The sequence below is a fragment of the Magnolia sinica genome, chromosome 10 (genome assembly GCF_029962835.1).
Source record: "Magnolia sinica isolate HGM2019 chromosome 10, MsV1, whole genome shotgun sequence".
Classification (NCBI taxonomy): domain Eukaryota; kingdom Viridiplantae; phylum Streptophyta; class Magnoliopsida; order Magnoliales; family Magnoliaceae; genus Magnolia; species Magnolia sinica.
Window position 1 is genome coordinate 27,740,560 of NC_080582.1, and position 69,395 is coordinate 27,809,954.

The 69,395-nt window shown below is 39.6% G+C and overlaps 1 protein-coding gene across 3 annotated transcripts; it reads left to right on the top strand.

The window, feature by feature from the left end:
* Nucleotides 1-17,326: 17,326 nt before the first annotated feature.
* On the top strand, nucleotides 17,327-59,986 carry LOC131258223 (DNA repair protein UVH3). Of its 3 annotated transcripts, XM_058259371.1 has the most exons (16): nucleotides 17,327-17,511; nucleotides 17,609-17,859; nucleotides 19,917-20,086; nucleotides 20,161-20,281; nucleotides 32,317-32,394; nucleotides 32,515-32,568; nucleotides 34,837-35,021; nucleotides 35,799-37,149; nucleotides 37,285-37,548; nucleotides 46,143-46,337; nucleotides 46,611-46,696; nucleotides 46,818-47,112; nucleotides 47,209-47,345; nucleotides 55,361-55,445; nucleotides 58,000-58,512; nucleotides 59,062-59,986. In XM_058259371.1, exons 1-16 carry the CDS (start codon nucleotides 17,424-17,426, stop codon nucleotides 59,632-59,634), a joined length of 4,446 nt encoding a protein of 1,481 aa, XP_058115354.1. In that variant the 5' UTR covers nucleotides 17,327-17,423; the 3' UTR covers nucleotides 59,635-59,986. The 3 variants fall into 3 exon arrangements, with proteins under 3 accessions (XP_058115354.1, XP_058115353.1, XP_058115356.1); XM_058259370.1 differs by having other exon boundaries at nucleotides 35,799-37,548; XM_058259373.1 differs by lacking the exons at nucleotides 17,327-17,511; nucleotides 17,609-17,859 and adding an exon at nucleotides 18,193-18,427 and having other exon boundaries at nucleotides 35,799-37,548.
* The last annotated feature ends 9,409 nt before the right edge of the window (nucleotides 59,987-69,395 follow it).

Consider the following 69,395-nt stretch of genomic DNA (forward strand, 5'->3'; position numbering starts at 1 on the left):
AGGCAATTAAGGTCATAAAACCATCTGAAGGAAATCTGTCGATATTATGTGTGAGAATGTTCCCTTTGTTCAATACTTACTCAAAATTAGTAAGTGGTTCATATGCATGAAATTTGATTGCAACCATATTCTTAAAAAAAGAAAAATTTTAAGATTTCTATATTCAATTAAGAAATTTCTCATTAAAGAAAGGAAAACACATCACAATGGAGGGAAAGAATTCTCAATGACAAGGAAGGTATGGCTAATTCCCCCATCCACGAGATTGGCCATTTGATGAGTATCTATACAAAACACGATCGTCATTTCTTCACATGGATCCTTGCAATGGTCAAATACTACTTTCCATCACACCCTTCAACCAAATTGGTCCCTTCGAAAGCAACAGATCAAACAACACTTAATGAATCAAAACATAACAAACTAATGATGGATCACTAGGAGTTCAAAGAAAAAAAGAATTGGATCACCAAAGTTTAAAAGAGAAATGGATTGGTTCCAACAGCCCTAATTATATTTATATTAATTTGGAACTTTTGGCCGGTCGCAAGCTCAATCAATGAATCAATGATGTTTATGGGCCACCTGCTCCCACAGCTAGTGATCGACAGTACTAATGGGTCACTCACCACCCATATTACTTGAGACATGAAAAAGCAGAAACAATTCAATTAAACAATATCATTCAATATATTCAAATTGTAACAAAAGAACACAACGGTTAGAAAATAATTCTCAATTTTTTAAATAAACTAATTTACCTCTGAAATGCTGTGAATAAGTATATTAATGAAAACGTGCACTGTCAACATATGTATGCAGATTGATATAACATATACGAGAAAAACAGATTGTTAGAATAAAAGAATGATACATATTTAACATTCACATCCTATCAGCCTAATGAAGATCTGTGCCCCTACTGTTACCAAACTGTTCATTTGCCAGCTAAGGCAATTAAGGTAATCCGGGGACACATAGTCAATTCATTGCTCCCCAAATTGTATGATCAGTGTTTGCAATCTTGATAGCGTCGGTATCACAGTTCACACGAATTTCAGATATTTGGTCCAACCAAACACACCCAATAGCAGCAATGATTTTTTTCCCCTTTATTTCTGAATTTTCTTCACATAACTTACAACGGCAAAGGCAGGTTAGACCACATTCCTCTGTTCTTAAACCAAAGACCATCATCATAGGCTCATAGATTTGTAACTGGGGCATCTCTCTATAGGAATGATGAATGAGATAGACTCCAATGAAACTTCACCACCATTTCAAAAATGGTAGGAACACGACCATCATATATATTGTATGGCACGTTTCCCAAATCATAATCATGACAAGAAGATCAAGAACTTATCCACCATCAGTGCTTCAAGAACCTGTAGAACACAAACACAGCATTTCGTATCGATTGAAATGAAGATAAACATACCGAGATCGTCAAAGAAGAAATCCCTCGAAGAGCCCCGTTGCTAATGTAGAGAAATCCGGTTGAGATGAAGTGGAGGGAACGTTTTGGAAGAAGGATTCTAAAAATGGAATTTGAGAGAAATAAAGGATGGTTGGTGAAAGCAATTAATGTTATTTTTTTTTCCAAAACCGATCATCATTGATAACATCGACAAGTTGTCCATATATCGACACTATCGGAATTTCAACGGTCAGAGCACTGGAGAGTTCCGTTCTTTAATCGATATTATCGACCACTAGTCGATATATCGACAATATTCTATCGATAGTATCTAGAACATGTCGATTTATCGAGTAAAAATGGAATTCTTAGGGTTTTGTTGTTGGATACATTCAACATGATTCGATATTATCGACAATCTGTCGATATATCGATAAGTGGCGAAAAATCTACAATCGATATATCGGCTTGTCGATATATCTACATATTATGAAAATGGATCAAAACTTCTCTGCACATTTGCACTCCAAAGTCGATATTATTGATACCTCGTCGATATTATCGACAACTTATGTCGATTATATCTGTGATATGTCAATTATATCTACAACTTATGTGCATCATATCGACGATATCGATAACATCGACCGTACATTTCTGGTTGTTTAATTCGTAGATATCATCGACATATCATCGATGTATCGTCACTTATGTCAATATGATCTCTAAATTCTCGATATATCGATTAAATATGAAATTTTTGGGTTTACTCACTGGACAAATGAGGACATAATTCGATATTATCCATAAGATGTCGATATATCGACATGTCATCTGGTATCGATATATCCACATGTTGTCGATATATTGATTAAATATGGATTTTTTGGGTTTGCTCGCTGGACAAATGTGGACATAATTCAATATTATCCACAAGATGTCGATATATCGACATGTCATCTGGTATCGATATATCGACATGTTGTCGATTTAACGATTAAATATGGATTTTTTGGGTTTGGTCGCTGGACAAATGAGCACATAATTTGATATTATCCACAAGATGTCGATATATCGACATATCTTCTGCTATAGATAATCGACATTGTGTCGATATATTGATATACAGTGCAATATCAATATACATTTGGGTTTTTTTTAGTGTATTTTTTTTGGAATTTATTCATGTAAATTTATGTTGGTGTATTTTTTTGTTTATGTTTGGGTTAGTTTGTTGAACATACCCTCCATGTTAGCCACCCCCACTAGGGATCGATACGAATATGGATAAATTCCATCATTGTTTATGTTTAGGTTAGTTTTTTTACTTTTACTGCTTGTATTTTTTTAACAACCAGCCAAGGAAAATGTACTTAAATATCACTTTAATTTCACTACTAAACTATGGAGGTGTCCCAAAAGAAAATTTTGATGGATCTTCTGAGCAATGCTTTGAATGATGCTCGAAATGTTCGTTCTAATAAGCACATTGCATTGAAAGGTATGTTTTGTACTTAAGACCTATTAGATGTGTTGTTGAAAGTGATGGGGACATGTACTGAGTGTCAAGAAATCTAGGGGTTCGTATACAATTGCCAAATTATAGGAAAGCTAATGCTTGTGATTGTTCACATTAGAAATGTTTCTTTGCAGGAATGACAAGCATAGTTGCGTGAGATGTGTAGGTCTTCTGCAGTAACAACGTGTTGCACACTCACCGGAGCCCGTTTTCTTCATTCTTGTGAACGCATCATACAGCCCTAGCCACCAACTTTGCATGGGCGAATGGTTGATAGTCGGCGGCAACTTTTGTTTCTACCATTAGCTTTGAAGGTCATTTATTAGATTAGGTAGGATTAGTCCATCCGTATTGATTTTTAGCAATTGTCTACCCATAGTAGAAACCACTAGATGGATGGACAGTCCTAAATAATATGCACCACTCCCCCCATTTATCATGAATTTAACTTTTTCTTTTGAATTCAGATTCAAGCGGAAGCAGCTCCTCGCTTCTATCTGTTTGACTATCAATTTCCACCACTGACCCACTACAAGCACCGATTTCTCTTAATATATCATCGATCCAAAATTCTAAAAGGTTATACCATATTTGGTGTCAATGCTCCTCCCACCCAAAGACTGACCATTCCCCCTAGTTTTGTAACTTCATGACTATTCCTTCATCGATCAACCTGCATGCTATGAATACCACCGCTGCATGATCTTGGAATCCTAGGGAAACCAACATCACATCCTCCTAAAGCTTTTTAACCACAACTTCCTCTATTTCTATGCTGAGGTATGACAACTTCCATAATAATACATGCACAAGCGAAAGTCCTCTTGAAGTTGATCAGTTTCCACCCTTCCGGAAAACCTTCAACAAACATAGTTGGTTACTTCGACAATTTAGGTGAGTTCTTCCTCCCATTCGGCCGAGACAGTAGCTTTTTCTTAACAAATGTTTCCCGTTTCGATGATTTCCTCCCTTTCCCAACCCAGATGTATCATCTCTTCTTCCTTTTTCACGCCAATTTCTTTCCATCGCTTTCCGATATGCCAAGCAAAATGTCCCAAAAACCAAAAAAAAAAGCTTTATAGACTAGATAACGACATGAGGATTAAAATAAGAATACAACAAAATTCCCATCATGTCAAGATGCATGTTCAAACGCGGCAACCCGATCTTGCATTGTCAACCCCTAAGAAAGATGGATCTTAAAGGATGTATATGAACAATCATGCGATTAACCAGGTCATTATCAAATATCAAGTACCGGTGTCTAATTCTACGACTAGATAGTATATAGGACGTATTGTATGGACAAAGATATTTTTGAAGATTGACCTAAGGAGTGGACAACATTATTCACGTCTAACATGAGTTTGAATGGAAGACTGCGTTTATAACCTAAATGGGTTGCACAAGTGGGCATGTGATGACATTTGACCTTCCAAATACACCAAGTGCTTTCATTAAGCTAATGGGGAGACTTACCATAGACTTACCATGGGTTGCACAAGTGTACATCATTTTTACAATAGCATAATTTCTTTTTCATTATAACACTGAAATACAGAACAAAGTAGCAGACACTTTGAGTATTAGGGTGCTGCTATTAGGGAGACTTACCATAGAGATTGTTGGAATTGAGGCATTAAAAGAAAAATACATCGAGGACCCCACTTTCAGCAAGGTGCAAGACGAATGTGCATGACACGAGTTCCAGCTCTTGCACTTCCAAAAGCACTTTCTATATGGAAAGCAGTGCTTCAAAAGTTGGTATGGTGCAATCCATCAATTTCTATGAATATCTGGCAAGGATCATATTACCGAGGATACCTCTGGGGAGAGCATCATTTGCACAGGTCCTGATAAAAGTCTTGATAGGCTAGTTCCAAGGGGTTACTCAGAGAATTGATATAGCCTATAGCCTGAGGCCTAATCCCCTGCATCCTTGTCATGTGTCTATGGGATTGAATGACAACCCCTTGTCCCATCTCAAAAGTGAATAAAAGCATCCAACTAAGAGTAAATAGATACAAGGATCATACAATTCCACTTGGGTGGATTAGAAGATGTAATGACCTTGGAAATTTTGTGCTAATCTTTCCTTAAGTAGTTGTTTTTGGGGTAATTAGCGCTATTCTCGATTGCTTGTGAAATTCGCATCAATCACTTTAAATTGTATCTACATGGCTCTAAACTTGTAGATTAGTTAGCGTTACGTTACTCTGAAATCTGGGATCCATCGCTAAATCCAGTTGTTCTGGGGAATTTTTGGAAGATCTGGATCGGACCTGGACCGCGCGTCGAAAGTCCGATGGCGATGATCTTAGGCTATTGCGGTCACCGAGTTGGGCTTGACCATCACCTCGAAAATCAAGTCCATCTGATGTTCTGGGTCGATTTTCTTGAGTTCGGAGTGAAGAGTGTGAGAACGGTTGAAATTTATTAAGCTTTTATGAAATTTGAGTCGTGTCACTTGCGGGACGATTTTAAGCTATCTGACCGTTGGATTCTGACCCAGTTTTGCCCTCTGATCAGGGAAGGTGGCCCAGGCATATCCTAGTGCTTGTGGACTTGATCGAGATTCCGTGACCGTTGAATTGAGTGTGGTCCGCCACGGCTGATCTGAAGAGCCGGTCGGTACGAAAACTCAGCCTGACCTAGATCCATGGTAAGTGAGCTTAAGTCCGACCTTTCGTGGTTATAGGCCCACCAGAAGTGCTTCGTTGGATCGAGAGAGGCTTACTTGAATTATAACCTAAGTATACTTTGTCCCTGGGGTTATTTTCATCAAGAATAGGCCTATTTATAGTCCTTAAACCCTAGTTCTCTTTTCCATACAAATTTTCTCTAACCCTAGCTTGGAAAGAGAGTGGAAAAGAGAGAGAAAGTGAGAGAGATAAGTTGGTGAATCATCTTGGATTCTTCTTTGTTCTTCTTCATCTTTGAACCTTCAATTTGAATCGTTCTTCTAACGGTTCTGAGTTCTTTTTGGGGTAAGTTAATCTAACCCTAACCTATGTTAGAGCTTAGATTAGTCTTGGTGTTGTTGTATCTCATTTCTATCCTTGTTTTAGGGTATCCTATCGCTGTTGACGAAGACAACTCGTCTAAATCAGTCGGTGTTTCTTTCCTTGCTTAAGGTGCGGACTTTAAGTGTATAGGTTATGGTTTTCAAGGCTTTCAACGCCAGTTAGTGATTTATTCTTGTTATGGATGAGGTTTCACATCTCAAATGTTGTGTTTACATTGCTTTCCTGATATGCATGTGCCATATTGAGATTCGTGTATTCTATGTGTATTTATAAAGTACCGTATATGTATAAAATATGCACTTATGTTTGCCATGATTATTTGTCATGTATGTATGCTAAATGCATGTATGACAACTCCTTGGTAAAAGGAATTGTCTAAGTGCATGTATGTCAACATACGTCATGTATGTTGTTCCATGTATGCTAAGTGTTTGTAGAAATGCATGAATGATCTAAGTGTAACTTATTACACTAATTGCGGGCGTTGAGGAGTGATTCTCAATACTCCTATGGATGCGCATGATTTCCTTTATGCAAGTTACATTCCATGTTATTTAAATTCAAGCATTACCTATGCTTACATTTATGTTAAGTTAATATTCTCCAGATGCGTATGTACCATGATTTAAGTTGTTGTTCCATTACTGTTCTACATTCCATGTGAGTATCTGTAGTAGTGTAAGGTGTTTGGGACTATGCCTTAGTCCAGGAAATCGGTAATTGACCCTATATTCGTGGTTGAGATTGCTTTCGCCACGTAGGACGTATTAGACGAACCCGAGCCGTATTAGAGTTGGCGGCGGTGGTTTGGCCACACGGAGTGTTTGCGCACTCTATGTCGTTCAATTCAACGTGCGCTCGTGCTAGTCGAGTTCGTCAAGTAACCCGATTGTCCAATGTATGTTCACCATGTATGGACGCTACTGCTTGAATCTAGAATACCGAACTTACCAGCGAAATCCTATTAACTATGGTACTTGATCCGCTAAGACTCATGAGCCGGACATGGTGGTATAGAACACCGTGGTCGAGCTGTTGGCCTACGCTGGGGTGACGAGCCTCCCCGTAGTGACCAGTGAGCAACTAAACTCGTGAGCCGATTATGGTGGTATGGGACACTATATTCGTGCTGTCGGCCTACCTTGATTGGTGACGAGCCCTTTATAGTGACCTCGAGCATACCTGGATACCGCAAGGAGGTGACAAGCCGAACTGTGGTAGTAAGGGCATGAAAGGCGTGCATTGATTGGTGACGAGCCCTTTGCTACGACTTCAAACATATGATCGTATGAGATGTCTAGGATTGACGACCCTAGTATGGATCACTGTTTGAAAGGTGATATGAGGAAGGTATCTTAGCTTCCCAATCCTGCTGTGTGAAATGGACTAATAACAACTCGGTAATCATATTCATGCACCGCATTTACATGTGCTTTATAGATGTGGCGCACTTTGAGGCGATGTCATGCGTAACGTAAGATGAAGATGCTGAGGGTATACGCGTGAGGGCACGCATCATATTGCATTCATCCTTTCATTAACAAGAGTACTTAGGATTTATTTAATTGTCCTGCTTTATCATTACTGTTTGATTGAACTGATAACATGTTAACCAGTGCCTTATTGTTCCACTGAGTTGATCACTCACTCCCACATTTCTGGGGCGGTGTTAAACACCCACCAGACTCTGTCTTAGGCTCTGATGTTACAGATGTGGATGTGACTTCTGAGGCAGAGCGGGAGCTGGATGATGACGAGGCTGCCTTCTCCTATATGCAGTTTTCAGACGGGTTCTAGCGAGCCTCAGTCTGATGTGCGGATTATGGGATTATTTTTGGTAACTCAAATGATGTAATTTGATACGTATAATTTTGTTAAATAACACTTTCATACGATCTGGCTTGTATATGTAATTCAGGGGTTTACACTTGTACACATTTTTTCTATAAGTCTTCCGCTTGCTTTATTCACTTATCCCTGAATCATATATGTGTTTTGGCTTAATCTATTCCATGTTTTATGCACTAATACAGTCAACATACATCCTTCATTAAATATGTTGCATAAGTGATGTTTTGGAACTCGGGAGCTGAGTTATGCTCGACCCCCAAATTTCAGGTCGTTATAAAAGAATGAGCACAATGATCATACAGGTTTCAATTTTAATATTCCCCACATAATACTCACCCAGTTTCCCCTACTGCAGTTTAGCATGAACCCATAATTTTCAAACATGGCCTAGAGAAAACACAAACATCCTTGACCTCCCTTTAAAAATCACCCCATTGCAGTAAAAAAAGAGTAGGAAGTGCCCTACAGTAGTTGCATCATTGTGCATAAAATCCATACAATGTGTAATATCGAACATTGAACTTGATCTAGAGCAATTGCCAAGCATCGAGTTCCATGTGCATTGTACTTGATCGACGAGCATATCGAGACAAACTAAAAATATTGTGAGACAGTATAAAGTTCATTTCATCATTGACTAAAATTACAGAGTATGCTATACATCGAAACTTGCACTTCCGACGAGTATGTAGAAAATTTCCAAGTATATGCATTTCAGTGCGAGTTCTTTCTCTAATCACGATAGACTTGAGAGGAATTCGGATCAACCCTCCTAAGGCTATCGTGATTAGAGAAGGAACTCGCACTGAAATGCACATACTTGAAAATTTTCAGCACTCCAAGATTACTGTAAACCTCCGAATAATACATTCTTACAAAATTTTTCTCCCTTGCACTGTACAAATATCACCTCCTGACTACAGACAAGCAATCATATGCTATTGACTTCCTCCAATCGGAGGTGAATTTTTGCATGTCTATTCCCTCCAAGGTGAGACTGCTACACAAAATGTCAATGAATTTCATCACGAATATGCCGCAGTTATAACCATTGTCCTGCTTAGGCGTGGATTCATCGAATCTGACGGTCCACTTCTTCCCTTCAAGCGCAATACTGTTTCTAGTGGCATCGAAGAGAACGGGGAGTGCATCGGTCATATTCTTCATCTTATGCTTGAACTTCGGCGTTAGATATGTGTATAAGCTATCCACAATAACGATTTCTCTTTCTCTAGGATAGATGACAAGAAAAAACCAATGTGAATTGTCATGATATATTGGCGCATAAACCTGTCCATGATTCATAAAATAATATATTTGTCAAAACATGATAGAACATATAACAGTAAGAGATGATGTTCTGTTATGAGTATATTACCCGCTCATAACACCAAATCGCTTTGGCGTATGGTTTATCTCACTGCTTGGAAATTGCGTAGGCCGTGGTCAGCTGGCCTATTAGCGACGACCGTTCTGACGCCGAATTGGAGGCCCGATATGTGATCAAAACCGGCAAACACCCCTTGAGGCTTTGCTGTTACAAACATGATCAAAATTCAATGCATGTAATAAAATAAAATTTTCAAACAGATTAAGGATTGTCGTAATAAACATTTACCGTAAAATACGTAGGACAGAACTTGCAATCCTGAGGATATGAAACTGAGAAGGAGTTATGCATTTTCTCAAGGAAGTCGATGTATGTGTCGATAGCTTAATCAATAGGATAGTACGATTTCGTCATATATTCATATAACAATTAATTACATGGCAATCGATGCATATAGAGAATAAATTAGTAATGCTTACCTCGCTATCAACCCAGGCATCCTTCATCTATATTGTTCTAAACCATTTCCCCTCTGACATGTCCTTGTTTGCTTCATACCAGTCATCTACCTCTTTCACCTCCTGTGTGGATAGTATCCTGAAAGGATCCATCTGTACAGGGAATGGTATCGGAGAAGTAGCAAAAGCTGTTACTTGCTCGGGTTCACGAACCACCCCAGGCGTTGTATCGAATGCAGACAGGGACAAGTATGGAGAAACCTTGTAATATGACGGCTTCGGTATCCTTTTGGTTCTCCTTTTATAAACGGAAGGAGAAGTGGATGCATGTTCAAGTTCTTTATCTTCAATATCATTTACTTCCACTCTATTCCTCAACTCCTTAGCCTCCTCCTCCATCACAAAATGCCCCCTCTGTTTAGGACTACATTCCTTCTCCTTATTAAACTCATCCCTCTCATTCGCTAACTTTTCCTTGTCCGCCCCAAGGGTTGTATCGAATGTAGACGAGGACAAGTATGGAGAAATCTTGTAATATGACGGTTTCGGTATCCTTTTGACTCTCCTTTCATAAACGACATGAGAAGGGGATTCATTCCATACATTACCTTTGACATTACTATACGATTGCACATCAAGATCCACATGTCCAAGTTCTTTGTCTTCAATATCATTTACTTCCACTCTCTTCCTCAACTCCTCACCCTCCACCTCCATCACATTACGTCCTCTCTGTGTACGACTACCTTCCTTCTCCTTATTAAACTCCTCTATCTCATTTGCTAACTTTTCTTTGTCCTTGAAGAACCATTCCTTGTCCACAAAGAACAATTCCTTCTCCCTCCTCGGTAACGTTTTCCTGTCATCAAACAATGCTTCTTTACTTCTCATCTCTGCCCTCTCTTTTCTCAATTCATCCCTCTCATTTTTTAATTCCTCTCTCTCTCCTTCTTCAATTCTTCCCTCTCAATCATAAATTCCTCCATAAGAACAACATTCGGTCTACCACCCCTCGGTCCCTCTCCCTCTACGCCTTTCTCATCGCTATCATCTGACTCATCACCCTCCTCGTGATCAATCTCATTACCCTCCTCATCATCTTCCTGGGTCTCAGTAAGCTACAAAAATATATAGATGGATATGTAAGAGTAAGGATAACTTTACAATGGCAGATATGAAATTATAGTTCATTTTCCGTAATATCTCACCTAGAAACTGTCACGCACAGAGCGAACGACATCCGTTTCCCATTCTCATAACGTTAGTTCTAATTTCATTACTACTGTTGTCTGCAAAAGAATAAAGAGTAATGTTAAATAAAAAAGCATATACGTCAAATTAAGCAAAGTAAATGATGGGGATATATATATATATATAATTACAGCTTTACTCTCGAAAATGGCATATATTCTGTTATACCTCCAACCCTTCCAGCTTCGATATTGAATGAAGAGTGGAATTTGATGTGGAACGTACGAAACAATATAGTCTTGTAGGGCCGGTAATATCTCTACTGCCCATACCTGTTAGAATAAAATTGCACCAGGTTAAAAATCCATAATTGACTATAGAGGAAAAACATATATAAAGTAAAAGGTGTTCTTACTTGTAGAGGAAGGACACAACCACATACAGTGTACCGAGGGGAACTTGATGCAGCAACAACAGATTCGATTTCTTACGACATTGTATAGTATCCCAAACTACCCCAGGGATACCTATAGAAATCATCTAGCGAATCAACTACGTAAATATAATCCATGTTGCACATGGTTTTTGGTTCGGTTCTCCTAAGAAAGTGCTCCACAACTAGAAGTAGGGCAACCTTCACGACGTCCTCATGCTCATTGGTGTCAACTAATCTCTCAAACACCTCCATTAATTGCTTCTTTAATACTGGATATTCTTTAAAGTATTTGTCTCTTAATGAACCCGTACTGCAACGATTCTTCGGTACAGTTAGATCTTCAATCTTAAGACCGGTAATGAGGGCGAAGTCCATCTCGGTAAAGTGCAATCACCTCCCCTTGATCTCAAATACTAGATCACCTTTGAATCTTACAAAAAGAAGGTGAAATAAAGCCCCTAAAAATCTAAAGGATGTAACATGCAATAGAAACGAGAAAGGAGATTGCCTAAACAAATTTAGACGACTATCGTGCTTATCCACTTCACCCTTCACCTTGTCAAACCACCATGTGAGTGAACACCCACATGTTGGGTTAGGGATTACGACAGAATATTCATCACCTGCAAAGATGAATTAAAAAACATATCAAACATAAAATTCACAAGATAAACGTTGTGGACAAAATCAGACTACGTTGAAAAGAATATAGCATTTCATTAATTTGAACAAGCTTCATATGAAATGGATATAGAACTGAAACGGAAAATACTGAAAATTGTGCAAGCCAAACTACCAACGTAAGCAAGACAAACTATAATTTGATCGGGACAAACATGAAATTGAGCGGGGTAAACTGCATAATGAGTAGGGCAAGTTAGATATTCAATGGGGCAAACTATAAAAAATTCAATGCATAATCTCTTAATCGATGTGTATTCCTAATTAATCTCATTTTTCAATTATTCAACCATATCATTTTACCAAGTTTAACGTTAGCCAGATTAGTGAACACATATATGTTTCGATGTAATAAGAAGATGTTATCTGTAATTGGTTTTGTTAGTTGGTTAATTGGTCACAATTTCTTCATGAAATGGGTTGGATTCGTATTAGATCGAATAAGTACATGTAATCAACTAGGGCAAACATGAAATTGAGTGGGACAAACTAGAAACTCAGCGGGGCAAACATGAAATTGCGCAAGGGAAACTAGAAAATCAACGGGGCAAACATAAAATTCAGCGGAGCAAACTATGAATTCAGCGGGGCAAACATCCTGGAAAATCAGCGGGGCAAACATGAAATTGAGCAGGGCAAGCATGAATTGAGCGGGGCAAATTAGGAAATGAGCGGGGAAAGCATGAAATTAAGTGGGGTAAACTAGGAAATGAGCAGGGCAAGCATGAAATTGAGCGGGGCAAACTAGGAAATGAGAGGGGCAGTCATGAAATTAAGCAAACTAGGAAATGAGAGGGGCAGTCATGAAATTGAGAGGGGCAAGCATGAAATTGAGCGGGGCAAACATGAAATTGCGGGATATACTACATACATTCAATGTGGGCCCATCTAAGTGTAGGTTATAGGTTTAGGTTATAAGTGTAGGTTATATGTTTAGGTTTAAGTTAGGTTATGGGTTAAGGGTTAGGGAACTGAGAATAGGTTAAGGTTTAGGTTTAAGAAAACGGGTTCGGGACCGGGTTTAGGTTTGAGTTTTCAAGTTTAGGTTTAGGTTAAGGAGTTGAGATTATGATTAGGTGTAGGTTTAGGTTTATGAATTTGAGAATACATTTAGGTTACAGGTTTAGGTTTAAGTTATAAGTGTCGGTTATAGGTTTAGGTTTAAGTTGGGTTATAGGTTAAGGTTTAGGGAACTGATAATACGTTAAGGTTTAGGTTTAGAAAATCGGGTTCAGGACCGGGTTTAAGTTTGGATTTTCAAGTTTAGGTTTAGGTTAAGGAGTTGAGATTAGGATTAGGTGTAAGTTTAGGTTTAGGTATTTGAGAATACATTTAAGTTTTAGGTTATAAGTGTAGGTTATAGGTTTATGTTTAAGTTAGGTTATAGGTTAAAGTTTAGGGAATTGAGAATAGGTTAAAATTTAGGTTTAGGGATTTGAGAATACATTTAAGTTTTAGGTTATAAGTGTACAATATAGGTTTAGGTTTAAGTTAGATTATAGGATAAGGTTTAAGGAATTGAGAATAAGTTAAGGTTTAGGTTTAAGGATTTGAGAATACATTTAGGTTTTAGGTTTAGGTTTTGAGCGGTGGCAAACATGAAATTGAGTGGGGGCAAACTAGAGAATCAGTGGGGGAAACATGAAATTGAGTGGAGCAAACTAGAAATTGAGTGGGGCAAACATAAAATTGAACGGGGCAAACTAGAAAATGAGCGGAGCAAGTATGAAATTGAGCAGGGCAAACTAGGAAATAAGCGGGGCAAACTAGGAAATGAGCGGGGCAAGCATGAAATTGAGCGGGCCAAACTAGGAAATGAGCGGGGCAATGATGAAATTGAGCTGGGCAAACTAGGAAATGAGCAGGGTAGGCATGAAATTGAGCAGGGCAAACATGAAATTGAGCGGGACAAACTGGAAAATCAGCCGAGCAAATATGAAATTGAGCGGGGGAAACAAGAAATCAGCGGGGCAAACTATAAAATCAGTGGGGCAAATATGAAATTGAGCAGGGGAAACATGAAATAAGCGGGGCAAACTAGAAAATCATTATGCCCATTGTTTCCCGTGGTATGATTCACTTGATATTTTTATATGCTTCAATTTGGGGCTCAACCGCTAAAATTAGATGGATGGCGTGGATATATTACATACATTTAATGTGGGCCCATCTAAGTGTAGGTTATAGGTTTAGGTTATAAGTGTATGTTATAGGTTTAGGTTTAAGTTAGGTTATGGGTTAAGGGTTAGGGAACTGAGAATAGGTTAAGGTTTAGGTTTAGGAAATCGGGTTCAGGACCAGGTTTAGGTTTGAGTTTTCAAGTTTAGGTTTAGGTTTAGGATTACATGTAGGTTTAGGTTTAGGGATTTGAGAATACATTTAGGTTATAGGTTTAGGTTTAGGTTATAAGTGTTGGTTATAGGTATAGGTTATGGGTTAAGGTTTAGGGAACTGAGAATTGGTTAAGGTTTAGGTTTGGGAAATCGAGTTCGGGACCGGGTTTAGGTTTATGTTGAGTTGAGATTAAGATTAGGTGTAGGTTTAGGTTTAGGGATTTAAGAATAAATTTAGGTTACAGGTTTAGGTTTACGTTATAAGTGTCGGTTATAGGTTTAGGTTTAAGTTAGGTTATAGGTTAAGGTTTAAGGCCCGTTTGGCCGGGTGGATTGGAAGGGATTGAATGGTATTAGGGTGGATGGCATGGATTTCTAGGTAATGATGGTGTTGTGGGTGGATTGTCTGAAGATCCATGGGATTGCTATATCCAGTCTGTTTGGCACGCCTGACCAATCCTAGGATTAAACCTTCTCATCCCTTCCAATCCCTCAAACCAAACACGTCCCACGCAAATTTGAAAGGATTAAGGTGGATTGGATGAGATTTAAAGGTAATGATGGCGTTGTCAGTGGATTGTCTTAAGATCCATGGGATTGGGATCAGATCACCGACTCTGTTTAGCACGCCAGGCCAATCCTGAGATTTGACTTCCAATCCCTTCCAATACCATCCAATCCCTTCCAATCCGACCGGCCAAACGGGCCCTTAGGGAACTGATAATAGGTTAAGGTTTAGGTTTAGGAAATCAGGTTCGGGATCGGGCTTAGGTTTGGGTTTTCAAGTTTAGGTTTAGGTTAAGGAGCTGAGATTAGGATTAGGTGTAGGTTTAGGTTTAGGGATATGAGAATACATTTAAGTTTTAGGTTATAAGTGTAGGTTATAGGTTTATATTTAAGTTAGGTTATATAGGTTAAAGTTTAGGGAATTGAGAATAGATTAAGGTTTAGGTTTAGGGATTTGAGAATACATTTAGGTTTTAGGTTACAAGTGTACAATATAGGTTTAGGTTTAAGTTAGACTATAGGTTAAGGTTTAGGGAATTGAGAATAAGTTAAGGTTTAGGTTTAGAAATTTAAGAATACATTTAGGTTTTAGGTTTAGGTTTTGAGTGGGGGAAACATGAAATTGAGTAGGGGAAACATGAAATTGAGTGGGGCAAACTAGAAATTGATCGGGGCAGACATGAAATTGAGCGGGGCAAACATGAAGTTGAACGGGGCAAACTAGGAAATGAGCGGGGCAAATTGGGAAATGAGCGGGACAACCATGAAATTGAGTGGGGCAAACTAGGAAATGAGCGGGGCAACCATGAAATTGAGCGGGTCATACTAGGAAATAAGCAGGGCAGGCATGAAATTGAGCAGGGCAAACATGAAATTGAGCGGGGAAAACATGAAATTGAGCGGGGAAAACATGAAATTGAGCCGGACAAACTAGAAAATTAGCGGGGCAAACATGAAATTGAGCGGGGGAAACATGAAATCAGCGGGACAAACTATAAAATCAGCGGTGCAAACATGAAATTGAGCGGGGAAACATGAAATCAGCGGGGCAAACTAGAAAATCATTATGCCCACTATTTCCTGTGGTATGATTCACTTGATATTTTGATATGCTTCAATTTGGGGCTCAACCCCTTAAATTAGATGAAAAAACCGATGGACGGTGTGGATATAATACAGGAAACGGATTGGCTACTCCCCCTGCCACCAGCCAATGGCTGGTGTTTGGTGCTCCGTGGGCCCCATCATGATGTATGTGTTTCATCCATGTCGTCCATCTATTTTTATAGATTATTTTATCATATTATACAAAAATTGATGTATATCCTGATCTCAATTGGACTACATTACAGGAAATAGTGTTTAATGAACATCGACCATTAAAAAATTTTTGGGGGCGATAAAAGTATTGGGTCAAGATGATCTTTGTTTTTAGCCTTCATCTGAGTCTTTATCACCTAAAAAACAGATTGGATTTCAGACAAACAATACAGTGGGCTTCAGGAGGATTTAAATGATGGATATCCAATCACCATTGTTTTCCTCTAGTGGGCCACCAGTCAAATTTCCATCTAATTTGGGGCTCAACCCCTTAAATTAGATGGAAATTGAGCGGACAAAATGGATGAACGGAATGGATGAAACACATACACCATGGTGGGGCCCACAGAGCACTGACCACCAGCCGCGTACACCATGGTGGGACTCATAGAGCAACGACCACCAGTCACGTACACCATGGTGGGGCCAAAGAGCACCGACCACCAGCCACGTATACCATGATGGGGCCAAAGAGCACCGACCACCAGCCACCAGCCACGTACACCATAGTGGGGCCCACAGAGCACCGACCACCAGCCATGTAGATCATGGTGGGGCCTACAGAGCACCGGAGGAGTAGCCAATCCGTTTCCTATACCCATACATTCAATGTGGGCCCAACTGAGTTTAAAATATATCTGTGCTGCGTGCTTTCTTCGCTGGACCGACCATTTTCAGAAGATGACAAATGTTGATAAGGGGAGCCCATAAAAAGGGTTTTTTAGTCTTTCTAACAGGGCGAAGAAAAGGGGTAAAAACAGTGGTAGTAAAGTAGCAGTGGAAAGAGAAAGGAAAAGGAAACAATTGAAAGGGAGAAGAAAAACAGCAGTAAAAAGGAGGGGTATATTCGTCCTGAAATTCATAATCCGCACGTGCATGTCTAAGTTGCAAAAGAAGGTTTGTCTTCTTTCGTAGAAACAGCTGGCTAAAAGGTGGGGTCCACAGTCCTAAAATTCTCCTGTTCAAAACATCAAACCCATAGTAGTCCTAAGATCAGACTGATCATCGAAACTAACTCCTGATCAAATGGACATTTGTCGTTGAATCAGGACCATTGACTAATCTTCATTTTCTCCGTCCTCCAGATGCCAACCAATGTCCAACAGACCGATTAGAGGATCAGATCTGAAGCGGGGCACACAATTTATATGATCTAGTTGTGTACACCGAACGTCAATTTTCGAGTACATGAGTATGAATAGTCATACTCTGCCGGAGTATCAAAGTCTCATTCGCCTCTCCCTATAAATAGAATCTCTCCGCAGTCCGCATTGGCGGTAATCGAACCGAATCGAACCGAAGGACGTGTTTCGCATCAGAAGCAGAGCGACGAAGAGAGCAGAAGCAGGAAATGGGTGTTCAGGGCCTGTGGGAACTCCTTGCCCCTGTCGGCCGTCGTGTCTCTGTTGAAACCCTCGCTGGCAAAAGGCTCGCCATTGGTCTCTCTTTCATAACCCTAACCTTCATCAGATCTCTCTCTCTCTCTCTCTCTCTCTCTCTCTCTCTCTAATCACTTTCTCTTTCATAAATATGTAGATGCGAGCATTTGGATGGTTCAATTCATGAAGGCGATGCGGGACGAGAAAGGGGAGATGGTGAGGAACGCTCATCTCCTTGGCTTCTTCCGCCGCATCTGCAAGCTCCTCTTCCTCCGCACCAAGCCCGTCTTTGTCTTTGATGGTGGCACCCCTGCTCTCAAGCGCCGCACCGTTGTGGCCCGCCGCCGCCAGCGCGACAACGCTCAGGCCAAGATACGCAAGACCGCCGAGAAATTGCTTCTCAATCACGTGAGCCAGCTGCTTCCTTTTTTTTTTTCTTTTGTATCCTCTTCAAAGCTGCTTATTCTTGCTGAAATTTTGAAAGAGACGCTTCCCCACTCCATACCAGAATCTCTTGCAGGTTGCAGCCTTCCGTCATGCTTTGGTAACATACGTCAGACAATCCTAGTTAGTTTGATTTTGGTCTTTGAACGTATGGTTAAAAAAGATTATAGCCAATTCTCCACTTGCAGCTGGATGAGTCCGCCAATTGAGTGGCTGGGAGTGTGCTAGATGGAGGTGATCTTTGGTGCACCGCCCATTTATGGTGGGTCAATAAGGTGGATGGTCCAGTTCATTGGAAGGTGGGCCCTTGGGAAAATTTTCCTTGCTTTGATTGGTAACAAGAGGCGGTTTACTAAAAACAAAGAAATGCAAGATGGTTGAAAGTATCGATCAAGGTAATGAAGGCATTAAAGGGGCATGTAGGAGGAGCGAGAGACACTGTCACTAACAAATCGATGATGTAATGGATTCTTTAGCTGTATGAGAAAAGAAATTCATCCAATTTGAGAATTTCTACAAACTCCTTTTCGAGGTATGCACGTTGTGGTGAATGCTATTAGAAGTATGCTTGGTTGCCTCAGCGTCTATGGCTGCAATCTCAACCCAAACATTATCTTTCCTCCTTTAACTTAATGAATTTGAATCTACTCCAAAATTTGCTTTGCCTTAATGATCTGTAACTTCCTCAGAAATGTGAAGCCAGCACATCCTTGGACCAAAACGACAAAATCAGGCAATTCCAGTCACATATTCTTGGAACTGAACAAAGCAGGACCCAAAGACATGCTTACGTATTCAAGATGATAGGATAATAATCAAGGTGGTTCGATCAAGAACCGAAGACGGGATCGCAATAAAATGTGCCCTTCCCAAATGCTGAAATGAGGAACCTGTCCAGCTTGCATTTAATCAGCCTCCTTTTGTTACTCGATCACGTGAGAGTCCCACCTTGAGGAACATCGATTAGTTCATTTACAATGAAAATATATAATCTTCTCACACTTGTAATTCAGCTCTTTTTAATAAAATTTCGTCAACCTTAAAAAAAGAAGAGCTCATTACAAGCTTTCTGGAAGGAACAAATGGTTAGTGTTGATTTTGAAACCCTTGCCAAACACCACAACATATTTCCACATGGCCAGGATTGCACTGAATCTCCCAGAACTCCTCCGCCCATAAAGGATTGTTTGACTTTGGACCATAAATGCTGGTATTTTCCATGTTAAACCATCTCTGTTTTGAACGAATCTATAAGAAATGGAGAATGAGGCATTACATTCTCCGACTATTTCTAATTCTTCATCATCACAAATAGTACCACTCTGTCACACCCTGAATCCAACACCTGGGTATGCTCAACCCTAATCCTGTACCCGAGGACATGACTCATAGATTAAACAGTCAGTAACTATAATTCCACAAACTATCACATAATACTAATCCACACTTCCATAAAATAAACCAAATAATCATTCATTTAAAATAATGTAAAATATTCAAATCATCATCACCAAAATCTATAGTCTTAATCATTCTTCCACTATAAGTCCTCTTACAATAATTTCAAAACTTAAAAAGGAATCTAAAACTAACTAAATAGGAAGTAAACAGCTATAACTCTACTCCATTTGCTCTCGGACTAGACTTTGCTCCTGAAACCCAACATCCACAATGAAGAATGAGCTTGACAACCCTATGAATATATTTGAAAAAGAAAGCATTTAATCTTCGCCCTCCCAACATTCCCACCGAAGTTACAAAGGACCCACAAGATGTTTGCCTGTGGGAATGCTGGCTTTGTTGGTAATTGAGGCTGAGCAAGGGATAAAGTTGAGCAAGTATGATCCTTTGTCATTTATTTTATGAGTTTGCCCTTTCCTTCTAATGGAAAATTTGTTTATTAGGATCCACTACTGTTAATTGTTGATGTTTGTTGTAGAATATTGTATATTTTACACCAATTGTTGTCAAATCATGTAATTTGAGTGGATGCTTGTTTTGTGGTTTTTATCTTTTGGTAGCTCAAGGCACGAAAACTTGAAGAATTGGCGAAGGATATCCAGATTAGAAAGGAGAAGGATAGTTCCAAGGGAAAACAGGTTTTACCGGATTATGATGATTTGAAGGAGAACAATCCTGAAAGAAATGAGACAGATAACAGAACATACAATCAGGAATCCCTTGATCAATTGTAAGCACTGTGTCAGCTTTTTTATTGGTTTATGTATATTAGCTTTTATAATGTGTTTGCATGTGTCTGTTTAGGCTGGCGGCATCCCTTGCTGCAGAGGAGAATGGGAATTTCACTGGCAACGCTTCGACCTCAATGCTTGGTAATCCTCCTGAAGAGGAAGATGATGGTGATGAGAATGAGGAGATGATATTTGTAAGTTGTTTCATTAAGATTGACTATGATTATTTATCTTGTGTGCATAAGATCTCATTATGTCAGCAATGAATTCCATCTAGAAATCCAGAGAAAGTAGAAAGAGAAGCAAATACAAATAAGTAACAACAAAAAATAAGCTTCGCATAATAAATAATTTCTTAGGAATCTTAATTCTTGACGTAGTATGGAGCTCTTCATTCTTTTAGTTGTTCCTAACCCACCCTTAAACGACTGCAATCCTAGGGAAAAAAAGAGGCTGAAAGTTCCTCCAAAATAGCTTTTTTTTTTGGTCTCCAATGGATCTTAGAAAGCGAGCTTAGACTTATCTGATTCAAACTAAAGCTTCTTGAATCTTTCATAAAGATAATCCGAAGTAAATCCAAACAGCAACTAGATGTCTCCAGAGCAGTCTCTAACTCTTAATAGTGCAAAAGAACCGCTAATTGATAAAAAAGATTAGAAGGTTTTGTCAGATTATAAAATGTCCCGAATACCTCTTCAAAAATTCAAAATATCTCTTAATTTTCATATGTTGTGGCGTATGCTGCTACCTTAATTTGTGTGGTGATAATGGAAATGGAAGCCATATTGCATGCTCTCAACTTGAGTAGGACTTCTCTTCAACTGTGAGAAATTATGTGAATCCATTCAAACCAATATTTTAAAACCTAGACCGGCCAACAACCTGCTTTGTGGCTGCTTGGTCCAACCGCTCTGACTTGTTCTATATCGGAAATCTAGTTAACAAACACCGCATCTCGGATAATGATTAGTGTTTTTTTTTTTTTTTTTTTAATTGTTTGTTTTTTGTTTTTGTTATAAGTAGAAGCTATGTGTTCAAGCTTACCTAAGATTTTTCTGTTTTTTAAGAATGGGATTTTTAGCGACGGCCGATTCCGGATTAGTTTGGTCCAACCGTTCGGCCCATATATAATAAAATGCTAATTCAAATCAAAACACAAATCAAGGAGAAGAATCTCTAATAATATCATCAACTCTAAAATTAGTAAAACCTGAAAGCTTTATGGGCAAGGCTGAAGAGATGAAATAGATTTGTCTCTAATAATATCGTTAACTCTAAAATTAGGTAAGCCTGAAAGCCTTTCGGGCAAAGGCCAAAGAGATGTAATGGATTTTCATCCTATCAAACAATCCTTGCAAGCCGAAGAGATGAAATAGATTTTCATCCTATCAAAGTGTTCTTAAATCTCTAATAGTATCGCCAAGTCTAAATTATGAAAAGCCTTGCGGGCAGGCTGACGAGATGAAATAGATTTTCATCATATCATTTAGTATATGTAAGTTCCCCACTTCCAAGAAGAAGAAGAAGAAGAAGAAGCCTTTGAACTGAAACTGTCCTTGGTCCTTCGAGCTATCCAAATGTTTGTTTTGGTGGATCTCACTGTAGATGGACTGTGCCCCAAATGGCAAAAGAATGGATGGGTGCAATGCTTCATGTTTTGAGACATTTTAAGCATTGGCCACCATTACCCACTTCCCCCTGTCCAGTTTCAAACTGCAGTCCATCTATGAGTTAGTGGCGGCGGGTATGTTTCCTCATCCAAGCTACGAGTGAGAGAGATTGTGTGGCCCATGAGATCAACAGTCCAGGTTCACCTTCCTCTCCACCAAGTGTGCAAATGGGCCCACGCCATCATGATGTGGGCCATACCCATGGTCCAACATCAGCCTAAGTCATGGGCCGTCCCTCCTCTTCTCTCTTAGGGTTTTCAAAAAAAACAAAAAAACCTTCACCTACAATTGACACCCATGGCAGCCATTGCTGCCTGCACCTTGGAGAAGGAAATTGCTGAAGGCTATGCGTAAGCCATGAGAGAGAGAGAGAGAGAGAGAGAGAGAGAGAGAGAGAGATCTGCCAACAACAAAGTGGCTGGAGGGAGGAAGATTGCAAAGGGAAGTTTTGGTATTTTAAAAAAATTGAATAAAGCCCTAACCTTTAACCGCAAAAGCACAATAAGCTCTTTTTGAAAAGATAACCCCTCCCCAACTTATGAAAGTTGAGCTTATTTGCTACTGTCTAAATAAATATGCTTCTTAATTAGACATTAACCAAATAGTCTAAGAGCCTTTTTTTTTTTTACACAAGCCAATAAGCTCTTATTTGTAGAGACGCCAAATGCCCCCTTAGGGCATGTTTGGCCGGACCGATCCCATGGGATTAGGAGGGATGGGATGGATTTTAAGGTAATGATGGTGGTGTGAGTGGATTGACGTTCCATGGGATTGCTATATCCCGGGACTGAAATCACTGGGCTATTTGGATGGAATGGAATTTCCTGGGATCGGTAAAGTAAAAGTGTTTGGATGCACATGGGATTGGACTAATCCATTGGGCCAAAACGGCGTTGCGCATTTGGATATTTGGATGAGGGATCCAAATATGTTTCTACCGTCGAAGCATTTGTTATGGTACGGTGGACAGACGCCGATAGCATCCTACACGGCTATACTGGATTTAGTGCCCGGGCAGGGATTTGTGGGGCCCACCGTGATGAAATTTGTTTATCCATGCCGTTCATAGTTGTTGCTCAATTTCTTATAACATATGATGCAAAAAACAAAGCAGGTCTGATGGTTTTGTGGACTACAAAATGGGGAATTGACGTACACTATTAAAAACTTTTTCAGAGGTTGGGATCTTTCAGATCAATCTGATATTACCGTTTTCATTTCATCCACGTCCACCTAACTTTATTAGCTAGGTTGGATGGTGCAGAAACATCATAGTGTCAAAACAAGAGAGGTTTCAATGGTGGTTGTCATTATCACTGAGAGTTTGATTGCTGTGGTCCACTGGAGCTGTGAGCGTGCCTCAGTTTTACCATTACACCTTCAAATGATCTGAGAAAAGCGACTATTGGCGTGGATAAAACATTAGCATAACCGTGCAGAGCGCTGTTTGGACGGATTACCGTTCAGCCAAGAAGTGGATTGTCTCTGTGTCCACGCCGGAGATAGTCCTCTCATATAAAACTATAACATGTAGCACATACACATAGAATAACAGTACAAAATAGACATCCTCCAATCATACAGTCCAACATAATTACCTAGAATTTAAAAATAATAAACAACGCAAAGAAAATAACCAAGATGGCAACTAGAACTGCACAGAATCTCTCTCCAAAAGACGGGGCGGGATCATCGGTCGACATGGCCTTGGAAACCATGGCCCGGGTCGTCTGTTGGAATGACGAAGTTGACGAATGATGGATGTCAACCTCATCAGAAACTGTGGCAACATATCCCACCTGAGATCCTTGTCCAAGTCCCGACGGTGCATTGGTAATACCGAAGTAATTGTCCCAACATGCAGTAGCTTCCTTCCAGTTCTTGAAAGCTCGATGTCTGCCTCCGCTAAACCCCTTCACCTCCAATCTTGCATCATCCCAAGTCAGATATATTCTTGGCCGACGCCCCACCAGTACCACAGTACTTTTCTTTAGCCATCTGCATTGACATGTCCATTATCGGATTGTATACACACGTATTTGAATAGAAACGTGTTTACAAGTTATGAGGCATATCCAATTGACAAAAAAGTGGATAAATATGTAATCATATGTATTGAAAAAAGTTGTGACTGCATACCGTTTATCCAGTCGAACTGTGTGGTCCTATCTGTCAAAAATTTGCATATAGAAAGCATTTGATTACATCTAATTAATATATTACATAACCAGAAGTCGAGTTACCACATCATGTCCTTGTTTGGCATATATTGTATACCAAATATACCAATCCAAAATATGCATGATAAAAAACCAAAATGAGTGTAAAAAAGTTATTACATGTCCACAGAAAAAAAGATGAAAAGAAACAAGGAAGATTGCCTGTCAAACGGATCCAAATCCTACATCCCCAAACTTGTCGCGGAGTGTTTGCTTCAACCACTGACGCGACGCTCAAGTCGAAGACTGACAAAGAATGATGCTAGCTTCTCGTCCCTACTCAACAGCTGACTAACTTTGATGAACTCTGCGTTAGTCAACCCTTGCACCTCTTCGAGGACTTCAAGTACTTTACTAGTACGATTTACCTCTTTGCCAAGGTCAAAATTTCGCATTGCCTCTGCAACACTGTTAAGAGAGATGCCAAGTACATCATAGGGACGAGGAGGCCGCATACGTTTCATCGATGTGCTCCTAGCACGATTACTATCATTATCCGATGTACGATTTGGAGTGCCACGGGACATTCGATTTAACATCGGAGGACTATCTGATGCAAATTGATTGTTCCCTGTCGAGTCCACTAAATTGTCTTCCGATAGGTCGATAGTATCGTCAACATCATCTTCAAGATCGGTCCAAGTCTCGTTAAGATCTCGTTGAATCCGAGAGGAGGATGCAGCCATACTCCTACTTCCTTGCACATAACGTCTTGTAGCCTGATCGGATCCGACGATAACTGCCAAGTCATCCATTCGCTCAATTCTTTTGCCTCGGAGTCTTTCAGCGCGGGGGTGAGACTACAAGAAATGACGACTTCTAAGTATGTAAAGAATATTATCAGCATAAGGGCCATTAACACATGCAAATTTTTTATTTGGATTGTAATCAACAAAGTTGTAAGAGCTTGCCCTAAGATATTGTTCCCAAACTTCGTTTGGTGCCATAACCACTATTCGCTCATTATCCCAGCCAAAGTTGTTGGCGGCGAGCATGTCCCTAACGAAATTATATTCTCTCTTGTAATACCTCAACCGGTTCTGCACGTTCAGCCAGTTCACAACAATTTCAGTATGCTCTATCACCTCTTCAGTAGCGGCTTGGTATGCCTCTCTCTTAAAACCATTATCAGCTTTACGTCCCAACGCAATTTGTTTAAGCAATGTGTCAAATAATACTTGATCCATTGCTCTACTCCATTTGATTTTTGCAGATCGGGACAGAGGCTTGGTAAGGGATTTCACTGTCTTTTGCCGTGGAGAACATCGAGTTGGGAGCACTGGTGTTTTAGCCGGCGACTGTGTCGGCGTCTATATATCATCTGACCCGAATTTCGACATTCCACCTACGCATACAACGGACAAGTACATATCCAACCATTGCCATACAAGTATGAATGACGCTTACCGAATGTCTACCCACCAGGTTAGAATATATATGACGATATTTTATCTTTAAGATTAGATATACGAGTTTAGAAATATATTCGTAGACATTTAACCAAGTGATCCGTCATGTACGAGTACTTAACATTAAGTGAAACAAAACATATAATATTTTGGTTTAGAACTTCCAAATACGAACTATAGCAAAAGTTATGATCTACTCCTACTATTCTATTGCGCATCAGCACACATTCGAGTCGCAATATCATCGTGCACTTTAAGCCACGCCTCCTTCTCTCGCTGAGTAACCCGTAGCAACCATTGCCTCTCATCATTTGTAGAGACCTCATGCGGTGTTGTGTTACTCTCCACCTCAGCCATAGCTATACCAACGTCATGTACATCTTGAAAAGACTCACTTCCCGATCGTATGAAATTGTGTAAGACACAACAGGCTATTACTACTTTCACTTGTGTTTGGAATTCATACTGCATCACTATCTTCAGAATGGGAAATCTGCCTTTCATAATGCCAAAACAACGCTCAATGGCATTGCACAGTTGTGCATGTCGATAGTTATATAGCTCCTTTATGTTTGCGGGGGCTCTCCCGATTCAATATTCTTGCGAGTAGTATCACACCCCTGTATGGAGCCATAAAACCAGGTGAATGAGCATATCCGGCGTCGACAACATAATATTTTCCTACACATTTGAATGAATGTTATATTAAGGGCCTGTTTGGTTTTCCCATTTACCTGCATTTGGTGGTAAAGATGTAATTATTACTTCTGACGGTTGTTTGTTTTTAGCTGGATTTGGATGCATTATTGACGCGTCCGAATCGATGGTATTTCGCTGTAAAGGAGTCGCCTGTTTTTACATCTCTCTGCAGGGATTCAGAGACGGCAGTTCGATGTAACTCGGAACTGACACTGTCAGTTCCGTGGTCCGCAGGAGCATGTCCACTTCCAATACACCATCCATTTCAAGGTTAAAATTCAAACCCACTTCATTTTCCTCGTCCTCACCTCGGGACCGAACCAGTCACAGTGAGCGTCTTCAGGCCCTAAGGTAGACGACGACTGGCGAGATGAGATTTCATTTTTTGCTTGCTCGCTGAACGTCATCTTCTGTTCATTTGTTTTTTCCTTCTCATTCTTCTTCTTTGTTTCCATGCTCGAACGGTCAGGGGTTTGCAGCTTCTCTATTTGGTGCTCCGAACACAGATTCCGCATCAGATATGTTTTGGTGGCCCAAAGATGGTGAGATCTTGGACTCACCCAATCTGTTGGGGCCAACCTTTCTATCTTTAATCTGCATCCGCGCCACTTTTCTATATTTATTCTGCATCCGGGCTGTTGAAACATTTTTCCATATCATTATCCCAGATGTGAGGTAGATTCTATTATCAGGTGTATCATATAGTAGGAAGTTCTGGTGTTTGACCAGTAATGGGTCAGAAGATATGCATTACGTGCCGATGGAGATGCAGTAAAACTGATCTCCGCGGCGTGGCATGTCCTACTCTTCCGAGCTCGTTGGACTGACAGTTCTATGTATATTCTGAAACTAGTACGTTCGTGCATTTTTCCAGATCAGATTCGTCTTTGTAATGAGGTAGTTCCAAATATCAGGTGGCTGACACGGTTGGAAGCTGTGGTAATTGACCAATAATCGGTATACTATGTGGCCACAAAAATACATACATCCATATGGGACCCACGTGGACTCACTGCACTGCCTGTACTCTGTGGTAGATGGCTGTCTCATAGATCACGGTGACCGCAATCCATTGCATAGATAGTGGGTCCCACAGGTCACGGTGACTGCAGTCCACCGCTCTAGCAAGTGGGGCACAAAACATAACCATCCTCTGGTTACTACTGCTGAAGAAATCAAACAGTGGTATGTAGTCATTGTACAGGGGAGGTGCTGGACACCATACTAATAAAATCGGTTTGACAGGACTATAACATTTCATGCCCAAACACCGGATTCTACCCAAACTCTCTATTACACTGTTACATTTTTGGAAAACAATCGTGGGAAAGTGGCTTTCCGGTATTTAACCAATCATTGCTATTGCAAGTAAATTGTAATTAATGCCCTCTTTACCGCCAACTACTGGGGTAATTGGAAAACCAAACAGGCCCTAAGCGAATATTCGAAGCATTCATTATTATTAATCAGATGGATAATGGTTGAAACCAATAACGAGTACCATTTGAGACAAACAACGGATCATCAGTTCGAGTCAGAGCGTTATGTAGCACCCTGGCATCTGAAGCTGAACCCTCCCAACCGGCCAAAACATACAAAAAATTCATATCAAATGAACATGCCGCCAATATGTTTTGAGATAGGACCCCTTTCCGATTGCGGAAACTCGCGTGGTCGGCTGCTTCTACATGAGCAAGAATGTGTGTCCCGTCAATTGCACCGACACAATCCTAGATGCATTTCATCAAATTTCATTTGGGACGGACTTGTCAATGGAGGTAAGTGAAAAACAAAATATATAAATCTACCGTCAATGGAAATGATACCTGAAAGTAAGCAGCCCAATTTAAATTTGTTTGGATCTCAACAGGAGTTTCTGTTTCTAGTCTGGCCTGTTTTACGAACTCGGGGTACATTGAGACAAGTGCATTTAGTACACGGTGAAAGTGGGTGGCGACTAACGGTTTCACCTGATCGAATGAATCTGTGACATATTACCCGATTCCGAACGTTATGTCCCACAGTGTGTAGGAAAATTACTAGTTGTTCTTCAAGACTGACGTTACGAGTATCACGCAGCTGTGTCTTCTCACGTAGTTTAGTACATAGTTCAAAGAATGTTTCTCGATTCATCCTGAGTTGAGTGACAGAATCCCTGTCACTGGCCCGAATGATAGAGTTGATAAACCTCGCTCGCTCATCATCCCTACGTTGTGCCGGTTGTTTGAACATTTATACGCGACAGTATTCCCCAACAGTTGCTACACAAGCTGCCATTGCTTGAACAACAATAGACCTCTCCATCTCTTCATCCATTTCATTTTCCATTGCCATTTGATAACCTACACTAGTAGGTATGTACGTGTTTTTAAAAGGAATCTTAAATCACTTGTCTACTCCATATTAATATTCCATTCATTTCCTATGTCACTAAAAATAGATGGCTGGGGGCATTCAACCAAGAGATTTGTGGACAGTGAAAGAGGTGCGCCATATTATGGACGGTGCACTTAGCGAGCAATATTTTCAAAATGCATGTCCTAGCAAATGTCTTTGAAATTGAAACTGAAACCGTCCATAGATTTTATTGAACATAGATTCACCAGACTTTTGTGACAATTCATGATTCAAACTGTTTTTTTGTAACTAAAACTGTCAGTGAAAATAACCAAATGTGAAACTGAAATGTGATGGAACTCCACTAAGATCCAATATCCATTAAATTTTTTCAAACTTCCTTAAAATTTTGCTGAAACTGAGACTGAATCTGAACGTAGTTTCACCAAATGTGATTCTCATATGCATGTTCCATCCTTTGTTTCTGCGAAATTTTGTGAGTTTCAACCCAGATTCACAACATACATATATATTTTTTTTTCTGAAAATGCATGTTCCATCATTTAGTAGCTGAATGTGAGACTGAATTTGAACATAGAATCAATTGAATTTAGCTATGAAGAGTGGAACTCAATCTGAACCTAGGACTGAAGAGAACATAACAGAAACTGTACATAGGTTCAAACAGAACATAAAATTACCAAACCTTGGGGGCAAATGTATGTTAAATCCATTGTTACAAAATCCGACTGAAACTCAAACATTATTCAAACTGTACAGATAGTAAAGGACAAAAAATTCATGCTTCTCCATATTTTATCTGAAACCGAAACTGTAACTGAGAGTGATATAGTTCGAACTGAATATAGATTCACTTGATTGAAACAGAAACTGAAATGACTTTATTAAACAGAAACTAAACATATATACTTCAAACTGAAAGTTAAAGAAAAGGAAACTTTCAATTAAGGACATAAATAGACCTGGAATTGAAATTTACGTACTATGGAATCGAAGTTACTGTATGTATTTAACAGCTGCTGCAGTTCATCTATTGAGCATCCTTAGTCAAGTTCTTCTATCGCTTTAATGCCATGCAAGACAGAAAAATGCTGATGTATTCCATTCATGTATTGGGATAACGCATATGAGAATGTAGAATCACTTGATTGAAACTGAAACTGAAACTAAACATCTATACCAGTTCAAACTGAATCTGAAATCTGAAACTGAAACTAAACATATATAACAGTTCAAACTGAATCTGAAATCTGAATCTGAAACTGAAACTGAAACTGAAAAAGAAACTGAAACTAAACATATATACTTCAAACTGAAACTGAAAAAGAAACTGAAAGTTATAGAAAACAAAACATTTTGCTGAAACTCAAATTTTCCTTAACTTTTTGCAGAAAATCAAATTTTCCTTAGTTGAGTTTTAAGTGACCCAACTAGTTTTGGTGGCTGGTTTTGGTCTAAATTAGTCCAACTGTTTGGTATGGTCAGGTGCTAAGACATCTGTTAAAAATGATGCCCAGAAGATAGGTCAAAGTGATTTATTCCGATACCTTGGCTTTGCAGCTGTGATTCAAAATTATGGAAAGATTGAGAAGGATTTCTCCAAAAGAAATAATGCGAGGTGGATTAAGTGATATGGCCTCTGGAGTGCTATGTGATTGTCACATGCCAGTGGAAATGGGAAATTTTTTATAAGAGTTACTTATTAGACTGGTTTTGCTATATAAGGCAGAGTGTTGGGTAATAAAGAGTCAACATGGGCAGAGCATGAACATTATAGAGATGAGGATGTCAAGATGAAGGTGTCGGAAGAATAGGAATGATATGATTAAGAATGACTTCATCTGAAGCATCAAGCATCCTATGAGTACCAATAAGAGACAAAATGATGAAGATCATATTTAGATGGTTTAGTCACATGCAACAAAGACGATATGGAGTACATCACAAAAACAGGGATTTTCCAACCCAAAGATGCTTTCATCTTAGGAGGCCAGTGCATGTAAAAAATGTCACAAATCCTACTCGAATAAGTGGGAAGGCAGTACCTGGTCTCCATTATCAGATCAAATATACAGCTTGGAGGTCCCTACTTGAATATTTCTGCCATGCACAACCCAAAGACAGTAGGTTACTGTCGTTAGTACAAATCCTCAGAAGGAGATGGGCGACAATATAGATGAGGGGATGGAATCCTGATCACCTACAACCTGCTGCAGGCCAACCTGAGGTGGGAAATCCTGAGATAATGGCAGCCAACCATGAGAGACAATAATCTCTGTGGGCATTTTAACCTGCCAAGACCTGCCGTAAATGATCAGGCCTTCATCTTTCTGTCCACCCCTTTCAGAAAATTTCTAAAGCCCCGATTTTGTTTAGAAAAAAAAAAAGATCATAAACCCAGCTATAGCTGATCAGGCCGGCATGCAACTATCTGCCCCTTTCAGAAAATAGAAAAAGCCCCGATTTTGTAGAAAACAGAAAGCATAAACCCATGGAAACCATGGACGACCGTGGACGGACGCGAGAAAGAACACTTACCTCTGCCCAAAAATTCTGGCAACTGGCGATGCTGAAGGTGCTTCCACCCAATCACTTCCACAGCCACCAATCGGTCCTTAAAAACACCATTTTTGGCTCGAATGAAATCACTCCCGCCATCACACCCGCCTCAACTGATGGACTGAAGCTTCCCATCCCTCAGTCCGTACGAAGGACTGTGGAGCGCGGACGGGATGGGCTCGATGCGGGAGTAAGACCCGGCGGCAAATCCAAGAAGGGATTGCGAAATCCCTCCATATCCAGCGACTATCCGGACGATGGAACTGACAGACTCCCATTCCTTGCCGTCCAAACAGCTATCGAGTAGGGTTAGATGGAATTTTACAATTCCATCCCTCCTACTCCCTCCTAAGTCGCCCTAGCCAAACAAGCCCTTAGCGTATCTATCTTTGCCCACTTCCAAGATCTCCTATTGAACCAATGTCTAAGAACATAGGAACCTGCAACATTGGCTTTGACACAACAGAAGATTGTTGCCATCAAACTGGAGACTGGTTTACAATATAAACCAGAGAATCCCCATTGAACACTCTATAACACTAAATCTTCAAAACACACACACACACGCTCTATAGCACTACAAAACATCCTAAATTCTTCACCTTCCTGCCAATCATGGTAGTTTTTGTTTTTTTTCTTTTCCTTTTTTATTTTGGCCTTTTCATGCGCATGCGTGTGTGTATATCTTGATTGATTGATTGCCATCACACGAAAAGAAACTATATGAATTGATTGGGAGTGTTGGAAACTTGTGAAACCCTCTCTTCCCAAAAGGAGAGGTTTCATTTTTCTTTTTATTTAAAAATTTCATGTATACTCTTTGAAATGACACACACTGAAACAAGTAAAATATAGGTAAGAAAAAGAAACCGGCTCCACCTTTGGTGAACCATTACTCATCCTAGGACAGTCACAGCCCTGCCCATTAACAAAGTGTTCCCGAATGTGGGAGGGCAAACCACCGTGTAATCTTTTGCATATTTGAATGCTTTACGTTCAAGGAATCATCAAATTGCATTTTATATTTAGTTTAGTATTAGGCAACTATAATTTTCTATATTTTCTCTGAACCATTGTTCCTTTTCCCTTTATAGCTACTGGTCTTATGATACTTTCATGACTTGTTATCACATTTTACGATCTGGTAGTTGTTGGTTTTGCTGTCTTTCTCTCTCAAGAGAGTTAATGTTGTCATCTTGTGATATTGTGTAGAATAATGATCATGTGAGCAATAAATTTGGTGAATGTGAGGGCTCATTAATTCTTTAATTTGTTTTCTTGGAGTCCTAGAAGATTATATTTTTTGTTGTTGCAGCCAGTAATGCCCGGGAAAGTTGATCCAACTGTTTTGGCTGCGTTACCTCCATCTATGCAATTGGATCTTCTAGTCCAGGTTAGTGTTTGTAACATAAGTAGTCATGAAATTGTGACTTCAGCTTATTGTGTTTTTCTTCATTCCTCGTCCTTTTCTCCTTCTCTTTTCTTTTATAAAACACTGAACTTTTTTTTCTAGATGAGGGAGCAATTGATGGCAGAAAACAGGCAGAAGTACCAGAAAGTTAAGAAGGTAGAAGCTTAGCAGTTTCCCATTATATCTTAATGATGGCCATAATTTTTGTATCTTATGTTTCTTGTTGACTTAAGTGTTTCCGGTTGTTGATTACGATGAACATGCACAGGTCATGTTCTGGTTGACGTGTAAGATTGTTTTTGAAGATTTTTTAGTGTAATGAAATGACACATCATGATTTCTAGCTAGTGGAAATCATAAGAATGTTCTTTTCATTTTGTGAAGTGTCTAGCTAATTTGCATGGGGATGTATTTTCTGGTAGAGTCCTGTAAATCTGTTGGAAACATGTGGGTTATCTAATATGAGCACTGTGATAATTCAGACACCAAACAGAACCTTCATACCACTCTTCTGAAAAATGCCCCTGAAAAACCTATGAATATGGGGAAAATAGAAAAAAAAAATCTCTAGCAATTAAACTAATATCAATCAAAGTCAAAACTGATAATCCTATTACAGAAAGTTGCTTTCAATAAAAACACTAACTGATGGGCTAAACCTTGAAGCGTCAACCCTCAACTTCTTTAAAAATGATGAAAGCACCCCTACTGAAAGTCCTGTTGAATGCTTGCCTAGTCTTTTGGTCACAAGGACCAAGTATTAATCTTAGATTATGGGTGACATGTGTAGGATAACTTCAGCAAATGGTTTGCAGGTGGGTTTGCTTCCCACAGACGCGAGTTTGATTCCCCTCCCTGGGATTACTCGATGCATGTGGTTTGCAGGCAATTGCGTGCATATGCAGGTATTAGTCCCACCTTAAAAAGGGATGGGGACACCCTGTTATCATTAAAAAAAAAAAACTTCAGCAAATGGTTTCTTTTCTGTTGGTACCTTTATGTTAGGCATCCTATGTCCTAAATGGATGAAAGGGAAATCATCTTTTAGACATTGCTCAAAATTATAAAACCAATTGATGGCAGCATTCAACTCTATTTTAGTCACTGTTTCCCTTTTCAGATCGCAGTCCTTAAAGTGGGAACTTTTCAGTGCCCAGCATGTGCTTCATGTGTTGGAAAGACGTGGAGTTGGTTGATCACAATTTTCTCCATTGCGAAGGTGCCAAGGACATATATGATTTCTTTTTCCAGCTCTCCAATGTGGCATGGATGCCCCAATCTTCAATGGTAGATCTTATGCAGGGATAGTCAGGTGGTCCCTTCAAAGTTAGGGAAAGAATGTTATGGAAAGCTCTCTCTCTCTCTTGTAGTTTTGTGGCGATTTGGAAAGAAAGAAACTGTAGAATCTTTGAAGGCCTGAAGGCTGTTCTAGGCCTCGCCAGCTTGTGGCATTTGGCAAAGCATTTCAAGTTCCTCCTCGCAAGTTGGTCTATTGTAACCAAAGAAGTCAGAGGATTGAGGATGATGACATTCAACATGAATACATGATTGAACCTATGCCATCTTAGATGGTCTCCTCTCCATCAAAAAGCTGACCCCCACCTTGCTGGTGGAAAGTAATTGTTTATGGTAGCTTTTTGGGAATTTTGGGAAACCTTGGAAATTATGGGATTGGAGGGGTAATTCATGATTACCAACGGAATGAAAAATGTTCTTGGGCCTAATAGGCTTTGGTGATGCAAATAATGCAAAGCTCTGTGCAATCAAAGTGCACGTATCTCTCTTAAATGATCTATTTTTAGGGCCTTTTGTTGTAGAAAGTGACTATAGAAACGTGATTGCATGGGCTTCAGGAAAGTGCTTGGCACCATGGGAACGGGCTTTCCTTGTAAAAAAGATCTGTACTAGTTTTTCTTCTGTGAGAATTGAATTGTATTTTGAGAGAAAAAATATGATTGCCGATTTTTGTTGCTGGTCACTATCCATTCTCTTAATGTATTATTGTAGTATTTGTTTTCATTAATAAAATTGATGTTACCAATAAAAAAAGAAGGCTAGCTTTTAGGAACTTCAGTTTCCACTTAAACGGCTGCAGTAACATACTCTGCTTTTAAGCGATGGATAATTTTCACATTCTATTTGTTGGATATGCTTCAAGGTTCATGCCAGCCATAGTGATGGCTGGCTTCTCAGTTCTTCTTCTCTACTCGTCATTTATGCTAATCTATTCTTGGAGATCTTCTGGGTCACCATGGAATTCATTTTCTCACTAACTATGTCAAAATACTACAAAATCAAGTTGATTAAATGTTTCCTTTGTGTTAATTTTCTACCAAAATGTGCTATTGTTGCATTGTACCCTACCAAGTTGGTGGTCCTCAGTACATCCACATGCTGATTTGTTTCTTCTTTTCATGCATCCAGGCTCCTTCAAAATTTTCTGAGCTACAAATACAAGCTTATCTCAAAACGGTTGCTTTCCGTCGAGAGATAGATGAAGTGCAAAAATCTGCTGCTGGAAGGGAAGTAGGCGGCATGCAAGCTTCACGCATAGCTTCCGAACCCAATCGTGAATTCATATTTTCATCATCATTTACTGGTGATAAACGGTAAGCATAATTTGCATGCTTTCATCGTATCTGTTTATATACCTACATGCATGATAAGTGCAATGCCTGGTCGCATGCATCCATGTATACACTTGCATGCATAGTTGTGATTGAGTGAGCATTATTGCTATTTGGAAATCGTACTGGAATTAACAGCATATGGTAGTGATACTGGCAACGGATGCTGTGGATACTTGTCAGACATGGGTTGATGGCCCTACCGTGTTAGGTTGTTTATTTTCTGAATTCTTGAAGCCATTTTCATGGTGTCAAGGTGTCAGATGGGATGCCATATCTATTTGTTTGGCTTCTAGGAAAAAAGGTCCATGTCCACTTTGATATCCATATGTGGGCATCAATTTTTTATTTTTTTATTTTATTTTGTTTTATACACGCACTCACACCCCACACACTCACACCACAGTGGGATTTCACCACAATGGGCATCATAGACTGACTGTTTGTGCCTCTATACTTGGACTAATGTAACTTTACATGTGGATATTTATGCATTGAGGTGTATGGTGCACATAGGGATTTCAACTTATGTACCTTTTGAGCATCCATGCACTCTTGTACCTGCACATGTGTGTGCTGCTTTCAGATAAAAAATGTATAGATGTCTATATGCATATTGAGTAATGCATATATTTTGTGAATATAAATATCTACTTTCAAATGCAAGTTATCCATGATTGCCAAATGTACATTTCGGTCTGCATTCCTTCATTTAAATATGAACTTCTGTTTATTGATTACTTCGATCAATTTAATCAGAATATTAACGTCTGCGGGAGTGGAGGAAAATAGAGATGCAGAGCATCAGACATTGGGGAAGGAACCTGCCCATTCAGCTTCTGTGGATAGTATTTCCTCTACTTCTCAGATTCATTCTGTCGCAGTTGCTGATGTTGATGAACCTACAAGGGGTTTCAATCCTGACGTAGAGACCTACATTGATGAAAGGGGACGCATTCGAGTTAGCAGATTAAGAGGACTGGGGATTCGTATGACTCGGGATTTACAACGTAACTTAGATTTAATGAAAGAGTTTGAACAGGAGAAGCAAAAGGAAAATTCTTGGGCATATGCAGAGGCAATAGGCCGCAGTAACATACTTGGTGCATCGAAAGTTCTTCCTGAAAACAACCATGCTCCTGAAGCTTTGATTGGTGATGAAGCAAATGATGAAACCGTTAACTTAATTGGGAGAACAGATGGACCATTAATTCAAGAAGGTGAGAATCATCATTCTCATGAGCAGTCCACACATGGCGGAAAAACTTCCATAGAGATTTCCTTCTTCGAAGGTGACAATGGGCCCAGTGGTACGGATGTCGATGATCTATTTGCACGTTTGGTGACTGGAAGTTCAAAGTTCTCTTCAGAAAGTGTTCCTTCTGGCAAATATTCTTGTGATATTTCATCTGATTCTGCCTTGGCGGAAGGGGTGCTTGATGAAGGAAGCTTCAGAAACGATGTGGAGGAAAGGCAACCATCTTTGTTGGATGACAGTAATTGTGATGAGGGTGAAGTGGACTGGGAGGAAGGTGTTTGCCAAGTTCCTACGAATGTTTCTACCAGCCCAACTGAACATCAAAAAGCTTTTTCAAGAGGCTTTTTGGAAGAAGAAGCTGAGGTTCAGGAAGCTATAAGGAGAAGTCTCGAAGATATTAGGAAGGAGAAGTCTATCCTTCTATCTTCTGGAAGGAAAGATGTAGAAAATTACAAAGATGTTCATTCTCCTAATATTCCATTTGAAAATGGTATTGTACGAAGTCAGAAATCACACGAGACAGTCGAAAGATTTGGAAGGCTGGAGAATGGGGACCAAAGGGATATCTTACAGATAAACGATTCTCCGGACAAGCAATTAGCCTCATCTATAAAGCTGGGAGTTAGAACTGATGGAAAGTCTGTGGAGATGGACAAAGATGGTCAAATTTATAAGGCTTGTAATGATGGAGTCTGCAAAGATAGGAGTGATTGCATAGAAACACCATATTCAGATCTAGTTACTCTGGAACCAATGGAGGCTCCCATAACTGGACAGGAGCAATGCTTGTATAATCCCAATGAAGGCAAAAGCATACCTAGTTTCACAGACTGCACAGATGGTTCTTCTAAGGTTATTTCTCATATTCCTGAGCCAGTGGAAAGTGATTTAACTGATGTTATTCTAGCAGATACCAACCAAAATGATTTGCAAGCTTCCCATTCACGCCATTCTTTTGAAATAGGAAATGACTATTCTGATTTTCAGGAGGGTTCCTCTACAGAGAAAATGGCAACTGAGAATGACAGAGAGCGAGAACCTATATCGGGAAAAATTGATAGCATTCTTCCTGATGAGGGAGACAAGAATATACATAACCTAAACTTGGAGTTTCAAGCAGAAGCATCAGAAACTAGTTTGGATGAGGAAATGCTGCTTCTACAGCAAGAACGTATGGATCTAGGAGATGAGCAGAGAAAGCTTGAACGCAATGCTGAGTCTGTAAGCAGTGAAATGTTTGCAGAATGTCAGGTGTGTCTCAAACTCCCTGTTGTATTTTATGGTTGTTGCATTAAATCTGAATCATCCACAGTGAGCAGCGATCAGCATGTTTTAAAACCAGACCGGACCGGGCCAGACCAGGTGGTTGGATCAGTTTGGACTGGAACTGGCAACAAATACGGTCTTGGTTGCCCACCCAAAAACTGGCCAGACAACAGAAAACAAGCAACTAAATATATCAAAGCTTGCACCCACTCCTGGTTAAAAACCAAACAGTAACCAGCAGGCTAACAGAAGAGTAGGGGTTAATCTTCTATGTTCCTTATTATTTTGGATGCATCGGATTTCCGGGACAAAATGGCCAAGCGTTTCTGACCGATTTGATTGAACTGCTCGCAAAAACTTGTCAAAGTCTAGCCTGTTCTAGAACATATTCGTAATTTCATAATAGTTATTTTTTGGCACTGGAAATTTAGATCCTCCTGTTTATATGCTTAGAGAAAATATGGGTGTTGCTCTAATTTCACCATCACCATCACCATCATCATTACCATCGCCATCACCATCATCAAATAAGGAAAATGCAATAGGGTCTTGAGTATTCATTTTATAGAACAGGGTTTGCCTTTGAATTCTTTATGTTGAGTTGAATCGGTGGCCACCTTTTATTTTGTTTTTCTTTTCTGTTGAAAATATGATGCAAATTTTATTTATCATCATCATCATCATCATCATCATAACCTTGTCCCAGCTTGTGAAGCAGATTTCGTTAGTAAGCAGAAAACATAAAACAGTCGTACATACTGGGCATGTTTGTAACCTGTTATATGCTAAGTGTTAGTGACACTAATATTTCTATGGCTTTTATGATTTGATCAAGAAAAGGAACAATTGCTGTAGTTTATTCGTATCAGCTTTTCTTTTAGATTTCATTGTTTGAGACATCAAGTTTTGGTCCCTCATTAAGAAGGGAAATATTTTTCTTCCGGAAAGAGCTTCCTAATCAAACGGCATCCATAATATTCGGAGATCGACCCTTGAGATTACCTGTTTAACCCAAAAAAATAGATTCAATTTGAAAGAAACTTGAGTTGAGTTGAAGAATTGGTTCTGAGTCTTGAAGTGTGAGTCTGTCAAGTCTTGATTGAGTCTTGGCAAGTTCAAAGGATTATTGATGACTTGCATTGACCGAATCTTGGCCGAATTGAGTTTTTGTAGAGCCGAATTGACTTGGCTGAATGGAGTTGAGATTTTTGAGTTTTTGAAGTGCACTTCATAGCAAAAGAGTAAGTTGTTAAAAGTAGGAGACCAGACAGTGAGATGTGTACATGAGATACTGTATTGTTGTTTGTAGTTTCCTTCTCGAGAAACATGCCGGTTAATGAGAAGCATATGTAGAGTTAAGACTGGTTGACATATAGATCATCCATGCTACTATTCAAGATCATCTTATCTTTTGGAATGAGGAGAATTTTGTTAGAAAACAAGAAACAAGAAAACGAACTATGGTGATCCTTTTGTCACCAACAAGTGTCATCAAGCCAAAGACCCAAACATACAGAAACAATTGGGCAAAGAGGTATGCTGACCACAACAAGCGTTTGTTAATTACTTCAACCTTGAATCACCGCTCCAGTTCCTTCAGATCTCCCTTAAAGAGCACCATATTATGGTTTTGGAAGAGCCCGATCCATTGTCAAAGAAACAATTCTTTTCATGAGAGTGTCATCGACCTATGCTTGTTCCAAAAAAATCTTCTTTTTCTCTCCAACCACAAGTGCCCATCAATGTTCACAATATCGATATTTTCGGCCAATATATCGGTTGATATTATTGGTATCACAGTCCAACGATATGAAACTTGTCGGATGAGACTAAGAATTTTTTTCATTGCGCGTAAATATCCAAAAAAATTGAAAAAAATTAAAAAAAAGAGAAGCTTTCAACAGGGTGGATTTCTGTACCTGTAAAAGAGATTGCCCTGATTGGAAGCTGCATTTGGTGGGCCATTCGAATTGAATTGTGCTGTTCGTAGGTTAGTGCAAAGAAAATCTCTGGTTCCCTTTTTTTTCTTTCTTCAAATAGATTATTGCTTGAAAACGGAAGAGATTTCGGAAGATAATGTGAAAAAATCTAGAGATTTGGGAGAACTTAGGGTTTTAGGGTTCCCAAAGGTCAGAATCCTCTCTGCTTCCAAAAATGGCTTCTGAGCTATTTTTGATTGGGCACGGCTGGACGTGGATTTCATGCGAAAGCCTTTAGCGCATGAAGTTTTTGCGCTAGGATGCTAGGTGGGGCCCATCGTGATGTTTGTGAGAAATTCGCCACGTCCATCTGTTTTGCGAGCTCATTTTAGGACATGCGACTGAAAATGAGGTGGTTCCCAAACTCGGGTGGGCCACATGAAAGGAAACAGTAGGGATTCAGTGACCACCGTTGAAACATTTTTATGGCCATAGAAGTTTCGTATCAGGATAAGTTTTTCGTGTTTTCACTTCATCTCAGTGGGAATGACCTCATAAACAGTTTGGATGGCATATAAACATCAAGGTGGAGCCCGGGAAAGTTTCAACGATAGTAAACTCTTTCCCCAAATTTCTCTCTTGCATGGCCCACTTGAGTTTTGGATCCACCTCATTTTTAGTCGTGTGTCCTAAAATGAGCTCGCAAAATGGATGAATGGGGTGGATTTCTCACAAACATCACAATGGGCCCCAAGCACAAGAACTCCGCGTCCGCTGCGGATTGGGAGCCCCTGGAGACGGATGGTCCTGTAGGGGCTCAGTAGGGCCCACCATGATATATGTGTTTTATCCACACCATCCATCCATTTACGGCATGAGCCCAAAATGTAGGCATATATAAGGCTCATGTGGACCACACCACAGGAAGCTGTGGTGGCAATGATATCCATTGTTGAAGCCTTCCTAGAGCCCACCGTGATGTTTATTTGCCATCCAATTTGTTCATAAGGTCTGACAGACCTAGATGAAGGGAAAACATAAATATTAGCTTGATCCAAAACTTTTGTAGCCCCCAAATTTTTTTAAATGGTGGCCATTCAATGTTGTGTGGTGTGGTCCACCTTAGATTTGGATTTGCATCATTTTTTGGTCCATACCCTAAAATGATATGTCAAAATGAATTGACGATGCAGATACACCATATTACGTCGAGGTGGCCCCACGGTAAGGGTCCCACCATATTACGTACGTCCTCTGTTTGAAACCAATGGAATTACACCAGAACATCTCAACAATATTTTATTATGGGAACTCTGTGGGCTCCACAATGATGTATGTGCAATATTCACTCCGCCCATTCATTTCTTTAGATCATTTTAGCCTATGAGCTTAAAAATGAAGTAGAGCCAAAGCTCAAGTGGACCACACCAAAGAAAACAATGGTTTTAATGGTGGTGTCATTATTCCCACTGTTTCCCATGATGTGGTCCACTTGATCTCTGGATCCCCCCATTTTTTGGTTCAGGCTTTAAAATGATCCGAAAAAATGGATGGACGACATGGATACAATGCATGGGGCCCACACAATATGCCTCATTTTTGAGCCAAGACCTCTATAAAAAAGTAAAGATGTCAGCATCAGGAATTGGAGAGCGGATTAGGTGAGACCCAGACTCACCCAAGACAGTGCGGCCCTTAACTCAGGGCCCACATTAATGTATGTATTCTGTATCCACGCCGTTCATCCATTTTTCCAAATCCTTTTAGTGTATTATGCAAAAAATGAAGCACATCCAATTATTAGGTGGAGCATACCGAAGGAAAAAGTGGTGATTGACTATTAATGGGCCACAAAAGTTCTAGATCAATCTGATATTTGTTTTTTCCTTTCATCCAGGTTTATATGAACTTATCAACAGATTAGATGGTAAATAAACACTACGAAAACATTAAGGTGAGCCCTAAGAAGGTTTTAATGGTAGGGCCTTCAATCAATACTATTTCCTATGGCATGGTCTACTTGATAATTGGATCTGCTTCATTTTTGGGATGGTGTCGTAAATTAAGGTGGCAAAACAGATGGACGGTGTGGATACACGTCTTAAATTCATCATCGTTGTTGTTGCCATCATCGTCATTGTCATAGCATTGTCTTGGTTATTTGTGGTTGACTTACAAATCATTTGTTCCAAATCAATTCTGAGGTCCTATTCTTGGTAAAGAAAGAAGCATCCACATCCCTTGTTACCACCTCAATCTAGGTTCTTGTAGGTCTTCCTCCCATTATCTTTTTAGGACCCATTACTCTTAAGCAATGTTCCCTGCTTACTGGAGCTGTCATTTATCTTCATTGCACATGACAAAACCAGTTCAACTTGCTCTCCCTCATTTAATCTCTTACTGGACTACTCCTAGGTTGCTTGGGATGACCTGATTATTTCCTTCCTAGTCTTCCTACACATCCATCCAACAATCTTCATCTTCGCAACAGCCTGTTCATGCTGGCTTTTAGTTTCCCAACACTTCATCCCAGGTCCCCATTACAGTATAGCCAATGCTGCCTGGTCCATAAGCTCTCATAAAAACATCCCTTGAGTTTTCTAGGCATGCAATGACCATAGAGCACTCTAGAGGCACATCTCCACTTCATCCACCAAACTGCGAGTCTGTGATTCTAGTGTAAACATCCTTTCGAAAATAGAGCCACGGTGACAAAACACATTACTTGGAGGTATCTATTAACCATTGATTTTAACTCAAACCTCACGTCCATAGCTTTTCTTCCTAAAGTTGCATTCCAAATGCCATCATGGCTTTTCTATTTTTTTTGGCTCAAGACTCTAAAGCCTTCTTCCAAACCTTCCATTTAGCATTTGGCCTTGACTGATACCCCTTTATATGCAAATAACATGCACAAGACGCTTCATCCTGGACTCTTAATGGTTAATTCATCTATAACTAGTGCAAAAAGGTAAGAGCTTGATGCCAGTGTAAAAAGACCCACCGCAACTCATCAATCTCACCACAAGCTTTCTCACTAGGGTTGTCAATGGGCTGGGCTTGGGCCTGGGCCTGGGCCTAGCAAATGCAAAAAAAATTGAGTAGGCCCATCTTGAAAGCTTGACCCAAATAGTTCAAAATATGGCCCGAATTGCAGCCTGTTGACACCCCTAATTCATACTCTTATGATGACACCAGCTTACAAATGATGTTGATATATCATCCTGGAATCCCTTTATTCATAACCCACCACATGACCTCTTTAGGTACACTTTCATATGCTTTCTCTAGTCTATAAAAACTATGTGTAAATTCTTTTTATCATCTCCATATTTTCTATCAATTGTCAAAGTAAAAAAAATATCTTCAATTGTTGATATCTTTGCCACGAATCCAAATTGGTTTTCAATATGCTTGGTTCTTGTTGTAATCTTTGTTTCCATCAATCATCTCCAAGAGCGTCACAACGTGACTCGTATATTTGTGCCCTCATCCAGCATTTTCTTTTTCTATAGAACTTTAGGGGGTGTTTGTTTTTTCAATTACATTTGTAAATACCTGTAAATTCGTAATTATTATTTACCTATGTAATTTCGGCACAAATACCAAGATTGATGTTGACCCGGAGCTTGTTTGGGCGCAAAATGGAGCTAAAAACGAGGTGGAAAATGGGTTTGGTACAGAAACTGTGGGGCCCACTGTTATGAAAGTTTATCATCCGCACCGTCCATCCGTTTTACCTTCTCATATTAGGGCATGGGCCCAAGCAATGAGGCAGATCCAAAGCACAAGTGGACCACAGCACAAGCCTTTTGGGAATTGAACACCTACCATTGAAAACTTCTTGGGGGCCGCAAAAGTTTTGGATTAAGCTGATATTTGTGTCTTCCCTTCCATGTCCGTGTGACGTTACGAATAGGTTGGGTGACAGATGCATATCCCCATGGGCCCTAAAAAGGTTTCAGCTTTCAACAGTCGACATCATTTTGTGCCTTGTTTCCTGTTGTGTGGTTCACTTGAGCTTTGAATTTGCCTCATTTTTGGGCTTATGCCCTAAAATGAGCTGGTAAAACTGATGAACGGTGTGGATTAGACACATACATCACATTGGTCCCACAAGGATTGACATGTACACGATATTGGTTTCATTTCTTGCATGCAATCACGTTTTCCTATGCATAATTACTTGGGTATTTCACTCTCTATCAAACACAGGTAAAATGTCATAATCATTTATTTACCACCATTTACAAGTGGAAATGGAAAATCAAACACTCCCTTAGTTTACGGAAAATACTAGCGAATCCGATTTCTCTTGATACACTTTCATGTTTGTATAGATATATAATTTGTCCCCATGACCTTCCCTTTCCTCATCATTGTTAAGTCTCTTTTACTTTCTCCAATCAAATTTTACAATAATACACATGCTCTCCTAATCCCTCATGTTTCGAAGTCCCTCTTCTATCCTCGTGTCTGCATCTTTTTTCAACAACCTCTGAAAGTAGCCTCTCCATCTCTCCCTAATCTCGCCATAGTTTACCAAAACCCCCTGATATGCACCCTTGATGCGACTTATGTAGTTTCCCTCTACTTTTTCTCTCCCTCACTATTGCTAGTTTGTAAATATTATCTGTCCCCCTCTTCAATGCTTAATCTATCTTACAATTCATCGTGCTATGCTGTTTTTACTTGCTCTTACTGCTTTCTTTGCTTGCATTTTATCTTTTTATGAGGTTTTCAATATTTCTACCTCTCTGCCACTTTATAATTGGACCTTAATTTGCTCATTGCCTTCTATACCTAATCCCCTCACAACTCATTTCTTTATGAGTGGCTTTCTTGGCTTTACAGTTCCCAGGCACTTCTTTCGCCATTCTTTTTGTGCAGTTAGCCATCTCTGGCCACATCTGCCTGGCCCTTTCTTTAGGTTTTCATTTTCCTTCTTGTATCACTTTCTCTGTAAATAACATCTTTCTCCTTTAAGTTCCGCAATCTATTCTTGGGAACTTCTACTCCTGCTTCCTCTTTTTTTTTTTGGAAAGGCAACCTGACAAAACTGCTAATGTTGCAGTCCTCATATCTAAGACCGCCCTATGTTGCATAGTCAATGGTTCACCTTGTATAACTTTGCAGGCCTTGCATTATGATTTCCATCCTCATAAGTTGGGAAAAACCTCTTTGTAGTAAGTAGGGTCCACTCTTAAAAGTCATCAAATGCTCATCTCCTTATTATCATCATCATCATTATTATTATTATTTATTAATAGGTATTAGTGATCGCTAAGTCATATGTTATTGCAAACTTAAGGATGGTCTCTTCTGATTTGTTTTTCCCCAAACACGCTGTCCATCCAAATCTCCACTTATAAATACCCTTAACCCAGCTAGCAATCCTTGCATTTTTTTTAATACTTTCTGCTTCCCTACCCGAGTCATATGCACTAATATTATTGATACCTTGTGAAAAAATCAATTTTGTTGCCATAAGGGTATCGGCCATTCATTTAGTTTCCACTATTCTCTCCTTCAAGCATGGTGTGCCGCAAAGGCCGTTATATAAGGTAATGGTGGCAACCGTTACATGTTTCAGGGTCATAAAGGTTGTAACGGCCGTTATGGTAAAAAAACCCTATAACCGCCGTTAATGACCTGTTACGTCCCCCTATAAAGGCCGTAACAGCCCTGTAATAGTCTGTTACTAGGCATATATAGGTTTTTCGAATATGTTTTTTCAACGTTATAGGACAGATATAGGTTTCTTGGTTTTTTTTTTCAATAAAAAAAGAGACTGTAACAGCCGTTATGGGGGCCATAACAGCCGTTACGACCCGTATCGTAAAGGCAACAGTGGTGGCCGTTATGGCCATCATTACTGTTATGGAATACCTTGCCTTCAAGCCTTCATCAGCAACTACCCTACTCTATTCCTAGCATCATCATACCTAAATACAACAATACTGTAGCCGTCTCTAGTCTCTTTGGCTCTTGCCCTCTTTCACTGTCTCTTGCAAGCATGTTATATTAACTCTCTTCCTTCTAATTTTATTCATGAATTTCCATACTCTTACCTGATGAAGTTCCCATATTCCAAGTGGCGAAGTGAAATTTTGTCATCTGAAACTTGTTTCTTTACCCACACGTCCTGTCTGGTATGGAAATCCTTGCCCCCTTTCCACCAAAACCAGGCTTTGTTTTAGCTCATCTCTTTTGAGGAACGCCTTAGCACACTTGCACACTTTCCGCATGCTGGGTTTTCATAAATTGTGGCATGCCACTTCCATGGAGTGCCCTAGCACAACCTTTTTCACCTTCCACCGCAACCAGCTTCACAAATTGTGGTGCATTGCTTCTAGAAATGTCCTATCGATCAGGACCTGAAACAAGATTTATTCTCATGGCAGTGGCAAAAGTGGTGCGATCAGCTGTTTGCCTAACATCACCCCTCCTTTACTCAGGTTGGGGATTGGGAGTTGAAATGCTACCACCAGTTGCAACTGTAACCAGGCGGAACTCCATGCTGCTATTCCAAATAAACTAGAAAAAAGAACAATAATGATGTTGACAAAGTAAATATATGGAGAAAATTGCACGTAATATTTATCATTTATAGTTGATGATGTTGACCAAATATTTGTTCTTCTTTTTGCTGATTTATAGGAATTGCTCCAGATGTTTGGTTTACCATATATCATTTCACCTATGGAGGCAGAAGCTCAGTGTGCATTCATGGAACTGACGAACCTAGTCGATGGTGTTGTAACTGATGACTCGGATGTTTTCTTGTTTGGGGCTCGAAGTGTTTATAAGAATATATTCGACGATCGCAAATATGTTGAGACATACTTCATGAAGGTTTGCATTTGGCAATGCACATTCTTTCCTATTATCTGTTCAACTTCTTCCATTTCATGGCACTATTATAGATCAGTAGACCAACTTTGGCTTGACTAAGAAGTTGTGTGCCTGGACTAATGGCTTCTATTTTATTTTCTCATGGATCCTGTTCTGTTTCCCGACTCATGAATCCAATGTGAAATTATATTCTTTGCAAACAATAGTTCGTCAAGGATGCTAATGTGACATTCAACATTCCTTTTCACATGTTACAACTTTTTGGGCTTTCAGGACATAGAAAGTGAGCTTGGATTGACCAGAGAAAAATTGATCCGCATGGCACTCCTTCTTGGCAGTGACTATACTGAAGGCGTCAGGTAAATTCCATTTTATGACTTAAAACTAATTTAGTAATTAGGAAGTGGGAAATGTATGCTGCTCTGTTTTTGTCTTTCTATTGACTACTAACTGATGTTATCAATTTTGTTTATGATACAGTGGGATCGGCATAGTTAATGCTATTGAAGTCGTCCATGCATTTCCAGAAGAAGATGGTCTCCAGAAATTCAGGGAATGGCTTGAATCTCCAGATCCAGCCATTTTTGGAAAGCTTGATGCTCATATTGGAAGTAATTTACGGAAAAGGTCGTCGAAAGTAAGGAACAATGATGAGACTGGCTCAGCAAACAATTTAGATGATTCTGCACCCGACGAGGATGTCATCAAAGGTCGTGATGATCAACAATCAGTGGATAACCTGTCAAATATAAAACAGATCTTCATGGATAAGCATGTAATCCCTGTGGTTCCCGCCATCTCTGTTTTCTTATGTTAAGAAATGAACCAGTTTTCAGTCATGTCCTAATATAATTCCATGTAATGCTTTCAGAGAAATGTGAGCAAAAACTGGCATATTCCTTCATCTTTTCCGAGTGAGTCAGTCATTTCTGCATACACTTCTCCACAAGTGGATAAGTCGACTGAGCCTTTCTCATGGGGAAAACCAGATCAGTTTGTGCTTCGCAAGTGAGTTCTCTTCCTATTTATTTAACCACTGAACCTTCATCACTGTTTGCACAACATAGGCTTAATCAACCTTTATTTTGTAAGGTAGTGGAGTTTTCAACTCTATATGATATTTCGTTTAACTGGTAATACTTAAGGAGATTATAGGAATAATCTCTTGAGGTGCTGGGGGCAGCCAATGAAGTTTCCCTTGTCAAACTCATTGTTTGCCAAAACATTTTTGGGTTGGAACTGGTTGGCTTTAGATCCGTTAAGTCTGTCAACCTAAACTAATTGACTTCGGTATGATATCAAAGATGATTTTGTAAAAACCATTCAGAGAAGATTTGTAAGAAGTCAATATGAATGTGGTGAAGCTTTAAGATTCAATAAAGTCAACAATCAACTTGTACGTGTAGTATGGTGCAACTATTTGGAGGACTTAGGCAAACTTCTTATCTTTCCTCTACTTACGACTCTACATACTATTGTCACCCATTTATACCAGTTTGATGTTCTTGATAAGTTGCAAGAATTCAATAATCATTTATTGGATTTGCAGCACTTGTCAAACCCCAAAGACTTGTTGATGTGCAGTATACTTGAGAAATAAATATTTGATATAAAAAAAAAAAAGGTCTGTCTACAAACACAATAGAGCGTGGTAAAATTTCTCATTACCAAATTCCCTTTTATCATGCTCTCTTGCTTGGTCCCAGTTGTATTTAATCAGATTAATCTTGATTTTAATTGTGTTGCTGATTTCTTGACAAATTAAGGGGTCCTTTTGTCTTCCATATGTATACAACGGTTTCTTACCCATTCTCTTAATGAGCCTGGTCTCTCTCACAACCTCCCTTGGTCTTCCTGATAAATGTTTTTGTTGCTGATGAAAGGAAACAAATTTTCTTTCAAATAAGAAATTATACAATACTTGAGTTTTTTTTTTTTTTTTTTAAAATATATTTTTTACACACCCACTGATGCAGGACCGATACATGAACTAAGTAACACGTGAAATCAAATAGCCGAATTAAGATATTTACCAAAAAAAAAAAAAAACAAACATCGCTATAATCATCACAAATATCATGAAAATCAAAAGAGCATCATGTATAATCCTAGCCTAAGCTACCAACATCGTAACTCAAGATCATTAAATAAAAAGAAACTAGGATCTAATGGATGTAGGGACATCCAATTAGCATAGGGTATAGTCTATTTCAAAATAGGGAACCTAATACAACCTAGGGTGAAAATTAGGGTTTGAGTAATTTGGGAAAGTAGGAAATTTAGGAAATTTAGGTTTAGGGTTAGGGTTTCGGGGATGGAAGAAAGAGGTTTTGATATAATGATGGTGAGATACCAAAAGGGGCAGGTGAGATTCACACGTGTGGCCGTATGGAGGATGGGTACGGGAAGGTTAGGGTTTGGATTGTGGATGGGTATGAGAAGATTGGGTTTGGGAGAAGACGAAGATCTGTGATGGGGAGAATGAATAACCTGAAGAAAATACCTAGATGGGGAAGAAAAGAGAAGGTGTAGGGATAGATGGAGACCTTGTACCTCCGTTGATGAAGATTAGGCTCGCACCAATCTTCATTCCAAATCGCACGAAAGTATCTTAAAATCGCATGAAGAGAGAAGAAGAAAGCAAGAGTTTATTTATTTATTTATTTATTTATTTTTATAATCACAAAATCCAATGGGAGAGAGGTCACACGATCTCTTCTTTTTATAGATCTAAGAAGTTTCAAAAATTACAAAAATCTCCGTCTTGTGAATTTTAACGAAAATAGCCAGTCTAAATAAAATCAACTAAAACACTCATAACATGTCTAAATATAAAATAATCAAAAACTAAATCATAAAATATGATAAAGTTTAAAACTGATGTAGATGATCAACGATCAATGACCCGATCATGTGATCCATGCGATCCAATGGCTCGATCGTCGCTTCCCCTCAATCCAACGGTCTGGATCACTCCATAAAGTAGCCCATATGCATCTTCCCAGTGTGAGGTCTTCCAGATGCTCGCACATGCACATGAGGTCTTTAACACGATCACGGGTACTCGCCTAGCCATAAGGAAATCGGCGCAGCTCGCCTCCTCATCTGATACGTACGTAAGGGTGTACGTGACGTGATGTCCTCATCACCCACCTACCCACCCACCCACCCAAGATGGGCACTCGAACCCAGGACTTCAGTGTTGAAATGCAGAGTGTCTACCACTGAGCCATGCATCGACACACACACACATATACTTGAGTTATTCGATGGTGCTGCTGTGATGTTTGAGGTAAATGTGCCACATGTAAGTGGGTGGGTGCATGCATAAGATCCATTGTACTCATATTGTGATATTCTCAAAGAAAAAAAATGATAATATCATTAAAATTTTGTAGTATTTTATAAATATCGTTGTTGTTTTCTTGCAATCTCCTTCACTACTTTGATTCTTTGAATGTTGACAAAACCTTCCTGGCCTCTTTTCAACTATCCCCTTGTGATGAACTGCAACCACCCACTGGTTATAATTTGCTGCCACCTTTAGATGGCAGTGACTCGTCCACTGCATAAACAGAGTATAGGTTTGTCAACCCAAACTGTCCATATTGTGGTGCGCATTACTTATGGTGTATAGCTGATAATCACTACGATCGGACAGTCCTAATTATCTAGTTGGAAGCTATCAAGTGAATAGTAAAAGTTAGATGGTCAGCGGTTATAATTCAACTGTTTAAGTCAATTTTTTTGAACGGTGAACTGTTTAAGACAATTAAGATCCAGTCATAGTTATTTTTGGGAGATGTACCATCCACGTTGGGTCCTACAATTTGGACTGTCCAAATGGCCATATTTGTGCTACGTATTGCATATGACTCGCCACTTTTTCAGCAGTGGTAACAAACTATGACCATTCCCAATCCAATTTATGAGCTATCATTTATCATTATAGGGTATAAACAAGTTCATTTTTATCCGTAGTACGAACTGTAAAGTGATCTCTTCCATTTGAAAACCTCAGCAAATTTTCCTCCTTTTCAGAATTCTAAAATATTTTATCCGGAATTGTCCCTGAAAAATCCCTAAATTTGAGATATTCCTATTCCAAGAAATAGCCAAAATGCGAATTTTCACTGTGCTCTATACTGTCATGGTGTCATGAAGTGTCTTTTTCTTTTGTTCAACAACAGATCTATTCAAGTGAGTGGAAGAGAAGCAACTGCTACAGCTTATAAATAGGGGTGGGAAACCTCCCAATTGGAGTAGTAACCCAAAGCATGAAAACTTTGCCAGAATTAAGACCCAAAGTACCTTTCTGCCCCAGCAGCTATGATAATAGTTCGCAGGCTCGAACACAGTAGAAAATCAGCTGCAACATCACCTGACGTTCATAATATCAATATCAATGTATATATTACACCTATGGAATATGGAAACATATCGGTATCGCAAGGGAAATATCCATGTACTGGGAATGGATTGTTTGAGTGAAACGTTGGGAAAATAAGGCACAACTTGAGCTATGAGTTCATAAATTGAATAGAAGTCCTAGACAAGGGAACTCTTATTCTGGATGTGTTTGAAAATGGACCAGATTGTGCAATAATGAGAATGAACAAGAATGCTTGCCTAAAATATATGATCCTTTTTTGAGCGGACCATATCGTGGAACAACCAAAAAAGTATATTCACATTCAATTATGGATGATTCAATCACTTGGACAGAGGATTCCATAGAAATGGTTTCGATAAATAAGATTCATGGTATCTTTCCTAACGATTACTGAGAATTTGAACAAAAAATGGATCTGTTTAATGGAGAATCATTATCAACAGACATTGGTCATGCCTTGACCTCAATCAGTGAATTAGCACCTAGTTTTAATTTGATAGGATTTGCTTTATTGGCAACCATAATTCATGAAGCCAGTCACCATAGGGAACATATCATTGATATCCATGAATAAATTGATACTTCTTTCTCTTGCTTGAGAGAGGTTATGAATCTAGAATACCGTATTCTGTTACAGTGAAACGACTCGGGAAGAAGTTGTCAATAATAGATTACCTAGAGAAATAGGTAAAAGAAATTTCCTCCCAAGATTTAATAGCTGGACCATTCTCATCCTAGGTGAAGTCCATCTTGTTGTGATGGGAATGAACATGAACAAATAAGCTTTAGCTAATGTAATAAAGATACCAATTGTTGTTCCAAAGACTCCACCTGTTATATTTATTCTGATAAGTTCAAGAATTCAAGAATGAATATGTACGGAATAGAGATATTCCACCTGCCCAACTAAAGAACTATTAGAAATAATGTAGAAACTAGTAGATTTAGGTAAGAAGCAACGTAAAATAAACCAGATTTGATACCTGAATATTCGGTTTGATAACCTGCTACTAATTCCTCCTCTGCTTCTGGTAAATCAAAGGGTAATCTCTCACATTCCGCTAGGGAAGAAATTAGAAAAACTATAAACCCTATAGGTTGACGCCACAGATTCCATCCCCCCAACCCATATTTTGACTGTGCCTCAACTATATCAACTGTACTTGAACTGTTAGATAATCATAGTCGATGATAACGTCACTGTTTCCATCGCTATTCCGGAATCGTACATGAAACCTCAGCTTCATACAGCTCCTTGATGGCCACAAATAAATCTAAGGACTGGTTTGGTTCGTTATTACCTCAACATGTTTGTAGGGTAGATAGAGTAAGCATGCATCACATCGGAGAGTCCCAAATTAGACCCAATGAAATTTTGTTTGCTATAATAACAGATAAAAAGTGTTTCCCAATTGATCTCATTCTTTATTTTATAATTATAATTTTTGTTTAGCAATAACTTAATCCTTCAATAAAATACTCGTTGTATCAATATATATTTTGACTCATATCTTTCGATTACGAAAAATAATTAGACACTACACTAGTTCATGAATCATGATAAGAATTCCATCTGATGAAACGCTAGGAGGTCTTAAAAGCGGCATGATTATGTACTTAGAACCCAAAAGTGTTACAAACAATAAGAATGCACTATGATAGAATGATAAGTTTCCATTGTATATGTTTCCCAAACTATGCGGCGTATGCACTCTGATAGAATGTTGTACCTAATATCCAAAAACAGTTCATATAATTCATAAATCATACAATACAAGTACTAAAACACAAACAATGCATCCAAAAAAAAGGTTAAAATACTTGAGCAAATTTTCTTTAAAAAATATACTTTAATTATTTTCACTATTTATAATTTTTTTTTTTTTAAAAATTACCTTTTTCAATTTATTTTTTTCCAAAAGTTCAAGTAATCATCTCCAACTGTAGATCAGCCTATAAGCAGTGTCCATTTATTTCTCTCCAAACAACTTAAACCTAGGAATTCTACAATAAGGGGGAGAAAATGGAGTTCTGGGGATTTTTTTCATAATTTTTCGGTTTTCCGGAAGAGGGTGTGCTACCTTGATATCGTTGGTACGTATCTGCATCAATGATATCTAGAACTATTGTAAAGGGACAAGGCGATATTTTGCAATATATCCATGTATAGACGATATATCGAACAATGCATAAGATATTTCGTTGATGTGGGGGAATTTTACAATTCCCTATATGTTTCATATCAGGTCTATGTGATTTCGATACTATATATCAGCCCAATGCTATCGATACCGCAAACATTGATCTCACCAAATCTTGTGCGCATCATTTTTATTTTTTTGGTATTTTTCTAGTTGTATAGAGGAGAATCCAAGCTTAGAATCTACACTTGGTCTGTTGATTAAGATGGAAATTCTAGCTCAATCAATTTATTTATTTATTTATTATTATTAATTTTGAAGGTTAGCTCGATCAGTTATAAAAACCCACTCTAAACAAGAGGGTTTGATTCCTTTGTAATTTCCTTGTTTTACTGTCAAAGGAAGTCATACCACAAGTGGGACAGTAGATGCAGCAGCAACAACAACAATACACTCTTAATTTAGATATAATTCATACGTTTGAGATTTATGACACGTTGACATTGACACTAACCTACCAAGGTGATCTGTCTATGAAACTCTTATTTAGAATGAGTATGAACACTGTTTTAATTTAGCGTGAGATTTGCACCCTTTTTCAATCTGGTAATCAAAGTGAGAGGAAGTGAAATGTAAAATTGATAAACTAGGTAGTTTTCAATTATATCAGCTGTGTTATGTCATCTGGTTGCCCTTCTAGAGAACCAACTCACTCATAACCAGTGCATTTCCTGGTCTCTGTTGCAGATGGCCAAACCATCTCAGTTTAGTGTACCTCATCTTTACCTATTGGTGCTACTCCGAAGTTCCCCCAAATGCATTCATTTCTAATTCTATACTCGTCTTGCCACTTATCCATCTCAACATCATCATTTTAGCTATGCTCATCCTGTGAAGATGTTCCTTGACTGCCCAACATTTTGTGCCATAAAGCATGGTTGGTCTTATAGCTATCTTATGAAAATTTCCCTTTAGTTTCATTACTATGCCACAATCGTGAATCCAGACAACCGTGGTCATAACGGCTAGAAATGGGGCTCATGTGATGTATAAATGATATCCGACCTGCGCTTTAGATGCGTCTCCCTAAAATTAGGCTGATCCAAAACTCAGGCGGGCCACACCAGCAACAGCAGTTGGGAGGGGAGAATCGCCATTGATTTTATGTTGGGACCTACCTAAGTTTTAGAATGGCCAAATGTTTGATGTGTCACTTCACCTATGGTGGATATGTCAGATGAATAGATTGGATGGCTTATACTTAGACACAACATGGGGGCCTCCTATGCAAATTGATGGCGGGCATCCCCTGTTAACTGCTCCTCCGGTGTGGCCCACCCGAGTTTTGGATTAGACTAATTTTTGGGCTTAGGGCCAAACGTCGGGTAGGAGTGGTGAGATATCATGCATATATAATGTGGGCCCATTTTCAGCCATTACCTTACTAGAATCGTATCTGTATATATATGCGTGTGCATGTGAAAATCTAGCTGAAAACGTTTTGACCACAGTTGTGGTGCAAACGGTCTAAAATGGTCCCTCCATGTGGTGTGTCCATTAAATCCATTCTTTCCAATAGGTGTGCCCCAGGATGGAAATGGGACACCCCAAGAATCAGGCTGATCCGACAATTAGGTGGGTCACATCATTGAAAACAATGAAATATCCAAAATCAACAATTTTGAAGCGACCTACCTGACTGTTGGACTGGGCTGATCTATGAGGTCTCCTGTCATCATGGTGGGGTGCATGGTGCACCATAGAAAATGAAAAAAAAAAGCCTATATATACATACAAATCCAGGTGTTGGGGCCCACCTGATGGTTAGATTGGGCTAATTTTTTTAGTGTGAAAGTATCACGGTGGGGCACACTTGATGCACGGGTTAGAAGACACACACCCTTGTGGCCCCACATGGAATCTGCCACTTTTCTATGATGGGTATCCCCTCCCATCATGGGTGCAACTGAAGCATGGGATGGATATCATGCACAGATGCACAGATCTATATACATGGACAGGAAGAAAGATGGATATGTCAATTTGTGCTAGTTGTGTTAGAGTTGGTGATATCATCTAATGAAAATACCTTTTATGTCTTCCTTCAGATTTTTTAGATTTAGATTTTTCATAAAATTTATTTTGATTTACTGTGTGTTCTATACTCCCCTTGTCTGTAAGCCTAAACTCCGACCTCTGTATCTTGGACCGATGGCGCCCTTAGATATATTAACTTTATTGATTAGGTAGCAAAAATGGAAGTTTATGTTGGTTAGCTGTCATGACTATCAGACAAAAACCTTAGGGACTTGCTCCCGAATACTTGAGCTCAAAAGGTTTTCTTTAATCATCCTTACTCTGTAACCATTGCAATTCAGATTATTAATATGACATTGTAGAAGAGTTTAATTTTATTACATGATCAATCAACGTTAGTTTGCATTTCTTGCATATTTTCTTGACTAGACATCCAACCTGTATGCTTACAGATTGTGTTGGGAAAGGTTTGGGTGGAGTAACCAGAAGGCGGATGAACTGCTCGTACCTGTTTTAAAGGAATACAGCAAACATGAGGTCTGTCACTTTTATTCTTTCTGCTTGACTTGTAAGAGATGAATGATTGTTTGACGTGTTTCACTTGGGCCTCTATAATTTCTTTTTATTCTTGTGATGATGTCAATTATAACTCCATTGTTCCAAACAATGCTCTGTTTAACTTGGGCTTCTATTAGATATCTGCTGTTATGCTTGGCCCTTTACCCCTTTTTATTACCTTTTCTTCTCCATGTCAACCAGCATAAACAATTGTTTCCTCTCCCTTCATTTGCTTCTCCATTGACACCCTGTAAGACTGCTTCTCAATCCTCTCTTCTTTGTAAGATGTTGAAGGTCACCCATCCTTCCCTACTGCTGATCCTTTGGAAGCATCAAATTGCTCTGTGATCATGATAAGGATGCAGCTTTGGAAGACTTTTAATTCGTTTGGATCTAATTTATATTCCCGTTAGATTCCAGATGTTGCAAGAAGTGCTGCATAAACATGGAGCATCTGTTTTTCTTTTCCGGCATGTTGTTCAAATTAGTTCAATACACCTACTGTCATTTAATTGGTACATATGTTGTCCAAAATCCCCAGGCAGTTTAACTTCCTCCACTTAAACTTACATTATGCTTAGTAACATTCAAAGAAAAGCATCAGAATGGCAGACGGATGCATACCATTGTGGGAGCTCATCGTTATTTTGTGCTTTTAGAAAGGTTAAGAATTTCAAGAAAAATATAAAAGACAAGGAGGAATAAGGGGTATATTCTTTTTTAGGAGTCATGTGAGGCTTGGAAAGAAAATGTGATAAATTAGAAGCATAACAACTTGAACCATGGAAAATTGGCTGATGGAAGGAGAAAGGCAAGAATAAAATGAACTTTTAGGCAATCGACAAACAAAGAAAAAAGCAATTGTATTTTTGAGGAAACAAGTACTAAGTTCATTCCGGTATTGGCACCAAATCAGTGGAAATCACTGTTATTTAGGACCTCAATGTTGAAGATACTGGGGATTTCTTTTTTTTTTGAAAGGCAAGATACTGAGGAATTCTTGGAAATGTGCATTCTTACATGTGTGCAAATGAACTAGTAGATGTCCCTTATAAAGGCACATACGCTGTGATTTATGCAAGAATGATTTTTTTTTGGGACATCATCAACATCATTATTATAATCACCATCACCATTATCATCATATTTAAGCCTTATCCCAGGTAATTGGGGTTGGCTGCACTAATCCTTTTCTACCATTCTACTCTATCGTGGACCATATCCTCAGTTAAACCATAGGTTATCCGTCTTTCTTCCAACCTCCACCTGCATCCTTTTGGGCCTTCCCCTTTGCCTTTTAGAGCCTTCAACTTGAACCAACTCACTTCGTTTAACTGGCATAGTTCTTGCTGTCCATTGTACATGGTAAAATCATCAGTCTACTTCCCTCGTATTATTACCTATTAGTGCTACTCCCAAGTACCCTAAAATGCATTCATCTCTAATGCTATCCTTCCTCATCTTGTCACTCATCAATCTCAACATCCTCATTTCAGCAATGCTCATCCTATGAACATGTTCTTTAACTGTCCAACATTCCGTCGTATAAAGCATGGCTGGTCTTATAGCTATTGCATATATATATATATATATATATATATATATATATATATATATATATATATATATATATATATTCCTTCAGTTTGATTGGTCCACGGTGATCACATGACACTCCAGAGGCACATCTCCTCTTTTTCACCCAGCTTGAATTCTGACCCAAATTACTGGGAGAAGGTAAGATTATAATAGTAAAATAATAATGATTGTTATATAATAATAATAATAATTGTTATATAATAATAATAATAATAATTGTTATTACTTATTACTATGATAATGATGATTGATGCCATCAGCATAAAATTTCCTAGAATTTTTTTTGATGGACGAATATTCTATAATGTCGTTTTGAAAATAAAAGAAATATATGTAGTGAGTGGCATGTAATCACATAAGATGGTTCTGTTTTCAGGGAGATATAGTTCTTTTAAGATATATTTTTTCCTCCAGTGAAACCATGCATCTAAATTCAACACTGAGTGAATATTCAGATGGATCAGAAATACTGTCTTTTCTTTATGATTTTTTATTTTATTTTATTTTATTTATTTTTTATTTTTTATTTTATTATTATTATTTTTTTTTTTGAGAGAGAGAATGTAACACTCATTTGTATCTACTCAGTATTAGAAGTTCAATGGCCATTCATGGTGGGTGGGATGCGCATCTAGTCCTCTCTGCCTTTGGAATAGAATGGAAGACAAACTGCATTGTGCGAAATTTGGTTTTTCTTCCTTTTCTGCAGAATTATAGATTGGATGCATTTCAGTTCCCATCCCACCCGACATGTATCCATGATGGATTTGTGTTTTAAATCATCCCATCTGTCCCCCTGTGGATGGGACATCCAAACAAACCTGTAGCGATAATTTAATGGAGGGGTGAGTGTGTTTTAAATTCTTGTTGAAATAATCATTTGAGAAGCAAGATATTCTGTTTCTATAACTTTTTTGTTCACATGTTTGCACAGACTCAACTCCGGTTGGAAGCATTTTACACATTCAATGAGAGATTTGCAAAAATCCGTAGCAAGAGAATTAAAAAAGCTGTGAAAGGTATTACTGGCACCCTGGCATCAGAGTTGATGGATGATCTTCCACAAGAAGGTTCTAAATCTACAAAGAGAAGAAATGCAAGAACCTCTGGAACTGAGAAAAACACATCTGAAATATCTTCCAGTGGAAAGAAAGATGATGCTGCTGAAAATGAGGGCACCGCTATGGAAAAGGCAGCTTCAAAGCAGCCATCGAAACGGAATACTGGTAGCCAATTTAAACAGTCAGCAGCAGGATGTTCGGAACTGAGCACAACAGTGAGAAGGGGGAAGGGAAGAGGGAGAGGCCGAGGAAGAGGAAGAGGGCGAGGAAGAAAAAAAGCCCCTAGCTTTGAATCAAGTGAAACCAGCACTAGTGGCGGAGATGATGGGAATGACGAGAAGGAGATGCAGGACGACATGACAAAAGAGTTGTCCAAACTGCGCCGGGTAAGTATTGTTTAGGGCCTGTTTGGCCGGGCGGATTAAGAGGGATTAGGAGGGATGGGATGGTAAAATCCAGGGATATACCAAACGAGCCAAACAGACCCGATGAACTTGTCCCGGGATATAGCAAACCCATGGATCTTAAACCAATCCACTGACATCACCATCATTACCTTAAAATCCATCCCATCCCTCCTAATCCCGTTCAATTGTGCCTGGGGCGTGTTTGGTTGGACGGATTGGAAGGTTAAATCCCGGGATATGCCGGGCGTGCCAAACAGACTCGATGAACTTGTCCCGGGATATAGCAATCCCATGGATCTTAAACCAATCCACTGACACCACCATCATTACCTTAAAATCCATCCCATCCCTCCTAATCCCATGGGATCCGTCCGGCCAAACAGGCCCTTAAGCTTTCACCCAATGATCCATATAAATCTCCTTCTTGAAAAGTGAGAACTTTGCTCTGTCTTTTCCCCTTTCTTCTAGGCTGCTCTCTCTCTCTCTCAATTTTTTTTTTTTTCCCTTTCTTTTTCCACCATTCTCCAGTCAGCACGGCCACGGAAGCAGGTAGAAGATTTAGCAAAAGATTTGGATGTTGATAGCCCAAGCTGTTCATCAAACCAAAGCGATGATAACTTCTTAGGTGAAAGAGCAGTGGATCAAGAGCCTCTCTCTTATCAGGGCACAGTTGGAGATACACATGGTCCCAATGACAGGAACCAAGGCCTTGAATGTCCAGCCGCGGATGACTCCTCCAGAGACTATCTTTTTAGTGGAGGTGGATTCTGCATGGCCGATGATAGCGGCCAAAGTAACGACCCCATTCAGACATTCCCGAGCCCAACAAAAGCTTCCGATGAACACTTAAATGGAGGGAGGACAGGTTCTTGTGAACCCAGTCAGAGTTCAAATGATAAGCATTTATCAGGTAATGACTGTCCGGTGAACATAGATGAAGCTCCACAGGAGAAGAATCCACATGAGGGGCACAAAGATGTAGGCAGTAGAATCTTGCCCCCACAGATAACTGAGGAAAGAGATACTGCTTTGGAAGAAGCAACAGTCGAAGCAGGTTTAATTGCTATGCCATCATTGAGAAGAAAAAGGAGGAAGACTTGATTCAAACCCGTGTAGTTGTAAGAGAATTGCTGCCTGAATTCCTCATCATCGGGAATGTGTATTTATGTCTCTGGGCTAGTTGTGTGTGTGTGTATATATATATATATATATATATATATATCTGCATTTTTATTTTTTTTTAAAAAACTTTTTATTTTTTTATGAGAGTATGTAGGGCAGCCCCTTTCTAGAGGGAAAAATCTCAGGCTCGAGTCCCTACATGTACTGGTTTCTTTCTTTACCTGAAAATAACTTTTTGGTCGCTATTTGTAAGCTTCCTTACTATAAACATGGAAAGGAAAATTTTCTAGATGATCTATTGCTGGGGATCTATACAGCTGATTCCTGGTCAGCCAAAGTGTCCACTGATGATCGTAGTTATCCAAATGTGGCTTTGCAGATGGATTGTTAGAAATGTGGTGCAATGATTTAAATTCTTTGGAAAGAAGAATCCTTTTGCTAAAAGTTTGCAACGTGGATGATTTTTTTTTATGTATATAGCCCATCAATGGATCACCGGATGAATTGTCTGGATTAATGTAGGGTAGGCTTGATTGGTGAAGTTCTGAACAAGTATTGAATGATTACTACTAATGTAGATTCACATTTTCTGAAGACCATGTAACAGTGCATAGGGGTGGCACTGGGTTTGGAGTTGAGAGGCCCAATTGAATGCAGCCCAAGCGCAACCCATTTACTAAATGGCCTAGAATTCTTGCCCAAACCTACCTGTAAAACCTACTGTTCCACTTTCAATTAATCAAGACCGACAATACCTGACCCGACCCGTTCAATTGTAAATGGGTTGGGTTCAACTGACCTGACCCATCCCATTGCGACACATCATAGGTTCAAGAATGGAATATAAAGCTAAGGCTATGCGCTATCTAACCCAGTAAAGAGGACATATCATCATTTACAATCATCTAAGCCTTGTCCCAATGAATTGGGTTCATTTACATGAATAATCCTGTTCAGCCATTCCACTCTTTAAGGGTCGTAACTTCAGTTAGAACATACATCATCAAAACTTTTCTTACCACCTCCACTCACATCATTTTCGGCCTTGGAGCCTACAAGTTATAGCGGCTCAAACCTAATTGGTGCAGTTCTTGGTCTCTGCTGCACATGATCCACCATCACCTATTAGTGCTACTCCAAGGTACCCCGAAGGCATTCATGTCTAATTTTCATCGTTTTGACTAATCCAATTATCTGATGCACCGTACCAGGATGAATGGATTATCTGAAAATCAGGACATTCCAAGACTTATGTGGGCTACACCATGTGAATTTGGAGTTTTTAGGCACCAGACAAAATGGGTTTGGATTTCCACTCATAAGGTTAGATACCTTTGACAACCGGGTGGGAAATGGGATGGTGTTTAAAGCAACGTGGCATGCAAGATCTTGCATCAGCATTGGCGGTGGCCGAGTGGAGTTCACCAGCTATATTGTGGCCTACCTAAGTCTTAGATTTGACTGATTTTTAGAATCCATCGTGAAAATGTGGCAGCACACCTGATGGATGGGTGGATTTGAATCATCTGATACACATGGTTCCCCACATGTTACAGTAACATACTTCAGGAGTCTAGCCGTTGGATTTCGGGCTTTTTAAATGTTGCAAACTGTTTATTTGATAGGGCTGCCTTTGACAGGGGATTAAAAAAGAAAAAGAAAAAACCTCAGAATATTTCAACTCATTTGATTATAAAAAGTTTATCACGTTCGTTCATGTTAAAGGAAAAAAGGCCAAATTATTGAAGGGAGGCCACAACATAGGAAGCAGTTGGGATTGAATCCAAAAATCATAACAATCTACAACTAAGAGAGGCCACAGCATAAGAAGCAGTTGGGACTGAATCAAAAAATCATGACAATCTAGAACTCAGGGAGGCCACAACCTAAGAAGCAGTTGGGACTGAATCCAAAAATCATGATAATCTACAACTCAGGAGGCCACAACATAGGAAGCAGTTGAGATAGATCGCCCACCATTGGTTTTGTTTGAAGCCCAACGTGGTGTTTATATGGCATCCAATCCATTCATCTGATGTGTTTTATTAGGAAGAAAGAATTACCCAAAAATTACGGTATTCAAAAACTCAGGTGGGCAATTCCACGTGAATTAAAGGATTTTTAGGTATAATTGTTTTGGGGTGGTCCACTTGAGTGTTGAATCGGGCCTCGGGTCATTGGGACATTAGATATCCCGAAACCCCAAGTACATGAAGAGAACCCTAGAAAGAGAGGCATGGGCCTCCCCTCACCTCAGTGGCCTTTGGCCTTAACTAAAGCCCATGGGCTTAAAGACTCATCTCACTCATTCGCTCTCTCACCTTCCCTTTACATCATCTTTCAAAAACTCCCTTCTACACACACTCTCTCCACATGCTACATGCATTCCACCTCTCTTCCCATGCATGCTACCCCACCCACTCATGCATGCCATGCACTTTCTCCCCGTGATACCTCAATCTCACCCCCTTTCAACTAATGCATGTGTTACAAAACAATCCACTCATCTCTCCTTAACTAAATCTAAGTTACCTAAACTCTCTCATAACCTTGTCCATCCCCATTGTTGCCATTTTCTGCGGGAACCAATTAAAGTGAGTTATGTGTGATATGGATGGATCCGCATTGTATATTTGAAGACCTGCAAAGATATACAAAGAGGATTTTATGGTAGTACAGTTATAGTGCATCAAACAATGCCACATCATTGCTTAAGCGGCTGATGGAAGAGCAATCATATAGAAGTGGTTATAAGACAAATGACAAAAGAAGGAACGAAGAAGGCCAAGTAGTGCTGAAACGGTTATATCAATCGTCAGAACGTGGGAATGATCCAGATAGTTGGATTAAGGCTATAAATAGTAGAGGAATTCAATAGGAAGATGAGGTCTCACACCAACCCAATCAAACCCAAACATTATCTTTCAATTATCCTTTCAATTACCAGTCAATTACATTCCTTATTGTATTCATTCTACTTTGCTGCTAAGTAAATTACGTTTCTTAATGTAATCCTTTACTTTTCGCTTCTTGCTTACATTCCATAGTGTAATCTGTAGCGTTAATCAAGTAGCTAGTAATCATAGTTGTAATTTAGGTCTACGCTCATATGCCGGATTCAGTTCCTCATCTAGGAAGGTACTTCTCAACCGTTCTCCGCAACCGACTATAAGAACTCCTTTCTCATTTTTCTTTTATCTGTACTGAAAACTCCTTTCGCAAGGAAGGCAAAGGTGTAACCCATCATCAGAGGATGAATCTTACCCTCTGAATATTGTCTGATCCTATTTTACACTAAATGAGTGGCTGAATAGGTAGCCGATTTCATCTGATCTCAGTCGCATACTACGTATCTGCCTATCTTGGTTCTTAGGGTCATAGTTATTCGGTTTGAATTGAGCCACAAATTCAATTCTGGCACTCTCGCGTTCACATTGCCGAAAACAACGAGCAACAAGTTTTTGGCATGCTCGGTGGGACCCTGTCTCTAACTTACTGGCATAACTTTGCCAATCAGAATTATGAATAGAAGAAGCAATTGAATTGCCGGGGTTGGACCCTCTACACCGAATGCACTACCTCCAACCAAGGATGCACTGGTTCAATCAGCCCCTGAAGCATTGAATTTAGACAATAGCCCGACACTGCATCGGGAACTAAGAAGGGGCACTGACCTCTTAGACCATTTCTCCGAACAAGATAACAGTCACACTTCGGGACATACAGCTGAGTATCTAGCATGTTCAGAAATACGGAAGGGCCCAAATTGAACAATTTCATATTCAAACCGAGAACACTAGTAGATACATGGCCAATCATACCGAGGCCATGCGTCGATTGACGACGATGATGGTTGAACAAATGCCAATGGCAGTGCAGTATAATGCTGAGGGAAGTTCAATCGGAAATGTGACTTAACCACCATCTATGCCTCCTCCTCAGAGGAATTCACCACCAATCCTAGTTCAGGAGACACGGAATGCTCCTCCTCCTCTTGAGTTTAGACGACTAGAGCATAATGCTAGGAATTTCGTTTCTAAAATTCAGAATTAGTTTTTATTGCAAGGATATAACCTCCAACAATTCCCTAAGAATCCGTTGTTCCAAGAGAGTCAAAATCGATTTGGTCCCAATCCACCACCGGTAGTTGAACCCCAGCGAGTGGATCATGACCAAATGATGCAAATGGCCCAGGAAGTTGCAGGTCAAGTACTTGGCCGCAATACTATTCCATTCTACCATAAGCCTTACCTTGAATGGATCGATTGGTAACATCCATGGCCACAGAATTATGGGCCAGATTTTACCTTATTTTTATGTGATCCCGATCAATCAACCATCGAGCACGTTAGCCAGATTCATATGTAGTGTGGCGAGTTAGCGAACAATGACTACCACAAACTGCAATTATTCGATCATTCGCTAATGGCTGCAACCTTCACATGGTATTCCAATCTATTGCCAAATTCGATTTATAGTTGCTAAGAAATGGAGGAAAAATTAGATGCTCATTTTTTCTCTAAGAATAGGAAAATAATTATGGCTGATCTCGCCCATTTTCGGTAGCTACCAGGAGAAAACTACGAAAGCTATATTACATGGTTCGAAAGGGCAAAAAGCTGATGTAAGGTTGTTATGACTGAAGTTGAATTTGTGCAACTTGCACAAGACGGGCTCGAGTACAAACTTCGTAAGAAGTTCATTGGGACAAAGTTCATGGACATGTACGACCTGACTAAGAAGGTCTTTAGGTACGAAGAGCTCTTCTAAGAAAGTGCTAGGCAAAAGAATTTGTCAATTGAGACATTATCATGACCCAAATCACGAGGTCATGATTGTCGAAGTGGTAGCTAAGAAGTCACTTATATGTTCGGTGCTAGTAAGGGCGGAATCAATCGCACAAAAGGCCCAAAAAGTTTATACTTTTGATATCACACGGGCCGATGAGATATTCGAAATTCTGTTATCTGAAAGTTTATCAAGATTCCCATAAATCATATGATATCTTTGGTCAATGAATTACAGAAAATGGAATACTGTAAATGGCGCGGAACTCATTCCCACTCAATTAACAAATGTGTCATATTTAGGAACATGGTCTAGGACAATATCAACCACGAGCTACTAAAATTTCATGAAAAGGGTGAGGAGGCGATGTTGATCGATACAGATCCGTTCCTGCCTAATCTCGAAGTCAATATGGTGACAACAAATCTGAGGAACGCTAATCGACCGCAACCAAGGGTTGATCTTGGCCCAACCAACCGTGAAAGCACACCACGACGACTAGGGCAAGGCCGACGTCGACCTTCCCACCCGATCACCACTTAGCCTAATGTAATTTGGCAAAATGATCGAGTCTCACAACTATGCGACCAATGTGCCAGAAGGACCGTTCTGGGATGGGGCAATCCTCCTCAACCAAGGTTGCAAGGTCGATACATGGCTCTAAGGACTGAAGGCAAGAGTCAACATTAGCCGCAGGGGGCACTTTCACCTTTTGGTCATTACTCTCAAAGCAAAGAATGGTTAAATCTCCAACAACTCAGAAGGGAGTTTGGAAGTAGGTCATACATCCTAAATTTCCGGCGGTGCCAGAAGAATTGACTCGAACTCAAAAATGTCGTTGGCAAAGGCATAGAGAGGTCATGAGGAGGGAATCAGCAAAAGCCGTAGATGTACCTCGGCTGAGAGTAGTATAACCATGACTGTTGGAGAAACCCTTTGCCTAAAGAACAAGTGGCCGTTAACACGGTCGAAGCGGTTCTACCTCGTGTGTTGTGGGAACAGGATGCCAACATTTTCGACCAACCTTATGAATCGACAAGACCATGAGAAAGAGACGACTGTGATAATCTATCAGATTATCTCGATGATAAATGTTTCCCAGGGGATGAGTGGTTGGTGAACGAATTAGTAGCGACTGCTGAAGCATTGCAAGTGGTCTCACTAACAACCACATCGTCCGGTGTTGTGGTTGATGAGAGCATTGAGCACATTCAAAATCCCAACACTCAAGTGAGTGTGGGGGTTGTATTCGGGACATTGCCACCTATCATGTTTGATTGCAATATGGTATTCACCTTGCCTTCCAGTTTTTAGGTTAAACCAACTAAGGCAAGTAAGATGGCAAGCGATGTGGAGGAGTTCAGCCCTCTTATGGTGATACAACATGCTTCTTTTCCATTAGAGGAAACAATTAAAGGGAAACCTAGGTTAGACGAAATACCACATGTGAAAACAGTTACAAGGGAATCGGGAGCCATGTCGAAAAGGGTAGTCATAATAAGACCCACTCATGACATGATATAGTATCTCAAGCCGTTGTATATATCTGCTCACCTTGAAGGATGTCCAGTCACCAGGATTTTGGTTCACAATGGGGCTGCTGTTAATCTCCTACCACTGAGGATGATGTCAAAATTGTGGAAGACAGTGACTGATTTGATCCCATCTGAGGTCACAGTCAGTAATTTCACGGGTCATATTACAAATGTTGATGGGGTCCTGCCAATCAACCTGACTGTCGAACTAAAACAGTGTTGACCCCATTTTTTATGCTTGATACCTCATCTAGCTATAATGCTTTACTTGGTAGAGATTGGATCCACTAGTTTGCATTTATTCCATCATCTCTGCACCAATTCATAATTTTTCTGGAATCAAAATAAAGTTGAATTGTTTTTGGCTGATAATAAACACGTATTGGCCATGTCAAATACAAATGAAGCTTACTACTATGGCAAAGAGGTAGCGCTAATTCAGTTCACGGGGAGAAATAAGTACGAACGGCCAATTGGAATATCTGCAAAAAAAAGAAGAATCCAGGCAGCATTGTGCAAGATATCACAGAAGTGATCCATCCAGTCAATGACCTGTTAAAGGACATTATTCCTTTTGGGCTCGTTTTACATTATACCATCAAAGAGATTCCATGATTGATATACCAAAAGATAGACAACGTCGGGCCGATTTCATGGCCAGAATAAGAAGGCTCGAAGAAAGCCTGAAAGATGTCAACGACGGTTGTCTTGTGAACATATCCGATGTAGATGTCTCGATCAAGGAAGAGGACACAGAGCTTAGAGAGGCTCCTGATAAGCTGGAGTATTCTCAGGCCCAAGTTCAGGATTCCCTAGTGGAGGTGAACCTAGGGATCGAGCAAGACCCAAAGCCTACATTTATTAACGACTTGCTGGGGCCCCAAGATAAAATGCAATCGACCGATCTGCTCAAAAATTTGTTGATTGCTTCGCATGGAATTAGGGTTGTACATAGAGCTGAGTTGAGTCGAGGTGGGCCAAGATTGGCTTGGCTTGTCCGTGCTCTCCTCGAGTTCGAGCTTAAGCATGAGCTCGGCCTCGAGCTTACCATTGGAACTTAGCTTGTTTGCCAAACCTTTCGAGTTGAGCTCGAGGTGAGCTAGTGGATTGAGTTGGGGCGAGCTTACCTCGAGTCGAGTTAAGCCTACTCCCAACCCAACACCCAACCTACACCCGACTCAACCCAGCAATTTGACCTAACCCACACCTGATTCAACCGAGCCACCTGACCCAACCTAGCCACCCGACTTAATTTACCCAACCCGCACCCGACCCAACTCACAAATCAAATATTCAATTAATTAATTAATTAATTAATTAATTAATTATATATATTAGATAAAGCCATAGAGGTACCTTATTGTTGATGCAAAGAGAGAGAGAGAGAGAGAGAGAGAGAGAGAGAGAGAGAGAGAGAGAGAGAGAGAGAGAGAGAGAGAGAGACTATGGATCTCAGGCACAGTGAGTTGGGTAAGAAAGGGAAAGGGTAAAAAAGGAAAAGATGGGTCGAGTGGGGTTTAAGTTTTAACTTATACACACACACACACACACACACACACACACACACACACACACGAGCCAAGCTCGAGCTTGAGCTTCGAGTTTGAGTTGAGTCAGTCAAGATCCACTATGATTGAACTCGGCTTGTTTTGATATGAAGTTTGGCTCGCTTCAAGTCGTAGTTCAAGCTGAGATAGATCGAGTTGAGTCGAGCGAGCATTTCAAGCTAGCTTTGGCTCCTGTACAGCCCTACATGGAATTACCATGAGATGCCAAGTCTCAACCGGGGTTTGGTCGAACATAAACAACCCATAAAAGAAGGGTATCGGTCACATAAGCAACCACCCAGACGGATGACGACGGAAGTGAAGAAAATAAAGAAAGAGATTGAATGGTTATTGAAGGTTGGTTTCATTAGGCCCATTAAGTATGCCGACTGGATCTCGAATGTATCCCCAGTCATAAAAAAGAATGGCAAATTGTGGGTTTGCATTGACTTCCAAAATTTAAACCTAGTAACGCCGAAGGATGAATATTCAATGCTTGTGGCTGATCAACTGATTAATAGGGTTGTTGGGCATTGAGTTGTGTCCTTCATGGATGACCATTCTGGGTACAATCAAATTTACATTGCGTTGGAGGATGTGCCGAAAATAACATTTAGGTGTCTAGGCCCTCTAGGGACTTACTATTGGGTGGTAATGTCTTTTGGGCTTAAAAAAACAGGGGTCACATATCAGAGGACAATGAATGTCATATTCCACGATATGATCGGCTGGATTGTGGAGGTTTACATTGATGTCGTAGTAGTAAAGTCAACCGACGTAGAGAGACATGTTGTTCAATTGCGCAAGTCATTCGAATGGATGCGACTCCATAAGTTTAAAATGAACTCCCTAAAATGTGCCTTAGGGGTCTCGGTTGAAAATTTTCTGGGATTCCTGGTACATCAACGAGGGATTGAGGTCGATCAGAACAAGGCTTGAGCGATTATAAACACTTACCCGTCGAAAAACAAACTAGAGTTGCAACGGTTCCTAAGGCAGGTTAACTTCATGCAAATGTTTATATCCAACTGTGCAGGGAAGACCAATATAATTTTTCCATTAGTAAAGTTGAAGAAAGGGCTTGAATTTAAATAGGAGGCAGAGCATCGGCAAGCTTTTGAGAAGATCAATGAGTATTTGATGAAGCCGCCAGTGTTGATGCTACCAGTTAAGGTCAACCGCTTAAGCTGTATGTTGCAGCATCGGCAGAATTGGTCGGAGTCCTCCTAGCATAGGACAACGATGACCGAAAAGAGTGTGCGATTTATTATCCGAGCTGAACATTGCTCGACACCAAGAGATGCTATTCCACCATAGAAAGTTATGCTTATCATTATACTTCGCGGCTACCAAATTAAGAAATTATTTGTTGGTCGAAAGAGTAAATGTGATAACAGTGACTAATTTAGTAAAATACATGTTGAATCGGCATATTTTAAATGGCCGAATTGGTAAATGGGTGTTAGATTTATTCGAACTCAATCTTTGTTATGTCCCTCAAAAAGCAGTAAAAGGCCAGGCCATAGACAATTTCTTGGCCGACCATCTGTCTGACTTAGAAGATCAAAATTCTCCAGGTGTTTTAGATTTGTATTGCATACAATTGACCTCATGGAAGTTGATCTTCAACGAATCAAATACTTACAAAGCATTAGGAGCCGAAATTATTTTAATTGCATCGAATGAAAATTGTTTGGAATTTGCATTCAAATTAGAGTTCGAGTACACTAATAATCAAGCCAAGTATGAAACCATGATAATCTGCCTGGAATTATTGATGAAATTGGGTGCAAGAAGTGTGACAATCCTGGGCGATTCATAATTAGTCATTAATCAAATGACATGGCTTTTTAAATGTACCAGTGCAGCC

Excerpts from the sequence above, each read along its gene's own strand:
- LOC131258223 (XM_058259370.1), top strand. The coding sequence starts at position 17,424 with ATGGGTGTTCAGGGCCTGTGGGAACTCCTTGCCCCTGTCGGCCGTCGT. Across the intron at positions 17,860-19,916 it reads AGAAATTGCTTCTCAATCAC|CTCAAGGCACGAAAACTTGA; the intron begins GTGAGCCAGCTG and ends ATCTTTTGGTAG. Across the intron at positions 32,395-32,514 it reads AATTGGATCTTCTAGTCCAG|ATGAGGGAGCAATTGATGGC; the intron begins GTTAGTGTTTGT and ends TTTTTTTTCTAG.